This window comes from Catharus ustulatus, chromosome 12 (genome assembly GCF_009819885.2).
Source record: "Catharus ustulatus isolate bCatUst1 chromosome 12, bCatUst1.pri.v2, whole genome shotgun sequence".
NCBI classification, from domain to species: Eukaryota; Metazoa; Chordata; class Aves; order Passeriformes; family Turdidae; genus Catharus; species Catharus ustulatus.
The window spans coordinates 20,943,418-21,011,469 of NC_046232.1; the positions used below are offsets into that span (position 1 = coordinate 20,943,418).

General features: G+C 54.2%; 1 protein-coding gene across 2 annotated transcripts; it reads right to left on the reverse strand.

Annotated features, from left to right (window-relative positions):
* Positions 1-29,644: 29,644 nt before the first annotated feature.
* UACA (uveal autoantigen with coiled-coil domains and ankyrin repeats) lies at positions 29,645-59,585 on the reverse strand. Of its 2 annotated transcripts, XM_033070842.2 has the most exons (17): positions 59,489-59,585; positions 46,095-46,228; positions 45,575-45,663; positions 44,760-44,824; positions 44,099-44,156; positions 43,228-43,298; positions 43,024-43,130; positions 42,022-42,203; positions 41,349-41,386; positions 40,587-40,694; positions 38,875-38,973; positions 38,641-38,677; positions 37,472-37,524; positions 33,705-36,374; positions 33,052-33,204; positions 32,142-32,207; positions 29,645-31,373 (listed from the first exon to the last, which is right to left on the reverse strand). In XM_033070842.2, exons 1-17 carry the CDS (start codon positions 59,543-59,545, stop codon positions 31,302-31,304), a joined length of 4,059 nt encoding a protein of 1,352 aa, XP_032926733.1. In that variant the 5' UTR covers positions 59,546-59,585; the 3' UTR covers positions 29,645-31,301. The 2 variants fall into 2 exon arrangements, with proteins under 2 accessions (XP_032926733.1, XP_032926734.1); XM_033070843.2 differs by lacking the exon at positions 59,489-59,585 and having other exon boundaries at positions 42,022-42,045; positions 46,095-46,181.
* Positions 59,586-68,052: the final 8,467 nt, after the last annotated feature.

Sequence of the window (68,052 nt, forward strand, 5' to 3'; positions counted from 1 at the left end):
CTGTCCTTGTCCCCATTCCTGGGTCCTGTCCTTGTCCCCATTCCTGGATCCTGTCCTTGTCCCCATTCCCTGGGTCCTGTCCTTGTCCCCATTCCTGGATCCTGTCCTTGTCCCCATTCCCTGGATCCTGTCCTTGTCCCCGTTCCCTGTTCCTGTCCTTGTCCCCGTTCCCTGTTCCTGTCCTTGTCCCCATTCCCTGGGTCCTGTCCTTGTCCCCATTCCCTGCAGGGACCTCACCTGTGCCAGGTGCCAGCCCACGGCCCCAAACCCCCCTGGCAGGGCACAGCCTGCACCCCTGGCGTGGGGCTGGACCCCGGGGTGCCCTCAGTGTGACACTGGGGTGACACAGACACCCAACAGCCCCTGCTCGCCCACCCTGGGACCCTCAGTGACCCCACCGGTTTGGGGCACACCCATCCCTGGTACCCCCGGGCTGTGGGAAGGGCTCGGGGACCACCCAGGCACCTCCTGCCCCAGCCACCCCAGGTGCCCCCCCAGCCCTGGCACAGCTCCCCAAAAACAGCCCCGGGTCACACAGGCAGCGCCGCCCCCCCCCTGCTCTGCTCGGCAGCGCAATTAGCAGCGGGAAGGTAATTAGGGGTTGGAAAACATGAGAGAAGCGTGTTGGGGGAGATGTTATCTGAGAGCAGAGCCGGGCTCTGGGGGGGTTGGGATGGTTCAGTGGGCACCAGAGCACCCGAATAAAGCCTGGAGGGTGGGACAGAGCCACAGCCCTGATGTTACCCCTGGCAGCAGAGAGGTGTGAGCCATCCACAGCTGGACAGTCACAGCTGGACGGTCACAGCTGGACACTCACAGATGGACAGTCACAGCTGGACAGTCACAGCTGGACACTCACAAATGGACACTCACAGGTGGACACTCACAAATGGACACTCACAAATGGATACTCACAGCTGGACACTCACAGATGGACACTCACAGGTGGACAGTCACAAATGGACACTCACAGATGGACACTCATAGATGGGACACTCACAGCTAGACACTCACAGATGGACACTCACAAACGGACACTCACTGTTGGACACTCACAGCTGGACACTCACAAATGGACAGTCACAGATGGACACTCACAGCTGGACACTCACAGCTGGGACAGTCACAGATGGACACTCACAGCTGGACACTCACAGCTGGACACTCACAAATGGACACTCACAGGTGGACACTCACAAATGGACACTCACAAATGGATACTCACAGCTGGACACTCACAGATGGACACTCACAGGTGGACAGTCACAAATGGACACTCACAGATGGACACTCACAGATGGACACTCACAAATGGACACTCACAGATGGACACTCACAAATGGACACTCACAGCTGGACAGTCACAGCTGGACACTCACAGATGGACACTCACAGCTGGACACTCACAAATGGACAGTCACAAATGGACACTCACAAGTGGACACTCACAGCTGGACAGTCACAGCTGGACACTCACAGCTGGACACTCATAGCTGGACAGTCACAGCTGGACACTCACAGCTGGACACTCACAGCTGGACACTCACAAATGGACAGACACAGTTGGACACTTACAGCTGGACAGTCACAGCTGGACACTCCCAGCCTGAGTGGACACTCATAGCCAAGCTGGACACTAACACTCAGGCTGGTCATTCCCAGCTGGTCACTCACAAATGGACACTCACAGCTGGACACTAACACTGACAGATGGACACTAACACTGACAGATGGACACTAACACTCAGGCTGGACATTCCCAGCCAGGCTGGACACTCAGGCTGGACACTCCCAGCTGGTCACTCACAGCCTGACACAGCCTGACTGGACACTCAAAGCCTGAGTGGACACTCCCAGCCCAACTGGACACTAACACTCAGGCTGGACACTGACACTGACAGATGGACACTAATACTCAGGCTGGACACTCCCAGCCAGGCTGGACACTCAGGCTGGACACTCAGGCTGGTCACTCACAGCTGGACACTCAGGCTGGACACTCAGGCCGGACACTCCCAGCCCAGCTGGTCACTCCCAGCCCATCTGCTCACTCCAGCCCTTACAGACCCTCCAACTCCTCCTTTTTCCACCCCAAACCTCCCGCAGCAGCCGAGCTCCCCCTGCTCAGCCCCAAGCCCGTCCTGGGCCACCCTGGGGCAGCAGCACCGAGAGCCCAGCGGGGCTGGAGCTGCTCCCCCAGCCAGGGGCTGCTCCCCCAGCCACGGGCAGCTCCCCCAGGCACGGGCAGCTCCCCCAGGCACGGGCAGCTCCCCCAGGCACGGGCAGCTCCCCCAGCCCAGGGTTTTGCTCCTCACCCAACCTGTGCCTGGAGCTGGCTCAGCAGAGCAGCAGCACCCACTCCAAACCAGGCTGGGCTCCCTCCCTCCTGCCTTGCTCTTTCTTAACCTTTTTGGCTCCTTTATTAAAGCAACTGAACAGTTTAGATTTTTTTTTCCCTCCCTCCCCCCTCCTCCTGTGTGGCTCTGGGTGTAATCTGCCTTGAATATTTGATGTGGAATCTCTGGTGGGAGCGAGCAGGGTTTTTCTGGGCGCTGGAGGAGAGCTCTAGCAGGCAGAAGTGGTAATGAGCACCCCTGAGTACCGCAGCTCGCACAGCCCTGCCTCTGGAAAGGAGCAGGAGGATTGCAGAGGGAGCTGCCAGCCCTGCTGGGCCTCGCTCAGCCCAGCACTGCTTGTTTATTCCAATTGAAGCTGACACCAGAGCAGGCAGGGCGAGCAGACGGGCCCGTGTGTGTCCTGCTTTATTTCCAGCCCGGATTAACAGCAGCTCTTTAATTCCTAATGGCCCCTCCTGGGATTTGCGGGCGCTGCTCGAGCACCAGCCCGGGCTGTGTCACTTGTGTCCCTCCTCTCGTGTGTCCCCGCCGTGCCCAGCTCTGATTTCACACCCAGACTGAGCTCCCAGCCCAATTACTCGGGATGAACTCCTGGGAAGCTTTTTCATCACACCCACACACTTTTTATTTTTTTTTCCCCACATCCAGGTCTCTGAATTTAACACAGCAGACACGATTCCTCTGCTTTTCAAAGGCTCAATATTCCCTTTCATTTCAGCCCTCTGTACATCATAACCCTGAGCAAACTCTGCAGGAGCTGCTGCGGCTCTGGCTGGGATAAACAGCCAGGAGAGTCCTGGGGGGTCCCTGCTCATCCCCACGGGGTCTGCCCCCAAAGCACACACCTGTGGGGCACCTGGCCAGGCTGCCAGGGCTGTGCCAGGGCTGGGCTCTGACAGGGCTGGGCTGTGCCAGGGCTGGGCTGTGCCAGGGCTGCAGCAGCGGGGCTGGGCTGTGCCAGGGCTGTGCCGGGGCTGGGCTGTGCCAGGGCTGGGCTGTGCCAGGGCTCATGGGGCTCTGCCAGGGCTCATGGGCACAGCTTGGGGCCATGGTCTGTGGGTGTTGGAGCTCCCTGTGCCTGCAGCGGTGCCCTGCACCTCACAGGGTCAGAGACAGCACCACCTGCACCCCAATAGGATCACTTATATCCCAACAGGATTATCCACATCCTAATAGGATCACCTGCATCCCAATAGGATCACCTATATCCCAATAGGATCACCTATATCCCAGTAGGATCACCTATATCCCAGTAGGGTCATCTACATCCCAATAGGATTATCTACATCTCAACAGGATCACCTATATCCCAATAGGATCTCCTGGATCCCCACAGGATCATCTAAATCCCAGCAAGATCATCTACATCCCAACAGGATTACCTACATCCCAATAGGATCACCTACATCCCAGCAGGATCAGCATTATCCACACCCCAACAGGATTATCTACATCCCAATACGATCTCCTGCACCCCCACAGGATCATCTACATTCCAACAGGATCACCTACATCCCAACAGGATTATCCACACTCCAACAGGATCACCTGCATCCCAGTAGGGCCACCCACATCCCAACAGGATCATTTATACCCCTATAGGACCTCCTGAACCCCGCCAGGAGCACCCGGGCTCTGGAGCATCCAGGGGTGCCCGGGGCTGGAATTTTGGAGCAGCCAGGGATGCCCAGGACAGGGATTTTGGAGCAGCCAGGGATGCCCAGGACAGGGATTTTGGAGCAGCCAGGGATGCCCGGCTGAGCTGGACAGGAATTTTGGAGCAGCCAGGGATGCCCGGGGTTGGGCAGGAATTTTGGAGCATCCAGGGGTGCCCGGGGCTGCGCAGCCCAGCCCGGCACGGAACCCTGCACAGCTTCCCTTGGGCCAGGCAGGCCCTCATTATCCCGGGTTCATTAAGGAGTTGATTAGCGCAGCTCGGGGCTCCCATGACTGCCGGGCTTTGTGCCGGACCAGCCCCGGCCCCTCGCCCTTCCCGTGCCCCGGGCGGGATTTCCCGGCTGTTCCCAACAAAGCTCGGCCGTGCCAGGGCTGGCCCCAGGAGCTGCCGGGTCCAGCAGAGCCCGGTGTCACCTCGGTGTCACCCTCGGTGTCCCCTCAGGCCGTTCACAGCCCTGCTCCCCACGGGCTCTGCTGGATTCCCCAGGATTTCCCGGGATGTGCTCAGCATCATTTCCATCTCTCGGTGACCAGGCTGGAGCAGCCTGGGGCAGTGGAAGGTTTCCCTGCCCGGGGTTTGTCCTTTCCCCCCAAAGCACTCCAGGATTTTGTGTTTGAGCTCCAGGCTCAGCAGCAGCAGGGCTCAGCCAGCCCTCAGCTGATCCAGCTCGCTGCAGAAACGTGGGAAGGAGCTTTGGCTTCCCCTGAGCTTGCTCCAGCCCTCCCTGCTGAGCTGCAGCAGGATCAGAGAACATTATTAAAATAGTGTCATGTTACCTATCAATAATAAATGACCAGAATAAATTCACTGCTCTCTGCTTAATAACCCTGCTGGATTTCCATACAAATATCTGCTCAGAAATGGCTCCTCATTCCTTCAGAGGGACACCAGGGCCACGTCTCACACACAGCCTGCACGGGAAAATGATTTTTTCCTGCTGTGGAGGGAGGAAGGGGAATTTGGCACTGAGGAAATGGATCCAGTATCAGTGATGTGCTCATGTTTAGGGGCAGCCCAAACATCCCCAGCAGGGTTTGCAGCTGGCCAGTGCTTCCCCTGCACATCCCTGGATCCCTTGGCACCCCCAGGGATTCATTGTGAGGGATTCATTGTGAGGGATTCATCCCCAGGGATTCATTCTGAGGGATTCATCACCAGGGATTCATCCCCAGAAATTCATTCTGGGGGTTTCATCCCCAGGGATTCATTCTGAGGGGTTCATTGTGAGGGATTCATTCTGAGGGATTCATCCCCAGGGATTCATCCCCAGGGATTCATCTGCAGCCTGCAGAGCTGCCCTGAGGTTCCCCCAGCTCACAGGAGGCTGAGGCAGAGTCCCCAAGGTCCCCAGGATGGAGGGAATCCAGCAAAGCCCTTCAGGGAGAGCCTGCTCTGTGCTGCTGCTCCTCAGCCTTGCTGATCCCAAACCCTGGGATCCCAAACCCTGGGGATGCTCTGCTCAGGATCCCAAACCCTGGGGATGCTCTGCCTGGGATCCCAAACCCTGGGGATGCTCTCCCTGGGATCCCAAACCCTGGGGATGCTCTGTCTGGGATCCCAAACCCTGGGGATGCTCTGCTCGGGATCCCAAACCCCGGGGATGCTCTGCTCAGGATCCCAAACCCCGGGGATGCTCTGCCTGGGATTCCAAACCCTGGGGATGCTCTGCTCAGGATCCCAAACCCTGGGGATGCTCTCTCAGGATCCCAAACCCTGGGGATGCTCTCCCTGGGATCCCAAACCCTGGGGATGCTCTCCCTGGGATCCCAAACCCTGGGGATGCTCTGCTCAGGATCCCAAACCCTGGGGATGCTCTGCTCAGGATCCCAAACCCTGGGGATGCTCTGCTCAGGATCCCAAACCCTGAGGATGCTCTGCTCAGGATCCCAAACCCTGGGGATGCTCTGCTCGGGATCCCAAACCCTGGGGATGCTCTGCCAGGGATCCCAAACCCCGGGGATGCTCTGCTCCTCCCCAGACATGTTCCAGCCCAGCTGGCTCTTGGTGTTGTGATGCCCCAGGCCCGAGGGGGCTGCTCTGCAGCTGAAGCTCCTGGAGGAGGATACAGCCCAAGAAATCCCCTTTTCCACCAAGAAATCCCCTTTTCCACCAAGAAATCCCCTTTCCCACCTCTGCCAGGTGGGGCACAGCAAAGGGCCGGCACAAACAACCCCCTGGCAAGGCCCAGCTGCCTTCTGCTCTCCTCCTGTGGCACATCCCATCTCATTATCCCATCCCATGGATCCCATCCCATCCCATCCCATCCCATCCCATCCCATCCCATCCCATCCCATCCCATGGATCCCATCCCATCCCATCCCATTCCATCCCATTATCCCATCCCATCCCATCCCATCCCATCCCATCCCATCCCATCCCATCCCATTGATCCCATCCCATCCCATCCCATCCCATCCCACCCGCAGGGACCCCAGATCCCCCTGACAGACCCTGGCTGTCCCTCCCTGCCCAGGAGCTCCAAGGGGCGATCCCACCCCTGGCTGGGGCTGCCCAGCTCCGAATCTCCCTGTGCTGGGACACATCCAGCCCCAAGAGCAGCACACACGGGGCAAAGCAGAGCCTTGGAGTTTTGGGATCCCCCCAAGGCTCCATCCGTGCAGCCCAGCATGCCAGGGGGCTCTTGGTGCCTTTTATTTGCTTTTTTCCAGCATGTCAAAGCAGCCTGCTTCCCTCCCAGCGCCCTCAGATGTGGTCGGATTGTTTTCGCCAAAACTTCCCAAACACAAAGTTTCAACCTAAAGCAGACGCTGCCCACAGAAAGCTTTTCCCCCCCGAGCGAGCTGTGAAGTTATAAGCAAATAAAACTGGATTTAATAATGGGAAATATTCCTCATTCTTGTGCACACTCCTCTGAAGTCAAACCACCCTCGTCGAGGGCGCCCTGCTCCAGCAGAGGGGCTGTGCTGGATGCTGCTCTCTGCCCCAAAGCTCATGGAAAGCTGGGTCTGCTCCCTTCATGTGGGCACAGCTCCTGGCACGCTTTAAATCTGCTTCCCTCATCTCAGGATCAGCCAGGAGCTGCTTTGTGCAGCCTCTTCCAAGAGCTCCCAGCCTCTCCCAGGAGCTGCTTTGTGCAGCCTTTTCCAAAAGCTCCCAGGCTCTCCCAGGAACTTCCCAGCTCAGCCCAAATCCCACAGCGGGATCCTGCTCCAGGTTCAGGCAAAAACCAGCAATGGCTTTGGGGGCAGGAGGGAAATACCCAGGCAGAGAGCAGCCCTGGCACATCCCACAGTGCCACAGAGCTTGAATTCACCCTGTCCTCAGCACCCTCAAGATCTTTGTTCTTCCAATTTATCACCGAATTAAACCCGCCCCAGGCTGGGCTTCACATTCTCTGCCTTTTGGTTTGGTTTGGGTTTTGGGTTTTTTTGTTTGGTTGGTTTGGTTTTTGGTTTAGATTTTTGTTTTGTTTTGTTGTTGTTGTTTTCTGTTGGGTTTTTTGTTGTTTTGGGGGTTTTTTTGGTTTTTTTGGGGGGGGGTTTTGTTGTTGTTTTTGTTGTTTTAATGCTGCAAATCACGAGGGAAACATCCCCGAGAGCAGAAGCAGGAGGCAGAGCAGCCACACCAACATCCACGGGCAGCTTCTCACGCTCGGAGCCGTCAGTTCCCTCCTAATGAAAGGTTTGGAAGCGCCGGCACCAACAGTGCCAGGCTCCCAGCAGAGCCGGGACAGCACGGAGGAGTGCGAGGGGCAGCGATCCAGGAGGGTTTGGGAGCAGGGAGGAAGGGCAGCAGGGATCCAGGGAGGAAGAGCAGCAGAGCTCCAGGACAATTTGGGGAACAGGGAGGAAGAGCTGCAGTGCTCCAGGATGGGTTTGGAAGTGGGGAGGATGAACAGCAGAGCTCCAGGACAGTTTGGGAGCAGGGAGAATGAGAAGCAGTGCTCCAGGATGGGTTGGGAGCAGGGAGGATGAGGAGCAGGGCTCCAGGGAGGATGAACAGCAATGCTCCAGGATGGTTTTGTCTCGCAGGGATCAGGAGAGGATCGGAGCCAGCGGGAACCTCGGGAATTTGGGAGGGAGCAGCCCTTTGCCTCCATCCACAAACCCTCCGGCTGCTCCCCCCGGGCAGTGGGACAGAGCTGAGCCCAGCCCAGAGCTGAGCCCAGCCCAGAGCTGAGCCCAGCCCAGGGGGTGACGCTGGTGCAGGCGCCCCCAGACCCGGGGGACCGAGGCTCAGTGGGTTCCCACGTCCCAAACAGACCCTCAGAGACCCCCAGGTCATCCCCAGGCTCCTTCCACCCCAAAATCCCCCAGGAGGTGAGGAGGGCTCACCCGAGCCCATCTCCCATCCCATCCCGGAGCCCTGCAGGTGCAGGACACGGTCCCGGCTGTGCAGGGAGGAGGAGGAGAGGGGGTGAGGAAGGACACAGAGCACTGCCAGCTCTGCCTCTCTGCTCTCGTTCCCTCCCTGTCCCACCCAGAGCCTGCAGGAGCCTGGGGCAGGGTCGGGCCGTGACCCCACATCAAGGCACCTCCCCAGCCGGGATTTCTGATCAGCTCTGATCCCTCAAAGCCTCTTCCCTGTTCCCTTCCATCTCACTCAGCTCTTCCCCGGCAGCCCCGGAGCTCGGAGCGCTCAGCTGGAGGATCAGAGGCGCGGGGGGAGCTGGGGAGGTGACAAATCTCTGTTTCCCCCCAGGAGCATCCGCACAGCTCGAGCTCCCAGCAAAGCTGCTCTTCCCTGCAAAGGAAAAGAGCAACGCTCCAGAAATCAGAGCTTCCTTCAGAGGGCTTGAAAAGGGAAAAGATGCCGAGCAGGCCGGGAATTCCCCTCTGTGCCAGGCAGAGCTGGGGAGGGGCAGCAGCTGCAGGGTGAGGGCAGCACAGCTCGGTCCCACCCTCGGAAAATCCTGTCCTGGAGCCCGAGATCCAATCCAATCCACACTGGGGACAGCAGAGCCTCGGGAGGGACAGCAGCAGCTCCATCCCAAAATCCCGGATCCCTCTGGAGCTCAGCACGGGCTCTGCTCAGCCCTGGCACCGAGGGGATGGGGAACAACACGGGGAGAGTAGGGGCACCCCAAGGATGGGGGGGCTGATGGGACTGGGATGGACTGGAGGGACTGGTGGGACTGGGATGGGCTGCAGGGATTGGGATGGGCTGGAGGGACTGGGATGAGCTGCTGGGACTGGGATAAACTGCTGGGATTGGGATGGGCTTCAGGGATTGGGATGGACTGCAGGGACTGGAATGGACTGCAGGGACTGGGATGGGGCTGGTGGGACTGGTGGGACTGGGAGGGGCTGCTGGGAGGGACTGGAGGGACTGGGATGGGCTGGAGGGACTGGGATGAGCTGCTGGGAGGGACTGGAGGGACTGGGATGAGCTGCTGGGACTGGGATAAACTGCTGGGATTGGGATGGGCTTCAGGGATTGGGATGAGCTTCTGGGAAGGACTGGGATGGGGCTGGTGGGACTGGGATGGACTGGAGGGATTGGGATGGGCTGCAGGGACTGGGATGAGTTGATGGGATGAGCTGCAGGGATTGGGATGAGCTGCTGGGACTGGGATGAGCTGCTGGGACTGGGATGAGCTGCTGGGGGGGAATGGAGGGACTGGGATGAGCTGCTGGGACTGGGATAAACTGTTGGGATTGGGATAAATTGCTGGGATTGGGATGAGCTGCTGGGAGGGACTGGGATGAACTACAGGGACTGGGATGGGGTGCTGGGATTGGGATGAGTTGCAGGGATTGGGATAAACTGCTAGGATTGGGATGGGCTTCAGGGATTGGGATGAGCTGAAGGGACTGGGATGAGCTGCTGGAATGAGCTGCTGGGAGGGCCTGGAGGGACTGGGATGGCTGCAGGGATTGGAATGAGCTGCAGGGATTGGGATGAGCTGCTGGGAAGGACTGGAAGGACTGGGATGAGCTGCTGGGGTTGGGATGAACTGCTGGAACTGGGATGAGCTGCTGGGAGGGACTGGAGGGACTGGGATGAGCTGCAGGGACTGGGATGAGCTGCTGGGAAGGACTGGAAGGACTGGGATGAGCTGCTGGAACTGGGATGAGCTGCTGGCAGGGACTGGAGCACACCCAGCCCCAAGCTGAGCTCCTGTCACACCTGTGGTGGCACCTGGGGGGTGACACCCAGGGTGGGGGACACAGGGAAGGGGCACCTGGACACTGCACAGCCCCCCTGGTGCTGGGGGGGTGGAAGAGGGAGGAACACAATTAATATACAATTAATAAACAATTAATAAACAATTAATAAACAATTAATAAACCATTAATAAACCATTAATAAACTGGCACCACTGCAAAGCAAGGCCAAGCAGGAATGGGCTGCCCCAGACCCCAGTCCCTCCTCTGCAGGGGAGGAAAGGATTTACAGAAATCAAGAATTCCAGCCTGGGAATAATGTATCAATCAACAGCCTCTTCTTTTGGGCTCACCGAGTGCCATTCAAAGCGCTCACAAAAAAGCAGTGATTCATCTGTGCTGTTATTGTTCAAATCCACACCAAGGTGCTTTTAACAAATATCAAGTGCTCTGAGGAAGAGCATCAGGAATAAAGACCTTAGAAAAAATTAGTATTTCTTTCAAAGGAGAGCTGATTTCTTACATTTTAATCCTGACAATCCATGGTCAGAGAGTCCAGAGGAGGCCACAGGCAGGGCTGGCACAGAGCTCAGAGCCCCTGGACCCCTGGCAGTGTCCAAAGCCAAGCTGGACATCGGGGGTGGAGCAATGGGACAGTGGGAGGTGGCACTGGGGACAGTGGGAGCTGTCCCTGTCAGGCTGGGGTGGCTCTGGGGACAGTGGGAGCTGTCCCTGCCATGGCTGGAGTGGCTCTGGGGTGGCTCTGGGGACAGTGGGAGCTGTCCCTGCTATGGCTGGGGTGGCACTGGGGACAGTGAGAGGTGTCCCTACCATGGCTGGGGTGGCTCTGGGGACAGGGATAGGTGTCCCTGCCATGGCTGGGGTGGCTCTGGGGTGGCACTGGGGACAGTGGGAGCTGTCCCTGCCAGGCTGGGGTGGCTCTGGGGGGACTCTGGGGTCCCTGCCAGGCTGGGGTGGCTCTGGGGACAGTGGGAGCTGTCCCTGCCAGGCTGGGGTGGCTCTGGGGTGGCTCTGGGGTGGCTCTGGGGACAGTGGGAGGTGTCCCTGCCATGGCTGGGGTGGCTCTGGGGTGGCTCTGGGGACAGTGGGAGTGTCCCTGCCATGGCTAGGGTGGCTCTGGGGACAGTGGGAGCGTCCCTGCCATGGCTGGGGTGGCTCTGGGGTGGCTCTGGGGACAGTGGGAGGTGTCCCTGTTAGGGCAGGGGTGGCTCTGGGGACAGTGTGAGTGTCCCTGCCATGGCTGGTGTGGCTCTGGGGACAGTGGGAGTGTCCCTGCCATGGCTGAGGTGGCTCTGAGGTGGCTCTGGGGACAGTGGGAGTGTCCCTGCCATGGCGGGGGTGGCTCTGGGGTGGCTCTGGGGACAGTGGGAGCTGTCCCTGCCATGGCTAGGGTGGCTCTGAGGTGGCTCTGGGGACAGTGTGAGTGTCCCTGCCATGGCTGGGGTGGCTCTGGGTGGATTTAGGGATCCCAACCCTCCCACTGCAGGATCTGAGCAGGGCTGGCGCTCACTGGGAGCAGCTCAGGGCACAACCCAGAGGCTCCAGGGTCCCTCCCCAGCACGGGCAGCCCCAAATGTTAATGCAGATGCCAAACCCTTGTAAAACGCCTGCTGAATTCTGGGGGAATTAGGAAATTTCCATTTCAATTCAAATACAAATTAAACTCCGAGTTGTCATCAAAGAAAAGAAGAAGATGAGGATCAAAGTGATGCAACACTCTGGGAAAGGAAAAGATTAAAGAAAGTAAATTGAACAAGATTTTAAAGAGATATTAAAAGGTGTTAATGCAAGCTAATGCGGCTAATGAAGAGAAAGGGAGGCTATTCAATTAACATTTGCAGCAAGGAGAGCAGAGCTTTCTACACCTCCGCTACAACATCAAAGGCTAGATGCTACCTCTTATTAAAAGGGAACATAGAATATTTAAAAGGCAGAAGAGATTAAAATAGATTTCAGATAATTACGTCTACCTCCATAATGGCAACAGTTTATCATTATATTCCAAAAACAAATCTAATAATGTGTGCCACATACTGCGGTTAGAAACATTCTTTGAAGTGTTCCAGAAAAGCAGCAATTAGAGCCGAGCACAGACGGGTCTGTGGTTCCTCGGGGCCATGGGGAGCTGGGCACGTCCAGCTGGAGCTGGGAACGGGGCTGGGCAGGAGGCTCTGCAGGAGATGGGAGTTGGGAAAATCAGGGAATTTTTATCCCATTTTTTTTTAGTCTTGGGATGTCCAGCTGGGGGTGGGAATGGTGCTGGGCTGGGGGCACAAGCTGGAATTTGGGAAAATCAGGGAATTTTTTTATCCCAAAAGCACCACTCCCACACATCACCCTCACATCCCATGGATCCCATCCCAAGGATCCCATCCCATCCCATCCCATCCCATCCCATCCCATCCCATCCCATCCCATCCCATCCCATCCCATCCCATCCCATGGATCCCATCCCATCCCATCCCATGGATCCCATCCCATCCCATCCCATCCCATCCCATCCCATCCCATCCCCTGTGACCAGCTCAGGATCACCACAGAGCCTCATCCCACAGCAGCAGGAGCAGGTCTGGCCTCCAGCACCCCCAAAGATCCCCCCAAACCCAAACCCCAAATCCCAAACCCAAACCCCAAACCCAAACCCCAAACCCCAAACCCAAACCCCAAACCCCAAACCCCAAACCCCACCCTCACCTGCAGAGCCCATCCTGACACCCCCTGGAAACCCCCCCAGTTTTGGGAATCTTTCACAGGAAATGTCAGCTCTGCTGAAACATTTAAATTTTCCCATGGGAGACGTCTAAACAAAACATTAACATTTTGACTTAAAATGTCATTTCATTCTGGTTCTTCAATTAAAAACAAAATGACATTTCAAGTCAAAACGTTGATTCGAAACGGATTTTTCCTTGTTGTTTTAGTTCAGAAAGCAAAATTCTATTTCAAGTGAGAGAGACAAGAAAGGCTTGCTCAGAGCTGGTTCCTCCCAGGTTTGCTGAACAAACGCCCCAGGAAACCCAAATTCTGGGAACAACCTGTTTTAAAGGGGTTTTAAATTTAAAAAGGATCTGACAGGCAGATGCTGCTTCCCTCGAAGGGAAGCTCAGCGAGGGGGGCTGGGATTGTCCCCGTGTCCCCAGGGCTCTGCAGGGGACACCTGAGCTCCCTCCCTCCCCTCCTGCAGTGCCCCTGTCCCCCTCCTCACCCTGGCAGCCTTGCCTCGTGTCCTTGGCACTCAGCATCACCACAGCAGGATTTCCCCTCTGGTAAAACCTGAGTCCAGCAAAAATTCCCTGAGCAATTTACTGGAGGAATTTAACAACCTTTCCCTGCCTGTTTTCCTCTCTCTGCACACGAAATACTCTTTTCTGAGCTACAAAAATACTTTGAAACCACTTTATCCTTAAGTGCTGCGAGGCTTTTTTTAATTCCAGCTGCGCAAACATCGCGGAGAAGGTCGGGCTGTGCCTCGTGGCACATCTGGGACGCCAAGGGGAGGTTGGGACAGCACCCAGGGAGTGTCCAGAGCTGGGATTGAAACACAGCTCTGTGCTGAAAGGCTCAGAGTCAGCTCCAAACCCTCCCAAAGGCCCTGGTGGTTGTGGATCAGGGTCAGTCCCTGTGGATCAGGGTCAGTCCCTCTGGATCAGGGTCAGTCCCTCTGGATCAGGATCAGTCCCTCTGGATCAGGGTCAGTCCCTGTGGATCAGGCTCAGTCCCTGTGGATCAGGTGAGTCCCTCTGGATCAGGTGAGCCCCTCTGGATCAGGTGAGTCCCTCTGGATCAGGATGAGTCCCTGTGGATCAGGATGAGTCCCTGTGGATCAGGGTCAGTCCCTGTGGATCAGGATGAGTCCCTGTGGATCAGGGTCAGTCCCTGTGGATCAGGTGAGTCCCTGTGGATCAGGTGAGTCCCTCTGGATCAGGATGAGTCCCTGTGGATCAGGATCAGTCCCTGTGGATCAGGGTCAGTCCCTGTGGATCAGGGTCAGTCCCTGTGGATCAGGGTCAGTCCCTCTGGATCAGGGTCAGTCCCTCTGGATCAGGATGAGCCCCTCTGGATCAGGGTCAGTCCCTGTGGATCAGGGTCAGTCCCTGTGGATCAGGTGAGTCCCTGTGGATCAGGATCAGTCCCTGTGGATCAGGTGAGTCCCTCTGGATCAGGTGAGTCCCTGTAGATCAGGGTCAGTCCCTGTGGATCAGGGTCAGTCCCTGTGGATCAGGGTCAGTCCCTGTGGATCAGGGTCAGTCCCTCTGGATCAGGGTCAGTCCCTCTGGATCAGGTGAGTCCCTCTGGATCAGGGTCAGTCCCTCTGGATCAGGATCAGTCCCTCTGGATCAGGGTCAGTCCCTCTGGATCAGGGTCAGCCCCTCTGGATCAGGGTCAGTCCCTCTGGATCAGGGTCAGTCCCTGTGGATCAGGGTCAGTCCCTGTGGATCAGGGTCAGTCCCTGTGGATCAGGATGAGTCCCTGTGGATCAGGGTCAGTCCCTCTGGATCAGGGTCAGCCCCTCTGGATCAGGATCAGTCCCTGTGGATCAGGGTCAGTCCCTGTGGATCAGGGTCAGTCCCTGTGGATCAGGTGAGTCCCTCTGGATCAGGGTCAGTCCCTCTGGATCAGGTGAGTCCCTGTGGATCAGGGTCAGTCCCTCTGGATCAGGGTCAGTCCCTCTGGATCAGGGTCAGTCCCTCTGGATCAGGGTGAGCCCCTCTGGATCAGGATGAGTCCCTGTGGATCAGGATCAGTCCCTCTGGATCAGGATCAGTCCCTCTGGATCAGGATCTGTCCCTGTGGATCAGGATGAGTCCTTCCTGGATCAGGACTTGCACTTCCCTGGGTGCTCCCAGGAATAGCAGGGACACATTTGGATGCCCAAGTGGTTTTGGGCTGGAGCCTCGGTGGCTCCCCGCAGGATCCAGGCGTGTCACGGACACTCAGACGCGGTTTTGCTCCAAGGAGGTCACTTATAAGGCAAGGCTGGCAGGGAAGAGGAAAAGCAACCCAGGCTTGAGGAGAGATTTGCTGGAGGCCACCCCAGAGCAGTGCCAGAGCAGGGAGCAGCAGCCAGGGCTGAGCTCCCAGGCCAGGCTCAGCACACAAACCACATCCAAGGGATTCCCAGAGAGCAGCCAGAGCCCAGCACAGAGCGGGCAGCATCTCAGCTGCCTTTGTCTGAGGGAACAAAGAGCTGGGGAAAGTAAAACCCGGCCTTTGCCTCTGATCCTCCCCAAACCTTTCTCCCAACAAGACACTCCAGCAGAGCCAAGCCCAGAGGAAAGGGAGGATGAGGTTTTGTGGATTCACCAGCCCTGGAAGTGCCCCAGGCCAGGTTGGACGGGCTGGGAGCAGCCTGGGACAGGGGGAGGTGTCCCTGCCGTGGCAGGGGTGGCTCTGGGTGGGATTTAAGGTCCTGGAACCTGAATCATTCCATGGCTGCAGCCCCCAGCCCCGTGCTGTGCTCCAGGCTCTGTCTCCAGAAGTTTTTGGAGTTTTTGGCACTGATTTCCTTCTTCCAGCGCTGATCCCACAGCAGAGCCCCGGCCCCACACCCCCTGTGCTCTCCCTGAGCCCCCGAGAAGGACAGAGCTGGCCCTGTCACCCCCTGTCCCCTGCAGCCACACCTGCTCCTCCTCGTGCAGGGCAGAAAATGTCACCTCGCTCTAATTAGCCAGTTATGTCCCTAATTAGCTGATGTAATTACTCCGAGGAGGGGATTTCGTGTAAGAAACAACTTATTGCTGAAAGGAGAGCCAGCCCAGCTCCTCGGGAACCAACGGTGGTGGCTGTCACCAGGGAGGGGACAGGACAGGCAGGGGGACAGGGGGCGGACAGGGATGGGGACAGGATGGGCATGGGGACAGGGGGACAGGACAGGGAGGGGGACAGGGGGACAGGGATGGGGATGGGGGACAGGACAGGGATGGGGACAGGATGGGCCTGGGGACAGGGGGACAAGGGGACAGGGGACAGGACAGGGATGGGCACAGGGGGACAGGACAGGGATGGCAAGGGGATGGGGATGGGGACAGGATGGGGATGGGGACAGGACAGGATGGGGACAGGATGGGGATGGGGACAGGATGGGGATGGGGACAGGATGGGGATGGAGATGGGTACAAGGGGACAGGACAGTGTGGGGACAGGACAGCGTGGGGACAGGACAATGTGGGGACAGGACAGTGTGGGGACAGGACAATGTGGGGACAGGACAGGATGGGGACAGGACAATGTGGGGACAGGACAGCGTGAGGACAGGGCCAGGCTGCCCCAGCTGCCCACGGAAGCTCCTCAGCGTGCAGGGAACAAAGGCGGAGCCAGCACCCACAGAGCGCTCCCCACCAATTTGTTCTCGCACCGGAGATCAGATAAGCGAATCAGCGCGGCTCCATCTGCCGAGAGCATGGGGGTGGGGTGGGGGAAGTAACACTGCTTATTTACATTTTTTTCCTTTTCTTCATGTATCTTCTAGATCTAATCAGTGCCAAGCTGTGCTTTATGTGCAATTATGGCGCAGACGGGCAATTCTCTCCAGTTTGTCCCTCAGAACAAAATATCCTCAAGTCCAGCCCAGGGTGGCTCTTGGCTCTTGGCCTGGGTCAGGTTTGATGGGAGCTGAGGGCCTGCCCAGCCTGGCCCAGCCCAGCCCAGCCCAGCCCAGCCCAGCCCAGCTCCTTCCTGCGTCCTGAGGAGGGCAGGGATGGATGGATGGACAGACGGATGATGGATGGATGATGGATGGATGATGGATGGATGATGGATGGATGAATGATGGATGGATGGATGGATGGATGGATGATGGATTGATGGATGATGGATGATGGATGGATGATGGATGATGGATGATGGATGGATGGATGGATGGATGATGGATGGATGATGGATTGATGGATGATGGATGGATGGATGGATGGATGGATGATGGATGGATGATGGATGATGGATGGATGGATGGATGGATGATGGATGATGGATGGATGCATGGATGGATGGATGGATGGATGAATGATGGATGGATGGATGATGGATGGATGGATGATGGATGGATGGATGATGGATGGATGGATGGATGATGGATGGATGGATGATGGATGGATGGATGATGGATGGATGGATGGATGGATGGATGGATGGATGGATGATGGATGGATGGATGATGGATGGATGGATGATGGATGGATGGATGGATGATGGATGGATGGATGATGGATGGATGGATGATGGATGGATGATGGATGGATGGATGATGGATTGATGGATGATGGATGATGGATGATGGATGGATGATGGATGGATGGATGGATGGATGGATGGATGGATGGATGGATGATGGATGGATGATGGATGGATGATGGATGGATGATGGATGGATGGATGATGGATTGATGGATGATGGATGATGGATGATGGATGGATGGATGGATGGATGATGGATGGATGATGGATGGATGGATGGATGGATGATGGATGGATGATGGATGGATGATGGATGGATGGATGGATGGATGATGGATGGATGGATGGATAGATGGATGGATGGATGGATGATGGATGGATGATGGATGGATGATGGATGATGGATGATGGATGGATGATGGATGGATGATGGATGGATGGATGGATGGATGGATGGATGGATGGGAGCCGGGAGGGATCGCTCAGAGCCAGGAGGGATCGCTCAGGGATGGGAGGGATCACTCAGAGCAGGGAGGGATCACTCAGAGCCGGGAGGGATCACTCAGAGCAGGGAGGGATCACTCAGAGCAGGGAGGGATCACTCAGAGCCGGGAGGGATCACTCAGAGCAGGGAGGGATCGCTCAGAGCAGGGAGGGATCACTCAGAGCCGGCAGGGATCACCCTTAGCCGGGAGGGATCGCCCCCAGCTCTGCCGGCCCGGGGCCAGGCTGGGTTCAGCCGTTCCCGTGGTTTCACAGCTCCCATCCCACCTCACCACAAGGCCGAGAGGAAATTGCAATTATTTGCTGATGGTTTTTCAGAGCTCCCCCGGAGCCAGCGCTTCCCAGACGCTGCCACAGGAGCTCCTTGTTTGTGCTGCACCACCAACCTGCTTCTCCTCTGCCAAAACTATTCCCTGGGCAGCTGTGGGAAGCCTTGGCTTGGAAAAAAAGTAATATTTCACAATCTAAAAGGGAGAGAGGCAGAAAACTTCTCCCTGAGCTCCCCCCTGCCCATTCCAGAGGTGCTGTGCCCATGAGGAGACCCCAGGAAGTTTTTCCTGCAGGGATGAACATTTCTGTGCCCATGAGGAGACCCCAGGAAATTTTTCCTGCAGGGATGAACATTTCTGTGCCCAGAATCAGTCCTGTGGAAGTCAGAGGAATTTCCAGCAGCTTTTCCCTGCTGAGTGCCCAGAGCCCTGGGAGCTGCCCCAGGAGCTGCCCCAGGAGCAGGACATGGGTGGAACACCTGGATCACTGGTAGGATCTTGGATCCAGTCTGTTCTCCCATGTCCCTGAGGGGACTTTCCTCAGGGAACTGCAGCGTTTGCTGCTGGACTGTCCCTGCCAGGGCAGGAAATGGAGTCACACGGTGGTTAGGCTGGGAAAACACCTCTCAGATCATCCAGCCCAGCCAGAAACGCGTTCCCAGCCCAGGCAGGGCTGTCTTTGGCCCCAGGGTTTCCCCACAAAGGGTTCCTTCCTTCTGCTGCATGAGGAACACAGAGAGATGCAGACCCAGAACAGATTTGACCTCGGCAGCACCAAGATCCAGATCAAATAAAGGTTTGGAGGGGCTGGTGCTCAGCTCCACCGGGCCCCTGGAAGCACCTGCAGGTTGTCCCCAGCCAGGCCTGGAGGTGACACCAACAGGAGATGGAAAAAGCTCCAAAACAAAGCCAGAGCAGGAGCTTGGGCTGGAGCTGCAGGCCCTGAGCCCATCGTGTGCTGCTCACACAGAGCCAGCACCCAGCACAGGAAACTGCAGTGGGGCAGCAGAGCTCCCACCCTGCAGATCTGAGCCAGCCCCAGCCCCAAACCCAGCTCAAAACTCAGAGCCCAGAGCTGCTCAGCAGGGTCAGAGCCCTCAGCACCTTCACCCCACGGATCCTCTCCCTCCAGGCTGGGCACCAGCAGGAATTTCCCCATGGAAAGGGTGCTCAGGGCTGCCCAAGGGTCTGCAGGGAGTCCAAGGAATCCCTGGAGGTGGCCAAGGGGTTCCTGGAGGTGGCCAAGGAATCCCTGGAGGTGGCCAAGGAATCCCTGGAGGTGGCCAAGGAGGACCAGAAGGGGATTTGCAGAATCAGAAGGGATTTTCAGAACCAGGGGGCATTTGCAGCAGAACCTGGAGGGATTTTCAGAACCAGGAGGGACTGGCAGAACCAGAAGGGATTTGCAACAGAACCAGAAGGGATTTGCAGAACCAGGAAGGATTTACAAGAGAACCAGAAGGGGATTTGCAGAATCAGAAGGGATTTTCAGACCCAGGGGGAATTGGCAGAACCAGAAGGGATTGGCAGAACCGGGAGGGATTTGCAGCAGAACCAGGAGGATTTGCAGGAGAACCAGAAGGGATCTGCAGAACCAGGAGGGATTTGCAGGACCAGGAGGTGTTTTTTTTTGTTTTTTTGGTTTTTTTTGTGGGGTTTTTTTGGGTTGGTTTTTTTTTTTTTTTTCCATGTGCTGCAGAGAGCGGTGGGAGCAGGCTGGAATCTGCGGGAGGCGATGATGAGCTGAGCGGGGCCGTCCCAGCGAGACAGGCTCGCTGCAATTAGGAGCCAATTTGGGTCATGTTTGGATTGGGAGGGGTTTACATGCCGGTGGTCTCCGGAGGCTGAGCTCCTGCCTGGGAGGGTTTTCCTGCCAGCCCATCCCTTTGTGCGATGCTCAGCCCGAGCTGCCTCTCAAAGAGCCAGCCCCGCTCATTATCAAAGCCACAAACCATCTGGTTCCACTTTGCTGGGGAAAGGCAGCGAGTGCAAATCTGGTTTCACTTGGGTTTTCCTTGCCTGGGTTATGGTTTGCTCCGTGTTTCATGTTGTTACTGCAATTCGATAGTTGGGCAGTGGGTGGCCCGGTTCCCATTTGAAACTAATTTACAGCTTTGTCTGGCAAAATTGTTGCTTCCAATCAATTAGCGCTGACACCGAAATTAAACCATGCTGGGGTCCCGACGCACGAGGAAGCAGGTCCTCGTTTTTTGGAAGGAATTCTGCTCTTCAGAGGGGAATCTGGTGGCTCACCCTTCCCCCGTGCCAGGCTGGATTTTTATTTTGCAAGATCCAGCCTGTGTTTCTTTCCAGCAGGTTTAATAGGCGAGGCTGAGATCCCTGGTGGATGCTATTTTGGTTTTACAGCCGTGACCTTGTTAAGGAGATGGACAAACAAGGCAGAAATGGAACATTAATAAATAAAGGCTGAATCCATCAAAGTGCCTGCAGCAGCCCTGCAGGAGCACTGGGAGCAAACCATAATTCCAGTTCCAGTTCCCAGCCCCTTCCCTGCCAGGCTGGAGCAGCTCCTGCCCCTCTGACCCCCCCAGGCCAGAATCCCTCACCTGAGCTGGCCCTGGCACCCTGAGCCTGGCTTTATAGTCCTGTCCTTGTTGTGAGAGCCAAAGCCTGGCCTAAGCCCACCCAGGCAAGCTCAGCTCAGCGCAGCAGTGCCAGCTCGGGGAGGTTTGGCTGGGCTCTGCAAACATCGGGATTTCAGTCCCTGGAGGATGAACAATGCCCCGAGCCGGGGGCCAGGCTCCACAGGGATCTGGGCTGGGAGTGAGAGGGGACAGGACTCACCCAGGGTGGGGATGCCACCCTCAGCCTGGCCCTTCCTGCAGCCACAAACCCCAAATTCCCCTGGGATGGGGCCCAACGGGATCCAGCTCGGGCTGGGACCCAGGGCAGGGCTCCAAACCCCACACAGGGCTGGGGGCGGGGGCTGAACTGGAGTGGGGACCCCTGGAACGTGGAACCCTCCTGGAACCTCCCTGGGACCCGCCTGGAACTCACCTGGAACCCACCTGGAACGTGGAACCCTCCTGGAACCCACCTAGAACTCACCTGGAACCCACCTGGAACATGGAACACCCCTGGAACCCACCTGGAACCCACCTGGAACCCACCTGGGACCTGGAACCCACCTGAGACCCCCCTGGAACACCCCTGGAACCTGGAACCTGCCTGGAACCTGCCTGGAACCCGCCTGGAACCCACCTAAGACCCACCTGGAACATGGAACACTCCTGGAACCTCCCTGGAACCTGGAAACCCACCTGGAACCCACCTGGAACCTGGAACACCCCTGGAACCTGCCTAGAACCTCCCTGGAACCCCCCTGGAACACCCTTGGAACCTGGAACTCACCTGGAACCTGCCTGGAACCCCCCTGGAACCTCCCTGGAACCCACCTGGAACTCACCTGGGACCTGGAACCCACCTGAGACCCACCTGGAACCCACCTGGAACCTGCCTGGAACCTGGAACACCCCTGGAACCTGCCTGGAACCTCCCTGGAACCTGGAACTCACCTGGAACCCACCTGGAACCCACCTGGAACATGGAACACTCCTGGAACCTGCCTGGGACCTGGAACACTCCTGGAACCCCCCTGGAACCCACCTGGAACCTGGAACACCCCTGGAACCTGCCTGGGACCTGGAACACTCCTGGAACCCCCCTGGAACCCACCTGGAACCCACCTGGGACCTGGAACCCACCTGGAACCTCCCTGGAACCTGGAACACTCCTGGAACCTGCCTGGGACCTGGAAACCCACCTGGAACCTCCCTGGAACCTACCTGGAACCTGGAACACTCCTGGAACCCCCCTGGAACCCACCTGGAGTTCACCTGGAACCTGGAACCCACCTGGGACCTCCCTGGAACCTCCCTGGACTCCCCCTGGACCCTCGCCCTGAACCCAGGCACTCCTGGCCCTGCCCAGGTCCCACGTGTGGCAGGACAGGAGCCCCTGGGCAGATCCCCCCCCTGCTCACTCCTGCAGGGCTCTGAGCTCCCAGCTCTGCCTCCCCTCCCTCCTGGGGGCTCCCAGCACAGCTCAGCCCGGGGACAAGCCCAGCAGCTGGTTCCAGAGGTTCCAGAGGTGCCAGCCCCGTTTGCTGCAGCCCTGGCAGGGCAGAGCCTGGCCCAGGTGCTTTGCTGAGCCCCAGCCTTGCCCTGAGCCCTTTGCTCCCCACCCCTGACCCTTCCCCAGGGCTGCTCTGAATGGCACAGACACCTCCTGGGCTCACACACCTCCAGGGCTCAGCCAAAACCTCCCCAAACCTCCCCCAGCACCTGGACCCTCAGCAGAGCTGGGGCTGCTTAGAACCAGCAAACACGACAAAAAAAAATTAAAAAAAAAATAAAATAAAAATGGAACCTCTCTCCCAACAGGAAGAAAAATATTTTTTAAAGCCTTGAAGTTTTTACAGCTGGTGAGAGGCAGCACCAGGAAGGCTGGAGGGCAGCCCTGGCCAGCAAATTCCAGCCAAAGTAGGAGCATGGGAGAATTCCAGAGCAGACAGGAAAAAGAGATGAAGAAGAAGAAGAAAGGAGATGAAGCAGCTGAGATAAAAACGAGATCGCTGACAGGCTGCTGCCCACGGAGCAGGGCACCACAGCCTCGTGTCTGAAGATGCAGCAGCCAGAGCTGGGAAAATTCCCTGGCTTTGAAGCCCAGGTCTTCCTGGAGACAAACAGCTCTAATCCACACTCCTGAGTAATTCTCTCTTTGGCAGCACATCATACCAGCATCGATTTAAACCTCGGGGCAGCTGCACTGGCTTTAATCTGGGTTTTATTTTTGTAAACTCCAGTTTCAAGGAGCTGCTCACGGAGCAGAGCGGGGCTGGGTGGCAGGAGCAGAGCCAGAATCACTCAGGGCTGCACTGGAAACACTTGAGCTTCTTCAACAACAGCCACCAAATGTGAAAAGCTTTGATCCTAAAAAGGTAACAGCCCTGCCGGGGAGGAAAAGGGGTCAAGCTGCTGTGCTGGGCTGGGGCAGCTCCCTCTGCTGCCTCTGCTGCCCCTGCTCTGAGCACAGCTCAGCTCACACACAGCTCCCAGCACAGCCCAGGGATCGCTGCCCTGCTCTGAGCACAGCACAGCTCCCAGCACAGCCCAGGGATTGCTCTGCCAAGGTCTCCAGGAACAGAACCCGGGCCTGGAAAGGGAAATGCCAGCCCCGAGGGACCCAGCTGGGAGAGCAGGGGGAGCAAACCCGTGCACTGGTCACAAACCCATGACATTAATAAATCCCATGTACTGGTCATTAATAAATCCCATACACTGGGCACAAATCCATGCATTGGTCATTAAAAAATCCCATACACTGGTCACAAACCCATGGACTGGTTATAAACCCATAGACTGGTCATTAATAAACCCCATGCACTGATTATAAACCCATGCACTGGTCATTAATAAATCACATACACTGATAACAAACCCATGCACTGGTCATTAATAAATCACATACACTGATAACAAACCCATGCACTGGTAACAAACCCCTTGCACTGATTATAAACCCCATGCACTGGTCACAAACCCATGCACTGGTCATTAATAAACCCCATACACTGGTAACAAACCCAGGTAGTGGTCATTAATAAACCCCATGCACTGGTCACAAACGCATGCACTGGTCATTCAGCCCACTGGGTTTCAGCCCCCAGACTGGGAGATCGATGGAATTGTGTCCCAGGACATTCCCAGCCAGGGGAGATGCTCAGACACAGAATTACCCCGGGGCTCAGGTTGGACCCTGAGGGAGAAGGGCTCTGGGGACAGCCTCGCTCCCGTCTGGCTCATTTTCCTGAATTTTCCCGATTTTCCCGAATTTTCCCAGATTTTCCCGGTTTCCCCGGATTTCCCAATTTTCCCCGATTTTCCCGCATTTTCCCGATTCCCCGGATTTTCCCAATTTTCCCCGGATTTTCCCGATTTTCCCGATTTCCCGGATTTTCCCGATTTTCCCGGATTTTCCCGATTTTCCCGCATTTTCCCGTATTTTCTCAATTTTCCCGGATTTTCCCCAATTTTCCCGATTTCCCCCATTCCCGGCTGTCCCCAGCTCGCAGAGCTTTGTCCCGTCTCTGGCACCCTCTGCAGGTGCACCAGCTCGCTCCGAGGATGGAGTGCGGGAGGATTTGCTGAGCCCAGCCCAGACCCTGCAGGGACAAACGAGGCCGAACATCCCCGGGTGTCAGCACAGCCCCGTCCCCATCCCAGCCCGAGCTCCAGGGCAGAACAGCGAATTATACACATTATTGTGTGTAATCAGGGCACGACACCCTGAAGTGTCAGCGGCAAAAAGCCCCACTTTAATGTTATAGTTTATTTTTAAATAGTTCTTAAAAATACCGTGTTTAACTTTAATTGCTTGGTAACTTTTTTGTCAATAAATTCATTAGTGAGAAGGTGTTTGTGTGTGGATGATCAATGCCCTCTCTCTGTACAGGTGTTCACATTTTTCCTCTGTGGATTCTCACGGGTCACACTTCTATTTTTCACAAACTGCCTCCTTGCAAGAGCAGATTGTTGTGCAAACTGATTCTCAGGATTCTTTTTCATGGGAACCTAACTTGGGACAGCGAGGTTTGAACTATGATGTACAATGATTTTTCTTTCATAAGGTTTTACCTGCATGCAGCAACTCCCCCTCTGCACTCCAGCAGAGCTCAGGGAGTTCATTCCTCACTCTGGAGCAGGAAAGGGCTGGGAGAGCTCGGGGGGAGGAACTGGAGTGGGAAAGAGCTGCTGGAACAGGGTGGGAGTGGGTTTGGGGTGAGCAGGGCACAGGGCAGTGCTGCAGTTGGATTTGGGGTGAGCAGGGCACAGGGCTCACCCTGCAGTTGGGTTTGGGGTGAGCAGGGCACAGGGCTCACCCTGCAGTTGGTTTTTGGGGTGAGCAGGGCACAGGGCTCACCCTGCAGTTGGTTTTTGGGGTGAGCAGGGCACAGGGCTCACCCTGCAGTTGGGTTTGGGGTGAGCAGGGCACAGGGCTCACCCTGCAGTTGGTTTTTGGGGTGAGCAGGGCACAGGGCTCACCCTGCAGTTGGTTTTTGGGGTGAGCAGGGCACAGGGCTCACCCTGCAGTTGGGTTTGGGGTGAGCAGGGCACAGGGCTCACCCTGCAGTTGGTTTTTGGGGTGAGCAGGGCACAGGGCTCACCCTGCAGTTGGTTTTTGGGGTGAGCAGGGCACAGGGCTCACCCTGCAGTTGGGTTTGGGGTGAGCAGGGCACAGGGCTCACCCTGCAGTTGTTTTTTTGGGTGAGCAGGGCACAGGGCTCACCCTGCAGTTGGGTTTGGGGTGAGCAGGGCACAGGGCTCACCCTGCAGTTGTTTTTTGGGGTGAGCAGGGCACAGGGCTCACCCTGCAGTTGTTTTTTGGGTGAGCAGGGCACAGGGCTCACCCTGCAGTTGTTTTTTTGGGATGAGCAGGGCACAGGGCTCACCCTGCAGTTGTTTTTTGGGGTGAGCAGGGCACAGGGCTCACCCTGCAGTTGTTTTTTGGGGTGAGCAGGGCACAGGGCTCACCCTGCAGTTGTTTTTTGGGGTGAGCAGGGCACAGTGCTCAGTTGTTTTTTGGGGTGAGCAGGGCACAGGGCTCACCCTGCAGTTGTTTTTTGGGGTGAGCAGGGCACAGTGCTCAGTTGTTTTTTGGGTGAGCAGGGCACAGGGCAGTGCTGCAGTTGGGTTTGGGGTGAGCAGGGCACAGGGCTCACCCTGCAGTTGGTTTTTTTGGGTGAGCAGGGCACAGGGCTCACCCTGCAGTTGGGTTTGGGGTGAGCAGGGCACAGGGCTCACCCTGCAGTTGTTTTTTGGGGGTGAGCAGGGCACAGGGCTCACCCTGCAGGTGCTGCTCCCAGCCCTCTGTGCAAGGCAGGTCCTGCCCAGCTCCATCCCCGCTCTGGGAGGGATGTGGGGAATTCTTGCCCTGGCTCCTGGCTGCTGGCCCAGCCCCGTGTGAGCAGCCAGCACCTCCCATCGGGACAGCAAACACGGGAGGCACAGCAGCCTCTGGCTCTGATTTATCCAGGAATGCTCTGGGGATTGGAGCCTCCTCGTTCTGCTGCTCTGAACACCTGCAGGAATCCACGGAGCTCTGAGGAAATTCCCCATCCAGAGTCTCCACCACACATCCATGAGTGCAGAATTTATCTTCAGCTGCTCTGACCCTGGGCAGCTCAGACAGAAGCCAAGGAAATGGAAAAAGCCGTGACTGCACAGCCTTTATCAGCGAGCAGATTCCAAGCACAGCATTCCCTGCACATGAGAGATGCCGCAGGATTGGCATGTTTCCTTCCTGAAGAATTTGCAAAATATCCTCTTTTATTTTTTTCTTTTTTTGTTTTTTTTTTTTTTTTTCCTGCAGCAAAATCAAAGCCAGACTCAGCCTCAAATGATTAAAGGTTAACTAAGACTTCAAACAATCTCACGCGATGGCTCGTTCTCCAGGAACGATGGGACACAAACTGGGCCTGGCTTTGAGGTCTGCCTTTAATTAGGGCCGTGTCAGAGGGCCCTGAGCAGGAAAAGAGGCTCTGGCACAGATGGGAGATGTGCTCTGGAAATTCCTCACAAAGAAGAATATTGCTGCACCTGCTCTGGGCCGAACGCTGCCCCGAGCTTGGGCTCAGGTGGGGTTGGGATGTTTAAAAGGAGATTGCACTGCAGCAGTGGGGTTTGTTCTCTGCAGAACAAGGTGAGCTGGATGGGGATGGGGGACAAGCACAGCCTGGGCTGGAGACAGATGGGAATTGTCACAAGGGCTGCAGAGAGATGGGACAGCAAGGAACAGCCCCGAGGCACAGCCTGGACACAGTCTGGGACACAGTCTGGGACACAGCCTGGGACACAGAGACACAGCCTGGGACACAGCCTGGGCTCTGGGGTGTCTGTGCACCCAGGGCTGCACCCCTGATCCCTGATCCCTGCCAGCTCAGAGCTGCACCCCTGATCCCCAATTTCTGATCCCTGCCAGCTTAGAGCTCCATCCCTGATCCCTGATCCCTGCCAGCCAGAGCTCCATCCCTGATCTCTGATTCCTGCCAGCTCACAGGGTTCCATCCCTCATCTCTGCCAGCTCAAGGCTCCATCCCTGATCCCTGATCCCTGCCAGCTCACAGAGCTCCATTCCTAATCTCTGCCAGCTCAGGGCTCCATCCCTGATCCCTGATCCCTGCCAGCTCACAGAGCTCCATCCCAGATCCCTAATCTCTGCTCCCTGCCAGCTCAGGGCTCCATCCCTGATCTCTGATCCCTGCCAGCTCAGGGCTCCATCCCTGATCTCTGATCCCTGCCAGCTCACAGATCTCCATCCCTGATCCCTGCCAGCTCACAGAGCTCCATCTCAGATCCCTAATCTCTGATCCCTGCCAGCTCAGGGGTCCCCTGGCTGTCCCAGCTCAGGGACTGGAACCTGGAGCAGAGGATCCCACAACTCCCCACACTGGGAAGCAGCAGCTGCTCCAGCACCTCCTCCTCTCGCTCCTCCCCAGCCCAGCCCCAGCAGCGTGTTAATTAAAAGAGGTGGCTCCGTGCACCTTTTTCCCATTGATCTGCACTCAACAAGAGCCCATAAAGCAAGGAATTAAAGCCATAATTTACAGCCCTTGGCCGGGCTGCCTGCGAGCTCTGGCTGCCACATTGTACACGATGCTTTCCTGCTTCTGCCAGGACATAAACTCCACACAACAGCTCCAAAAAGAGAAAAAAAAACCCCAAAAAGCCCTAACCCCCCCCAGCCTTCCTGCAGGAGGCAGCAGGAGGATGGCTTTGAGCTCGCAGTGTCTGATGTGGGGCCAAGGCGTGGTTCCAATCAGAGCAGATGAAAGGTTCTGCTCCTGCCAGGTGTGCCCTGGCACCGCAGCCTCCAGCACAGACATGTCACAGCAATAAAAGCAAAATGAGCACCATGTGCCTAGAAACAGCCTCTCATTTCACTGGTTTCTAGAAATGAGCTTTCCCAGGGCGAGGTCCGGGGTTTTCTCTGACACGAGGGATTCCAGCACTGGCTCTGGGAGAGGCTGGGAACAGCAGCAGCTCTCTGCTCCTGTTTACAGAGGAGGCTCCAGGAGCTGAGTGGAACCTTCAAAGTGACAACAATTCCTGGGGGGCGAGGGGCCAGAGCTGAGCAAACCAAATGTCGGGAATGTGAAGGGCAGGGGAAGCCACGGAGCTGTGATGGAGCCGTGGTGGGGCTGGGGAAGGATCCACAAACAAAAACAGGGCTGGGGAAGGATCCACAAACAAAAACAGGGCTGGGAAAGGATCCACAAACAAAAACAGGGCTGGGAAGGATCCACAAACAGGAACAGGGATGGGAGAAAAGATCCACAAACAAAAACAGGGCTAGGGAAGGATCCACAAACAAAAAGAGGGCTGGGGATGGATCCACAAACAAAAACAGGGCTGGGGAAGGATCCACAAACAAAAACAGGGCTGGGGAAGGATCCACAAACAAAAACAGGGCTGGGGGAGGATCCACAAACAAAAACAGGGCTGGGGAAGGATCCACAAACAGGAGCAGGGCTGGGGAAGGATCCACAAACAGGAGCAGGGCTGGGGGAAAGGATCCACAAACAGGAGCAGGGCTGGGGAAGGATCCACAAACAAACAAAAACAGGGCTGGGGAAGGATCCACAAACAAACAAAAACAGGGCTGGGGAAGGATCCACAAACAAAAACAGGGCTGGGGATGGATCCACAAACAGGAGCAGGGCTGGGGAAGGATCCACAAACAAACAGGAGCAGGGCTGGGGAGGGATCCACAAACAAAAACAGGGCTGGGGAAGGATCCACAAACAAAAACAGGGCTGGGGATGGATCCACAAACAGGAGCAGGGCTGGGGGAGGATCCACAAACAAAAACAGGGCTGGGGAAGGATCCACAAACAAACAGGAGCAGGGCTCCTCACTTAATGAAGTGTAAAACTAATTATTATGAAATAAAACTAGCTGTTCACCAAGTGGAAAACCAGCCCTATTTTCCCTCTGCAGTGTGTTCCCCCCCTGCTCTGCAAATGTAAAAATAAATATCCCTCCCAGCAGCGAGCTGCAGCCCACCAATGAAAACCTGCACAATTTAATGGCCCTTAAATGCTCAACATCTTTTTCCCTTCCTGTAAAATCCATCTGACCTAATGGCTGTGACAATTACATGTATGGCCTTCCTATTAAAAGGCAATTTTCTGAGTTGGCAGAGCTGACAGAAGCAGTGAACTCCAGCTCCATTTCCTCAAGACAAAAGGGAAAATTCCCTTTCCAGAGAGCAGCCAGGCAGCAGAGCTGGTGCCAGGACCAGCTCCAGGCTCCATCAGCTCGGTGATGTCCCACTTTTGGGCCACTCCCTGGTGGCACCTGGCACTCTGGTGAGCTCCCAGTAGGGCTCTGGGGCTGTCCCCAGGGAGGGGACAGTGCCAGGGTTTTATTTCTCCCTTCCCTGGGCCTGGAGTCACCCCCAAGCCCCAGGATTTCCACAACCCACACCTATTAAAGCTCAAAACTCTGATATGTCTTCACCTTGAAAAGGAAAAATAAAAATAATAATAAGAAGAAGAAGAAGAAACCATTTTATTGATGTAATAGGGGAGAGATTTAGTAAAACATAGCTAGAACTCTGTATCAAAATAGGCCAGTTAGTACAACAAAACAAATCCTCCCCCATGAGTTTCAAGTAATGCAATCATAAAAGATATTTGGCTAAAAAGTAACCCTTGACTCTGAGATGTTTTCTGCAATAATCCTCTAAGAAACTCAAGGAAAGCAGCAGCAGATCTGTTTTACTACAGACACTATTTAGTAAATATATTAAAGGTATTTCTATATAAAAACTGCCCTGCACATCCATCACTGCCTGGAGCCTCCACGTGGCCTCTCCAGCCCTACAAGACTCTGCCCAAAAAGGGAGAAAAAAGGAGATAAACACAATTCTGCTTTAAAAAAAAAGAGCCCAAGGCCTGGAGGGGCAGCTGGGGGAGCCCAGGCAGCACAAAGCAGGGAACTCTGACTTCAGCCCTCATTTTTCAGGAGAATGGAGAGGAAGTTTGGCTTTTGTGCATCAGGATGCCACGTCCCCCTGGGTGGGTATCAGCAAAAGCTTTTAGAAAGCTGAGGTCAGCACTCACTGGGGCTCAGGCTGAGCTGCCCCATTTGTTAACAGGCTCATTTTTCAAACACTTCCCTTTGTAACAAATTTCATGCTTTGGTTTTTACATGGAACTTCCTTATGGAAACCATCCTGCAGTTCAAAATGAAGCCTTGTTTCGTGGGGAGACCCCAGCAATTAAAAACTCTCCTTCCATTAATCCTCCCCACTGCCATCTTCCCCCATAAACAAGATTGGAGCACATCATGAGCAGCTCAGACTTCCATCAGCTGCTGCTTGAAAGTCCAGTGCCTGGATTTTTTTGTTGGAAATTGTAGTGCCTGGATTTTTTTGCTGGAAATTGAAGTGCCTGGATTTTTTGTTGGAAATTGCAGTGCCTGGATTTTTTTGTTGGAAATTGCAGTGCCTGGATTTTTTGTTGGAAATTGCAGTGCCTGGATTTTTTTGTTGGAAATTGCAGTGCCTGGATTTTTTTGTTGGAAATTGCTGCTCTCACACCAGTCAGGACTGAAGCATCCAGAAACAATTTGGGGGGAGGGAGGGGAGGACTGTAGTGTTTGGATGGAAAACCTGATATTTTTTTTTTGAAGTCTTGTAGAAGCAAAGGCACTAAATCTTAAGCTTATATATTAAATAAAGGCTGTAACCTGGCCAGCCAAGTTACAAGAGCCACCAAAACACCTCCCTGTGTGTGTCACAGCACACCCTGCTCAGCCAGTGTGACAAATGAGCCACTTTCTCTTAATCATTAAGGGACAGCCACAGCTACAGCTCTCAGCCACACTCCTCTGCAGTTTATTTTCAACCATCCCACGAGAGTTCAAGTTCAAGGATCAACTGGAGCTCCTGGGTGTAGGTCCTGCTTTACTAAGTGGTCAATCAGACAATAAAATAATTTAACCCCTATGTCATCATTTTGACAGTTTGGAAAGATGTTCTTTTCTCCATCCCAGGAAAAAAAGTGTCAGCCTGGTTTAGTGTTTGATGAGAAGGAAAAGCTCCAGCTCTGAGGGCTGTGGGTGTGGGGGGCTGTGAGTGCAGCTTTAGCAGCACCTCTGATGTAGCAGCAGCACAATCCCTGCAGGGTGCCAGTCCCAGCAGCAGCTCAGCACACCAGGCCCTGCCTCATCCTGATGATCTGCAGCAGGGCAGCCTGCACGTCCTCGTCCATGTGGCCCTGAGGGACAAGCACTGGGCATAAACACTGGGCATAAACACTGGTCACTCACACAGTGGGCACACACACACACACACTGGGCATAAACACTGGGCATAAACACTGGGCACAGACAGACACAGTGGTCACTCACACACACAGACACTGGGCACAGGCACTGGGCACTCACACTGGACATCAACACTGGTCACAGGCACTGGACATAAACACTGGGCACAGACAGACACAGTGGTCACTCACACACACACACTGGTCACAGGCACTGGGCATAAACACTGGGCACTCACACTGGTCACTCACACACACACAGTGGTCACACACACACACAGTGGTCACTCACACACACACTGGTCACTCACACACACACACACACACAGTGGTCACTCACACACACAGTGGTCACTCACTCACACACACACACACACACAGTGGTCACACACACACACAGTGGTCACACACACACACACACACACACAGTGGTCACTCACACACACACACACACACACACACAGTGGTCACTCACACACACACACACACACACACAGTGGTCACTCACACACACAGTGGTCACTCACACACACACACACACACATACAGTGGTCACTCACACACACAGTGGTCACTCACACACACACAGAGGTCACTCAGTGGTCACTCACACACACACACACAGGTCACACACTCAGTGGTCACTCACACACACACACAGAGGTCACTCAGTGGTCACTCCCACTGGACACCCCCATCCCCTGAGCCCCCCCAGCTCACCTGGACAGCGCTGAGCAGGTGGGTCCTGTACACTGCAATCACCTCCTGGTGCTGCTGCTTGGCATCCTGGGGAGAAGCAGGGACAGAGCTGAGCTCCTCACATCTGCAATAACATCTGGAACAGCTGCCCCTTCCAGCACTGCCACACCAAGCAAAGCTGAGTTTCCAGGCTGGAGTTTTACCCCCTCCACTAAAGGCACTGCTGTTTTGCTGGAAAGCTGAGCTCAGAGAATCACAGAATATCTGAGGTGGGAAGGGGCAGAGCCCAGCTCCTGGCCCTGCACACACTTTTTGGGTTAAAACCACCCATTTCAGAACACTTTACCTTACAAGAATGAACCCTGCAAACCCTGATGGATGTGTTTGTGGATCTGAGCAGGAGCAGAACTCACTTGGCTCACACACAGCTTTAACAAGGAGCTTTCCTGGAGCCACAGAGGTGTGCACAAAATCCCAGCACTCAGGTGTGTCCCCTGCTCTGTCAGTGCTTCATGACAAACCACTCAGGGCTTGCAGGCACAGGAACCCAAAGCCATAAAGAAATTACCACCTCACCCTCCCAAGGTGACAAAAACTCCACGGCTGGGTTTCTGTGAGGAATGACTAAAGCTGAGCCTGCCCTCACAAATGGTCTTGGCAGCATTACAGCAGAATATCCCATAAGCACAAATCCTGCTGCTTTGCTCATATCCTCTTTATCTGGAAAAGCTGCCAAGTGCTGCAACTCAAACTGAAGAGGAAAGCAGAACGATTTACAGAGAAGCAAGAACTCAGGGGAAAAAAAAAGCCCAACAAGTGCACTTGTGAGGGGTGAGGCTGCAGCCCCAGCAGCACAGGCACATTTCCCTGTTTTCACAAGGAATTAAGCAGTGCTACTGCACGTCAGACAGCACCTTGTGGGAGCACTTACAGCCAGCTGCTGCTGGAGTGTTCTCACTTGGCTCTGGAGCAGTTCCACCTGCTGGCTGTGCCTCTTGGAGGGGATCCCGGTGCTGTAGGTCAGCTGGGACAGCCCGTTCAGAGCCTGCTTCAGCCGCTCCACGTCCTTCAGCAGCTCTGTGATCTGCATGAGAAACCCACAGAGAGCTCCACTCAGGGATGGCTCACTGCAAACCTTCTGGAACGTTCTCTGCAGCCTGATGGAGCCCAGCAGGGTCTACTGCTAAGGGAGGGTTTGGCTTTCCTGGCTCCCATTGTGCTCCCTGGCACCGACCCTGCAGGGCAGCAGTGACACAAGGGACTGCAAAAAGGGGGGATCCCAGGATATTCCAGGTCTAACTTCTAGGAAGAACAATGAATTTTTGAAAGGCAAGTCAGAGATGCCCAACAAGCACAGGGGTTGGTACTCCCAGAAGTCTGAAGATTTAACAGGATTTAAATACTACACCGTGTCCAGAACATATAAAGGACTGGAAAAACTTTGCATAATGCAAAATGAGGACTTGAGCTGCTTTGGGCCAGCCCTGGGCACCCAGAGCTCAGCACAAAGTGGTGCTGGAACAGCTCAGGAGCTGCAGCCCAGCCCCTGAACACCGAGCCAGGAGCACAAACCCCAGAGCTCACCTTGTTGTCCTTGGCTTCCACCTGCTTTGCAGACTCCTGGATCCTCTTCTGCAGGTCAGTGATGGTTGTTAGAGACTTGTCACACCTTTCCTTCTGGTCCTTGATCTCCTGCTCGATGCCGCAGCTCCTGAGCTGGAGCAGCTCCTTCTCATCCTTGAGGTTCAGCTCGCTCCTCCTGGCCTGCAGAGCCTCCTCGCACGCCTGCTCGTACTTGTGGCTCATGCTGGCCAGGTGGTCAGCCATGCTGCTCACCTGGGCCTCCAGGGCACTCTTCACAGAGCTGAACTCTGCCCTGGCCACCAGCTCCTGGCTCTGCAGCTCTGCCAAAGCCTGCTGGCTCAGCCGCAGCTCCTCCTGCAGCCTCAGCACCTCCTGGCTCTGCGCTCGCCTTTCCGCCTCCTTCTCCTCCAGGCTGGCTCTGGCAGCCCTGATTTCTCCTTCCAGCCCTTCCTTCAGCTGGGTGTACTCCCCCAGAGGCACTGAGGATTCCTTGAGCCCGGCCAGCTCCTGCTGCAGCTCCCTGACCTGGAGCATGTCCTGCCCATGGCGCTGCTCCTTCCTGCTCAGGGCTTCCTGCAGCTCCTGCACCGTGCGCCCCAGAGCCTCCCCCAGCGCCTCCACGTGCCCTGCCAGGACCTGCTGAGCCAGGGCCCCGTCCTGCAGCTCCTCCTGCCCCTCCTGGCCCGTGTGTTTCCTCAGCAGAGCCCTGAGCTGCTGGTTGAGCTGCTCCATGGTGCTGGCACACAGCCGCTCCAGCTGGTGGGATTTCTCTGCCAGGACCTGGTTCTGCTGCAGGTCCTGCTGGATGGACACAACCCCAAGCCTCAGCTTCTCGTTCTCCTCCCTGCACCTCTGAGCTTCCTCCTGGCTGTCCCTGCAGCTCTGCTGCTGCTCCTGCAGCTGAGCCCTCAGCTCCCTCACTGTGGCCTCCAAGCTCTGCTCCCTGTCCTGCAGGGAGGCCACCGGCGCGTATTTGGACCTGATGCACTCCTGGATCGTGTCCAGCTCCTTCTTCTGGGCTTCAATCTCTGTGTGCAGCTGGGAGATCTCCTCCTGCCCCCTCTGGTGCTCAGCCCTGAGGGCAGCATTGCTCTCCTGCAGCTCCTGCACGCTTTTATTCAAAGCGTTCACCGTGCTTTCGTGATCTTTCAAACTTATATACTCCGTCTTTAATTGGGTCTGTAAGACTTTCACCTTGTTTTTCAAAGCTCCATTCTCTTCAGTTACCTTCAGGAACTCTTGCTTTATCTCTCCAATCTTGCCCTTCAGCTCTGAGAGCTCCCCGTTGGTTTTTTCCAGGGTGCTGTTCAGGACAGTTTTCACCTCCTCGTGGGTGCTGGCCAGCACGTACTGATCCCTCAGGCTCTCCCTCAGCCCCGTGTTCTCAGCCTCCAGCTTGCCCACTTTCTCCTGCTCCTCATCACATTTCTTCTGAAGCTCAGCAAGCTGCTTTTCAAGCTCAACCCCATTCGATTTTAAAGCTTCCACCTCCTTCTTGTGCTGCTCTGGAGACAGGTACACGGCTTGGAAGTGGCTGATATTCTCATTTAAGCTGTTCTTCTCTGCCAGCAACTTCTCAGCCTCTGCTTTGCTTTCATTGTACTTCTTTGTTATTTCAAAAAGCTTTTTTGTCAGGTCACCCACAGCCTGATCGTTTGTTTTCTTCAACTCCTCATGAATTTTTAAAGGCACATTCTGGCTTTTAATTTCAGTTTTTAGCATTTGGACTTGCTGCTTCAGCACCTTGTTATCAGCCTGCAATCTTTCAAGCTCCTTCTGCAGAGCCTCATTCTTCTGTGAGAGCTCAGAAATTGCCTTCCCCAGCTCCTCCTTCCTCTGCTCAAACCCCCTCCTCATCTGCTCGTGCTCCTCTGGCTTCACACGCTGTGCCAGCTGAGCTCTGTGGCTCTCACACTCCCTCTGTAACAGCACCAGCTCTGCCTGCAGCTTCTCCCTGTCCCCCTGCACCTCTGCCAACCTCCTTGCCTTCTCACTCACCTCGTTTGACAGCAAACTCTTCATGCTCTCAAAGCTCTCTGTGCTCACAGACTGGGCCAGTTTGGCTGCAGTCTCCCTGAGCTGCCCTTCCAACTCTGTGACATCCCTGCCCCTCTTCTCTCTCTCCTTCTCCAACTTCACCAGCTCCTTCTGCAACCTCTTGTTCTCCTCCAGCAGCCTGCCCTCGTCCCTCTGGAACTCTGCCACCAGCAATTCGTTCTGCTTGATCTGGTTCCTGAGCTTGCCCACCTCTGCAGAGGCTCCCTCGTACTTGGCTTTCATCTCCTGGAGCTGCTCCTTGAGCTCCTCCATCCCCCTGCTGCTCCCTGAGGCCACCTCGTTGGCCAGGTGGTCCTTCAGGGCCAGGAAGTGGCTCTGCATCTGCTTCACCTTGCCCTCAGACTCGAACATTCTCTTCTGCACATCCTTCAGAGCATCCTCCAGCTGCCTGACCTGCCCGTCCGCCTCTGCCTTGCTCCTCTGGCACTCGGAGGCCAGGGCTCTGCACTCGGAGCCCTTCAGGGACAGCTCCCTCTGCAGCCTGCTGATCTCCTCCTGGGCTGCCCCAAAGCAGCTCCTCAGGCTCTCCAGCTCCTTCTTCAAAGCCTCCTTCTCTGAGCTGGGGCACTGGGCAGGCAGGGAGAGCTCCAGGGGTCTCAGCATGGACCTGGACTGGAGAGAAATTGGCACAAAAAAAGAAAAGGTCACAGCTCTGGCAGGTCACATACATCTGTTTATTATTTACTATTCAATGTGGGGACTGCCTAAAATCCAGCTGATCTGAGTGTAACATACCTAAGAGATTTCTTTCCTTTTCTTAAAAATCACACTAGGTTATTCTTGCCCCTGTTAAAGAACAGGTGTTTCAGTTTTTAGCAGCAAAAATCTCAAATAGAGCTGCACATCACTGCTTCCCACTCATGGAATGGTTTGGGATGGGAGGGATCTTAAATCCCCTCCAGTGCCACCCCCACCTCCCACTGCCCCAGGCTGCTCCAGCCTGGCCTGGGACATTTCCAGGGATCCAGGGGCAGCCATAGCTGCTCTGGGAATTCCATCCCAGCCCCTCCCCACCTCCCAGGGAACAATTCCTGCCCAATATCCCATCAAAACCCAGGGGGGAGCTATAATGCATTAATTCCACTTCCTTTGTTCTGCATTCATATTTAATCACTCATCTGCTAGAACAAATTTAATTTATGGAGATATTGCTCCCATCCCTCAAGTGTGTGAAAATAATTTTGTAAGGAATCAGAGCAGAGAATGTCATGGCTAACAGACCCCTCTTGCAGGGAAGAGTGAGGAATGCAGCAATTTGGGATTCTAGAAGGGTTTGGAAGGGACCTCAAAGCCCATCTCACTCCACCCCCCAGGCTCTGCTGGGCCTTGCTTACACACAAATTGTTGCTTCAAAAGCTTGATAGCTATCAAACAGAATTGTCAGGGAATTATCATACAGCAGGCAGGAAAATTACATCTTCAAATATTAGCTGAATTTAAATTAGACAAATGTTATGGAGATGGATCCCAGCCTGCAGAGTGACTGGGTAAAACACGTTTAGCAGAGCTGCTGACAGAGCCAGCACTTCCAGCCCTGCACAGCCAGGACTCTAGAGGGCACCCACAGTTAAAAATAAACAGGGAAAACCAAGAACTGCTCAGCACTCCGTGCTCAGAAGCACTGCTCAATAAACACACATTTACAAGCACATTCAGCTTTCCCAGCACCACCAGCTCAGAGTTCCTTCCAGTGCTGAAATATTTATTACCTGGGATTCCCCTGCGAAGGCCTGGCCTTGTTTAAGCAATAAATCTTCTTTCCCTGGATTTTCAAAGCAAACAGTGTTTAGGTTAAAAACAGAAACACAATCACAAGAACTGACTGTCCTGCCGGCTTTATTCTGCTCACACCAGGCTGAAGGGTGATGTTTAAGCACTGCTGTTAAAACAGCTCCTGTTTAATGACTGCCTGCAGGAAGCCTGGCCCAAATCCTGCTGAGGAGCAGAGGAGAGGTTTGCCAGGCTGGGATCTGCTCCTGCAGAAGGGTCAGGGCTGGCAGAGTGCCCACAGCAGGGACAGCATCCCCTGCAAACATCATTTCATCTCTACAACATCATTTCATGTGTCAAGAGCCCTGTGTGACACCAGTGCAGGCCCAGGCACCCCAAACATCATTTATTTAATCTCTAGAGCCCTGTGTGACACCAGTGCAGCCCAGGCACTGCAAACATCATTTATTTAATCCCTAAAGAGCCCTGTGTGACACCAGTGCAGCCCAGGCACCCCAAACATCATTTATTTAATCCCTACAGAGCCCCGTGTGACACCAGTGCAGGCAGCTCTGCAGCTGGGCTGGCTGCAGGAGACCCCAGCTCCTGGAAATGGCTTCACTCTCATGCCTTGGCTTTCAGCTTTTCTGTTTTTCAGAACCTCTGCTGCTTGGTGTGTAACTCAAGCTTTGTGTTAGGTGTCAGTGAGTTCTCCTCACAGGGGACTGGACAAAACAATTCCATCCCAGTCAGAGAACCCAGAAGTGATTGTCACCCACATGGGAGCTCAGCAAAACAATTCTATCCCAGTCAGAGAACCCAGAAGTGATTGTCACCCACATGGGAGCTCAGCAAAACAATTCCATCCCAGCCAGAGAACCCAGAAGTGATTGTCACCCACGTGGGAGCTCAGCTGGGTGCTGGGGTCACAGCTCTGCCCCTTCCACAGCTCAGCTTGGAGGGATGGGAAGGGATGGGAGCCTGGACCCTGCTCAGCTCATGCTGGCACACCCATCAGTGGTGCCCTGGCAGCTCCTACAGACCCAGCTCTGCTCACAGGGCTCAGACCTGGCTCATCTCACACCTGCACCAGGAGGAGATGCCCCCAAACCCCCAGCCCTGTGCTCCACACTCCCCAAGCACTGCAGGAACAATTATCTGTACTCACTGCTTCCAAAGGCACCTCCAGAGCCCGCAGAGTCACCCTAAAACCAAACAGCAAGAAACAAAAGCAAAGCTGAAAATCCATCTCAGATTTCTGCTCTGTTAACCCAGGGGTGAAGGGGCAGGGAAAGCTTTTGCAGTGAGATAACCATTCAAGAGTTTCAGCAATTTAAAATGCTCAAGGATTTCCTACTGTAAATATCAATTGCTATATCCCATTTCGAATCACTCAACATACTTCATAATACTTGAGTTTAGCTTTGAGAGCTTCAATAGTCCTTAAACTTTCCTCCTGCTGCTTCTCCTTGGTAGTCAGCATTTTCTTCAGCTCATCTTTCTGCAAGAGAAGGAGTGCCACATAGCCAGAGCCACAAGAATGGAAGGAAAGGTTTGTAAGATCCCAAGTAACTTTTAAAAGAGTTTAGAGAGAGCTTCAACCAAGATAGCACCGAAAAAATCCCCAGTTTTTGGTTTCTGGAGTTCTTCTTCAAGACTGCTCCTCTACAGGAGGAGTTTTGAAGAATGAGTCAAGAATATGCACCAAGATAACTGCTCCTGTTTAATTAATTCACATTTGTTAGTCACTGAAAGTCACCACAGGTGTTGAATATTCTCAGTGTGCTTCAATGGCAATGGGAATTATCTGTGGTAACAGAAACGTGGAGCTGACCCAGAGCAGTAAGATTTCATTTTTAGGGAGCTTTTAAGCCATGTGTTTAAAACTGCAGAGGAAATAAAAGAAGAGTTGCTTCCCCTACTCCCCAGGGAACAGCTGCAGGTCACACATCCTACCTCATCCTCAAGATCAGCTGCAAACATTTGCTCCTGCAAGAATAACAACAAAAAAAAATCCCCCCCAAATCATTTCCTCAATGATGTTTAAGGGGCTCACACAATCCATCAGTGACAAATCCATCCCAGTTTTAATGCTCCCCTTCCAATTTCCATCCATTTGTGGCTCTGTTTTCCATTTCTCCTGCCAGAGCAGTGTCTCTGGAAATTGGAATTTCTCCTCTTTTCTGGCTCAGACACTGAGGCAGCAGAGCACAGCCTTTCAGAAGTTTGCTGAATTTGGGAAGTGATTATTAAGAAGTTTGTTTTTATAAAGGCAATGCTCAAAGCAGGAGTTCAGACAAGCCAGTGACTGCAATAAGAAATATTCTTTCTATCCATGGGCTGCATTTGGGAGAAACTGCATAAATGCACCTCTAGAAATACAGCAAAGAAACAGCCTCCACTGAGCAAAAAAACAACAAAAAATCCTCTTTACATTTTCTTTTTACTGGTGACACTTAGACTTCCAAAAAGAGGAAAACTTTTAAAAAATGAACATTTCAAATTTGAGAAACTTCTGTGGAAAACCTTTGTCTTTTGATAAAAAATTGAAGATTTTTTTTTCTTTGTGTTTCCACTTCCAGTGACAGCTGGAAAATGAGGTGATGACAAAGCCCTGGCACACAGCACCTGCATTTACTGGGGTTCAGCCTCCAAACTGCAGCACAGCAGAGCCACAAATGGCACTGCCCAAATTTTGGGTGCAGCACACCTGGAGTGTGACTGCAAGACTCTGGTGGGTTTGGAAAGGTTTTTAAAATTTTTATTTGCTGAGACTTGGGCAGTTTTTCTTGTACTGAGTTGTTTTTCTGTACATTTTCAGTATTAAAAAATAGAAAGTGTTAAAAAATAGTCTAAAGTTTTATTGTAATTTTTTTCTTATAGTTTCTAGTAATAAAGTTTCTTTTTATACCATTTAAAATTAAGCTTTTTTTACCTTCCTCCTAATCCTATCTCACAACAAAAAAAAAATCCAAATTATCAACCAAAACCACTCCAAAGCCCAAAGGCTTTTCCAGCAGGAAATGTGTGGCACAGGTGGCAGGATTGCCAGGAGAACATCCTGATCCCAGGGGTTTTTCCAGGGGTTTTTCTCACATTTCCAGGCTGCTTTACCTCACTCAGCTGCAGCTGCAAACCACTGATCCTGTCCAGCAGCATCCTCTGCTCCTCCTGCACCTCCCTCATCCGACCTTTCAAATCTTGGTTTTCCAGCTCCAAGTCCTTACAAGTAAAATATGAAATTAAAAAAGACATAAAGACACTGAACCAACAGATTTAGCAGCTGCTGAGGACTCCAAGCCCTGCCTGGCATTTTAAAGGCTGCAGTGACATGGCAATGAGATGGGAAAATTAATGCAGCTTAGCAGAACAATTATGACAGATTATTTTTAGTGTGACACAAACCTCTCTGGAGAATGTTAAAAAAATAAATCTTCCTCATTTGCAACTGATTTTACTGCAGAGGCAGAAGGTTAAGAGGTAGGAAAAGTTAAGAGAGGAACACTTCCAACTATTTATTACCCAAAATGTGCAGTTGTTCCTGAGAAAGTTTATGGCAATTATGCAGATGAGCTGTAATGCAATTAGATTTGAAACAACCAGCAATAGATGTCACTGATGGGATCAGCAGTGCTCAGTTTGTCCTGATTTATCCCAGTGGGATGCCCAGGCTGCTCCCACCCACCTGAGAGCTGGGCTCCTGCTGGAGCTGCCTGGGCTCCTTCTGGAGCTGCACAGCCCTGCCCCAGCTTGGGGACACACTGTGACCTGGCAGTACAAACACTCCTTTACACCCCCCAGCCCTCCCCAATCCCCCTGGGCCAGGGCTCCCCCTGTGCCCAGCCCACCCAGGGATCCCCTCCCCACCCCAGGTACCTTTTGCTCAGCCTGCCCTCTCTTCACGCTGTCCCTTCCTAAAACAGCAGCACAGGAACAGAAGTTACAGAAGGCATTTCATTCAGATTCCTCAACAATGCCACACTCAGCTAATTCCACCCTTCTCACCAGAAAACAGCTCACCACACCCCAATCAGCCAAACATGGAAACCCCCACGAGGTTTTCTATAAAATAAAGGCTGTTAATTTCTATAAAATAAAGGCAATTTCTATAAGATAAAGGCCATTTATTTCTATAAAATAAAGGCAATTTCTATAAGATAAAGGCCATTTATTTCTATAAGAGAAAGGGTATTTATTTCCATAAAATAAAGGCTATAAGATAAAGGCTATTTATTTCTATAAAATAAAGGGTATTTCTATAAGATAAAGGCCATTTATTTCTATAAAATAAAGGCTATTTATTTCTATAAAATAAAGGGTGTTTATATAAATAAAGGTAAATAACTCCCATGATTAATACTCGAGGCACCTGAGCCTGCAACCCCCTCAAAAGCTTTCCCAAACCACCCAAGCCCAGAAGCTGCCTTTCCCCTCCCAAGCAGGATTTTATGAGCTCTGTGGTCAAAGGAGCACAGCTGCCCTCCAGAACAGCTCCTGCACACACAGGGACACAATCCCACCCAAAGGGAGGGGTGTAGGTTCCTCCTACCTCTGCTGGAGTCCTCAAGGGCAGCTTTGATTAAAGCCAAAATGTCAATATTGTCCCCAATCCTGGCATAGTAAGCACAGTCATGCCCAAGGCCATCGGTCAAGGCAGCATCAGCACCATTCCTGAGCAGCACCTCCACGGCATCCTTGCAGCCATATTCACAGCCCAGCATCAGGGCAGTCCTGGCACGGGCAGAGAGAGGGGGCTGAGACCCAGGGACCCACAGAGAGCACTCAGAGCTGGCCCTGGAACAGCCCTGAGCACAGAAACCCTCCCTCTGCCCACACAGGAAACACTCTCCAAACTCACCCAGGCAATGTTTGAATATTTGTGGAACAGCAAACAGAGCCACCACAAGAACAGCATTTCCAGCAGGCCAGCACAGAGTGCTGCCCTTAGAGCCACACAGTGCCTGGAGAACTCCCAGCACTGTGCTTTCCTCCACAAACACAAATCTCAGCAGACACAGCACACACCAGGCAAGCAGCTCAGGCCAGGTTTGGGCAGGGAGCCCTGGCAGTGCTCCCCAAACTCCTCCCAGCTGCAGGACATGCAGTGAGCAGCCAGGCTCGTGGCATGGAGCAATTCTCCAAGCAATAACTGGCAGCAATAAAAGCAGCAGCTACAACAGAGCCCCCTCCCTGCCCCCAGGAACAAACAGCTCCAGGTCCCTCGGGGGCTCAATGGACTCAGCACCTCCTGCCAGAGCAGCAGCACTGTGCACATTGATCCCAAAGCTGCTTTGGACAGAAAAACCCTCCCAACAACCCCGTGCAGGTTCCCTGCTGGCAGGAGCAGGCCTGGGAATATTTTGAATGTGAGCAGGGAACAAGGCCAGGCTCACCTTTGTGCTGACCTGGCAGATCCACTGCTGAGCTAAAGCCAGGCTCTGCTGCCCCAGACTGAGCACTCTGAGCAGCTCTCCCTGCAACTGCAGCAGGATCTGCAGCAGGATCTGCAGCAGGAATTGCAGCCATTCCCTGCAGTCCCTGCAGCCCTTACCTGCTCTGCTTGTCCCTGGCATTGACATCAGCCCCCCTGTCGATGAGCAGCTGGCAGAGCGCGGGCCGACACATCTGGGTGGCCAGCACCAGCGGTGTCCTCCCGTCCTGGGGACAAAGGGACAGCTGAGGGCAGGGGCAGGGGGCAGAGGAGCCCAGCAGGGCCAGCAGGGGCCGGGCAGGACAGGGGAGGACAGCTCCTTACCCCATCCTTGGAGTTGACAACGGCGCCGTGGTCACAGAGCAGCTGGATGCTGGCAGAGCAGTCAGACATGGCTGGGGAGAGACAGGGACAGGTGACACAGGGCAGGGACAGGGGGACACAGGGCAGGGACAGGGGGACACTGAGAGCGGGGACAGGGGGGACTGACACTGAGCAGGAGGGGAGCTGACGCTGTGACAGCAGGGACACAGGTGACACTGAGTAGGGACACACAGGTAACCCTGGGCAGGGACACAGGGGTGACACTGTGACACTGAGCAGGGACACAGGTGACACTGAGCAGGGACACAGGTGACACTGAGCAGGGAAAGGAGCTGTGGGCTCAGCTCTCACACCCCCAAAGGAAGCACACACTCCTGTGCCACACTCTGCACATCAGGAGGGGGCAGGACACCCAAGGAAAGGCTTTACTCTAAACCCACTCTTAAAGATCGGCTTAAGGACTAAACCCACTCTAAACCCACTCCTAAAGAACAGCTTTAGGACTAAACCCACCCAAACCCACTCCTAAAGATCAGCTTTAGGACTAAACCCACTCCTAAAGATTGGCTTTAGGACTAAACCCACTCTAAACCCACTCCTAAAGAACAGCTTTAGGACTAAACCCACCCAAACCCACTCTCAGCACTGTCCTGAAATCCCACTCCCAGCACTTGAAGATTTTATTCCATTTCACCTCAGACCTCCAAGCTCCACAAGACTCTCTAAGTTCATTATTGAGGACAAGTGTCACACCAATATAAAACCCTCTCCTATGACAGCCACCAAAATAAAGAGTTCAGCCCATCTGGAAGGAAATTCATCAATTAAATCTTCATTCCCACACAGTCAGCAGCAAAGCCAAGCCCTTCACCTGCATCATGAAGGGCAGTTCTCCCCTGGAGATCCACGTTCTCTGTTGGACAATTGTACTGTGAAAATAAATAATCCCAGTTAGCAATCAGAATCCACACTGCAGTTACAGCATCAGCTGGTTGAGGTTCAAATTAAAGCAATAAAATGTGATTTAAGTCAAAAATATGCACAACTCATTAGCCTTCTCACAGATAATGAGCCTTTATAACTTGATGCATGGAGACATGCATCAAATAAGTTTAAAATAACCATTAAAAATGACAAAAAAACCCAACTTACAGCAACCTAAGAGAACCCTCCAACACTGTTTCATTAGTTTGTGGCTGGAAATGCCCAGCTTTTGAAGCAAACACTGCTGGGGAGCAGCCAGGGCAGTTTCTAAACTGCATTCAGACAGGGACAGCAGTCTTTAAAATACACTCAGCCCCATTTTCAAGAATCACAAATTACAATGTGATTTGATAGTCTACGAAAAGATTTTTTTAAAAGTTTATTTTCTTTATTTTAGCCCTCTTTCAGCCCCAACCAGGTAATTAACATGGAAAGGCCTTTTTCCCCATGACTCTTATTTTTAATAAAGCAATAATCCCAGACCCCAGTTTGGAGTCAGAGTGTTTGAGGGCACTTTCCCCTCAGCACAAGAGTTTTATTTTCAGTACCTGCAAGAGCTTCTGCAAGCACAAAGCATGGCCATACTTGGCAGCCAAATGCAGGGCGTTTCTGCCTGGAAAAGAGAACAGCAGCTCAGGTTTGGGCTGAGAGAATTTCTGTGAATATTCCCAGAATTTGAGGTTCCTGTGAGCCAGTCCCCCAGGCCTGTGCTGGGACATCTCCTCTGCACCTCACTTTGTTCCAGCCTTTTCCAATTCCAGTGAATCTTCAATCAAGCATGAGAAATTAATGTGAAATTAATCTCAGAATACTGCACCTGACTCCACACAAACATTTAATGAACTCTCCCACAAGAGGAGGAGGCCAAGTTATCTCTGTAAATTTTCTTGTTTTCAGTTTCATATTAAACATGTAAAATTGTGAGGTAACAAGCTGAGAACCAGCACCTCTTCCAAAAGACCTTCCACAACCTCTGCAAGGAAATGTGGAAGGCCAGAGGAGCTCTGAGTGCCTGAGGCTCAGCTGGGCACACAAACACCTCCCACAACATTCCTCTGCAATCCTGACCTCCAGCTCCTTTAGAACTGCTCTTATCCTGCTGTTCTCACCCAGAAATGCAAACCTCCCCAGCAGCCTGGAGCACATTACAAACACAACCCCAGCAGCACAAACCCACATTCCTGAACTTCTGCTGCACTGTGAATTCCACCACAGGCCAGTTTCCTCAGGACCAGCAACAAGTCACACAAATAATTTGGTTTTTGCCAGCTACAGAAAGAAGGGAGGGCTATCCCATGGCTCAGCTTCACTTTATTCCAGAATAAAACCCAGCTGAGAGCATTTCCAGGCTGTGAGGACCCACCTGCAGCATCAGTGGCTGTGATATCAACTCCATGCACCAGGATGGTGTTCAGGCAGTCCAGGTTCCCCTTGGAGGCCACAACATGGAACCTGAACACAGAGAGGAGAGCTTTTGTACACAGAAATGGCAATGCTGGCCAGGAAAGCAGGGCAGCAGCTGGGAAAGGGAAGTGCTCCAGGGGCCAGCTCTGGACAGCACCCAGAGTGAAGGTTCTGCAAACATCACTCCAAGGAGCAAGGCAGCTGTCCTGAGAAACCATCACCATGTGCCTGGATCAGTGAACCAGCTGAAACACCAGCGTGGTTCCAACTTTTCTTTAATATTCAAACCTGAGAGCAAGGCTTTGAACACTGATCTTCATGGAAGTGAAGAGTGAGACACTCCCACTCCAGCAGCTGGATTCCAGCTCAGTGAAGCTCCATTTGGATGAGGTACCACACTGATTTTCTGCTTCTGGAGCAGCAGGAATCTGATTTTTAGCATTTTCCCACTCCCTCTCCCCAGCTCTGCAGTCACTCACGCAGATCTCCCTTCCACATCCAGCTTTGTGGGGCTGACCCCTTTCCTGGCCAGGATGGATGAAACCTTCTCCACATCTCCCCTCTCCGCTGCCTTCATCAGCCTCTCATCGTACTTGTTCCAGTCTGGGTTCAGCTGTGGGACACAAGCAGAGCAGTGAGCTGGAGCTGAGCCACAAATGGGACAAAAAATGGGACACAACAAACCCCCCCTGCTCTACAGCCCACCAGCATGCTGCAGTCACTGTGCACCATCCCTGTCACAGCTGGGACAGCCACCTCGGGGCTAAAGGAGACATTCAGGATCAGATTTCTTTGTTTTCCTCATTCTGGTTCGGTTTACATACTCCCACAACAAACAGAGGCACTAAAAATACAGGCCAGGCTTTTCCTGGCTGTGCCAGACTGTTCAGGGGGTCACGGATGAGCTAAGTGGGATATTCCAGGGAAGAACATCCTCTGAGCTGCACAGGAAAGAGATGCCCAAAGCTGATAGTTTGGAAGTGGCTGCAGAAAAGCCCAAGGCAGTTATAAATAACCCAGCACCCTCCAGCCCAGACAGTCTCACCCCCACTCCTCTCCTGTTTACTTCAAACTCGGAATTTCAGCCTCCCAGGCCGAAATGCAGAGCTTGTTCTGCTCCCTGCCAGAGCATCCCTGGGAATGGCTCAGGGCTTCTCAGGAAACTGCTCTGGGACACAGACCCCACATCCAAGCTGGACACTGGTGCCTTGACATTCAAGGAGCTGCTAACACAAGAGCAAGGCTTCCAAAGGAGTGTGGCATCAAAATAATTCTGAGTATTATAACTCAAAGTGTTATACTCCAAATAGGAGGGTAAGATTCAAATTAACTCTGCACAAGCAGCCCAAGGGTGCTTGGAGTTACTTTTTGGAGTTACTTTTACTCTTCTTTTTTTGGAGTTGCTTTCTTTACTTTTTGGAGTTACTTTCTTTACTTTACTTTTTGGAGTTACTTTCTTTACTTTTTTTGGAGTTTCTTTACTCTTTGGAGTTACTTTTCTTTACTTTCTTTTTGGAGTTACTTTTCTTTACTTTCTTTTTGGAGTTACTTTTCTTTACTTTCTTTTTGGAGTTACTTTTCTTTACTTTCTTTTTGGAGTTACTTTTCTTTACTTTCTTTTTGGAGTTACTTTTCTTTACTTTCTTTTCGGAGTTACTTTTCTTTACTTTCTTTTCGGAGTTACTTTTCTTTACTTTCTTTTCGGAGTTACTTTTCTTTACTTTCTTTTCGGAGTTACTTTTCTTTACTTTCTTTTCGGAGTTACTTTTCTTTACTTTCTTTTCGGAGTTACTTTTCTTTACTTTCTTTTCGGAGTTACTTTTCTTTACTTTCTTTTCGGAGTTACTTTTCTTTACTTTCTTTTCGGAGTTACTTTTCTTTACTTTCTTTTCGGAGTTACTTTTCTTTACTTTCTTTTCGGAGTTACTTTTCTTTACTTTCTTTTCGGAGTTACTTTTCTTTACTTTCTTTTCGGAGTTACTTTTCTTTACTTTCTTTTCGGAGTTACTTTTCTTTACTTTCTTTTCGGAGTTACTTTTCTTTACTTTCTTTTCGGAGTTACTTTTCTTTACTTTCTTTTCGGAGTTACTTTTCTTTACTTTCTTTTCGGAGTTACTTTTCTTTACTTTCTTTTCGGAGTTACTTTTCTTTACTTTCTTTTCGGAGTTACTTTTCTTTACTTTCTTTTCGGAGTTACTTTTCTTTACTTTCTTTTTGGAGTTACTTTCTTTACTTTCTTTTTGGAGTTACTTTCTTTACTTTACTTTTTGGAGTTACTTTCTTTACTTACTTTTTGGAGTTACTTTCTTTACTTACTTTTTGGAGTTACTTTCTTTACTTACTTTTTGGAGTTACTTTCTTTACTTTTTGGAGTTACTTTCTTTACTTTTTGGAATTATTTGGCTCAGAAATTCCTCACAGCACAAAGAACATGAAACCAGGTAACCCCAGCCCAGGGTTTGTTTAAGTAAAAGAGGGTACACAAAAAAGAGCAACCCCAAAAATCCACTGCCACCACCTGCATCCCAGTGATTTGCAAAGGGCGTGGTCAGACAGAGGGGATGCCATCAATCCACACCAACATCCCCAGGGGTGGCAGGGCATGACCCCACACTGCTCAGTGGCACCCAGGACAAGAAGCAAAGGCCAGGAACTAAAACACAACAATTTCCACCTCACCAGGAGAAGAACTCCTTTCCTCAGCTGCCCAGGGAGGGCTGGGGTCCCCTCTCTGTGTCACCTGCTCCAGGTGACCCTGCTGGGCAGGGCTGGCCTGGAGCATCTCCAGAGAGCCCTTCCAGCCCTAAGGAACTCCGGGTGATTATCTTCACTCTGCTCTCCCACAATAAACAAGATTACAGTAATCACAGGGGCTCAGCAGCAGCTAACCCTGCTGGAAGTGACAGGAGTAATAAAAATAGAGCACTAATGAAATTAGCAGGGTGCTGCTGAGGTGCAGCACTGACTCATCAATCAATTAACACTCCCATTAAAGCCAAGGCAGCCTGGCTTGGGAAGTCACAGCACTGGTGACAGCAGCAGTGCCATCCCCTGCCCAGCTGGGACAAAGCCACCTCCTGTGCCAGGCTCAGCTTGTCACCTCCAACACCTCAGAGGCTGTGCACTCCCAGCATCGAGCTGTGTGCTCCCCAATCCTCCTGGTGCTCCCCAAAATCCTCCTGGTGCTCCCCAAACCCTCCTGGTGCCCCCCAAACCCTCCTGGTGCTCCCCAAACCCTCCTGGTGCCCCCCAAATCCTGCTGGTGCTCCCCAAACCCTCCTGGTGCCCCCCAAACCCTCCTGGTGCCCCCCATCCCTGCAGGACAGGGATCTCACCTGGGGATTGTTGGGCTGATACCTGCCAGCACAACTCAAACGTGCAGAACGTACAAACGTACCCAAATACACAGAAAATCCTCCCAAACCCTCCCCAGCCAGTCCTCACTCCCATTCCATAAAAGTTCTCATTAACAGAAGCATTACTTAAATAAAATAATCAAGCAAACCCAAACAAATCCGTCACCTTCATGTTTTTCACTTCAGTGACCTGCATGCACAACCTGTGGTGGGCTGAGGTTAAAGGGGATGGAGGGGCAGCACACAGGGAATGCTCCAGTGCCACAGGGGAGGCTGGGTGGGATTTTGGGCAGCAATTCCTGGCTGGCACAGGTGCCCAGAGCAGCCCCTGGATCCAGTGTCCAAGGCCAGGCTGGACACCTGGGACAGTGGGAGATGTCCCTGCCATGGTAGGGATGGATAGGATGGGATTTAAGGATCCCTTCCAGCCCAACCCATCCCACGATTAAATAATTCCATATTTAACAAGCACATCTCACATTCAGGGCAAATTCCTGGCAGGAGGAGCCGCTGAGGAGACACAGCACACGTGAATTCAACACAAGCACCACAGCACACCCACACAAGCCAAGCCCTGCACATCTGCCCAGCTGTGAATCCCAGCAGGACACAAAGCAGGGCTGGGATACCCACGGAGTGCTGGGCTGCACAGCAGAGCCCACAGATCATGCTGGGCTGGGCTGGCACCGGGGCTTCACTCAGCTGGGCTCTGCCAGGCTGCTCTGCCCGGCTGCGGCACCGCCGGCATCGCTCATAGCTCGGGGGGGACGGGGATGGACACGGGGATGGGGATGGACACGGGGATGGGGATGGACACACGGACAGGGATGGACACACGGACACACAGACAGAGCTGGACACACGGACACACAGAGCTGGACACGGGGATGGGGACGGACACACGGACGGGGATGGGGACGGGGCTGGACACGGGGATGGGGCTGGACACGGGGACGGGGACGGACACGGGGATACACAGACTGAGCCGGACACAGGGACAGGGCTGGACACACAGACTGAGCCGGACACACGGACGGGGTCGGGACACACGGACAGAGCCGGACACACGGACGGGGCCGGGACACACGGACAGAGCCGGACACACGGACGGGGCTCCCAGGGAAGTGCTGGACACACAGACTGAGTTGGACACACAGACAGATCTCCCAGAAAAGTGCTGGACACACGGACAGAGCTGGACACACGGACAGAGCTCCCAGAAAAGTGCTGGACACACAGACTGAGCCGGACACACAGACTGAGCCGGACACACAGACTGAGCTCCAAGGGAAGTGCTGGACACACGGACAGAGCTGGACACACGGACAGAGCTCCCAGGGAGTGCTGGACACACAGACTGAGCCGGACACACAGACTGAGCCGGACACACACGGACACACGGACTGAGCTGGACACACAGACTCACGGACTGAGCCGGACACACACGGACACACGGACCGAGCCGGACACGCACGGACCGAGCCGGACACACACGGACACACGGACTGAGCCGGACACACACGGACCGAGCCGGACACACACACACGGACCGAGCCGGACACACACACACGGACCGAGCCGGACACACACACACGGACCGAGCCGGACACACACGGACACACGGACCGAGCCGGACACACGCGGACACACAGACTGAGCCGGACACACAGCCAGTCCCCCCAGTAAACGCTGCCCGGAGCAGGGGGATGTGCTGAACAATCCGGGCAGGCTCATCAGCCCGATCTATTTTCTGATAAGGCAGGGGCTGATAGAAAGCCATCCCCATTAATACATTCCTGGCGTGCCCACGCCCTGAGTCAGGGCCTGAGTGAACTCAGGGGACAGGCACGTCCCCTGCAGACAGGCAAACTCTCTTTTTTAAATAAACACGCTCCTCTGTTCACCGTGCAGCCACACGAGGGAGGAGGTCACACTCAGCACCACTAATAAGCCCCAGCACTGAAATACTCCCTGCAGTAATTTTTTCCCCCCGTAACCAGACTCAGGCTCAGACTTCAGACTGAGCAGATGGAATGCGTGATCCTATTTTGACAGAAATGTAACCCATTTTAAATTAGAAAACACACATGCCTCTGCTGTAAAAAAATTCTCCTTTTACAGCACTGAAACCCTTCCTGAATAAAAGCTGGTTTCAGCTTACTGCTGCTGCCAGCCTGTCTCCCAACATGTGAAACGAGAGCAGCCACAGAGGCTGTGAAAACATTAAATAGACAGCACAATGATTAACAGGAGGGAGATGGAGAATCCCCTTTCACGAGTTTAAATTTAAATGGAGATCTCCCAAGTGCCAGATTTAGAGGAGTAGGTCAACAAGACAAGCAATGTTTTGTCTGCAGGAGAGAAACCTGGTGCTGGGCCAGGAAAACCACTTACACACCCTGGAGGACACAGCAGAGGCTGCAAATAACCTCATAAATGGATCTCAGCAGAGATTTTTAAAATCACTCCCTCAGCTCTGGGCAAAATCTCTCATTCCCAGTAAGTTCTGAACTATCCCCCCCATCCCCTGTGAGCACAGCCTTTGTCCCACAGCACCAACATTCCCCAAGGAACCTTCCAGGACCTCTCTGCAATTAGCATCCATGTGACAAACCACTCCAAAAAAGTGCAGTGACAGTGCTGTCTTCTGACCACAACCAGGTCTGTCTCCTCAAGCTAAAAATGGCCATTTTTGGGGGGAATAAATACACCTCCCAGTGGTAGCCACAGAAATGCCTCACTTCACAAATTCAGCTTGGTGAGAAATGTGGGTGAGACTGTGGCTTCCAGGTGTAGTGTCCTCTCCAAAATACTCATCCCAAAGGTTTTCCTTGTCTCACCTGCCTGCAGCCATCCCTCCTGCCACAGCCCTGCTTTACCCACCAGGTTTAGGATTGCTCAGCCACATTGCCCAGCCCTGCCCAGCCCCAGCAGGCTCAGAGCAGCTTCAGGAGACACAGCCCAGCCACAAATCCCCTGGACTAAACCTTCTCCAAGGCAGCTGAACCCAGAGAGCTCAGACTCAAACCAAAGTGCACAGCCTAACTCTCACTTTTTCTCCAAAATTAGGACCAGAGCATCATGCAGTGCAGACTCTGGAGGTGCTGTCACCCTCCACACACAGCTCCTGGCCAAGGCTGGTACTGCCCCACCTGGAACCTGCTTTCCCAAGCTCAGGAATCCTTCCCAGCTCCACAGACAAGGAGCAGCCCTCCTCCCCTTGGGGCCAGGATCAGCACAGCCTGGTTGCCAGCAGCCTGTGTGTGTGTGTGTGTGTGTGTGCTGTCAGGGTGAGGCTGGGGTGTGCATCCACCCAGAACTCATTCCCCAGTTACTCCTCAAGCTCTGAGCATCCTCAACACCTGCTGAGAAATTGTACAAGTTCAGAGCATGGAGTGACAGGAAAGGGGCAGTGAAAGAGAGGAGCTTTAGGTTGGTTTGGAGGAAATCCTTCCCTGGCAGGGTGGGCACTGTGGCTGTGGCTGCCCCTGGACCCCTGGCAGTGCCCCAGGCCAGGCTGGACACTGGGGACAGTGGGAGGTGTCCCTGCCATGGCAGGCTGGCTCTGGATGAGCTCTAAGGTCACCTAACCCAGCTCAGCAATACCAGCTGTAGATCAAAGCAGCTCCTAAGCCCCTGGGAGGGATAAAGCTGTGAAAGCGAGCCCAGCTCCTGTGCTGCAGGGCCAGGCTGATCCAGCCCCTGTAATGCCATTAGCAGGTGACATAAGCACACAGGAGAGCAGAGAGCTCTGGTGACACTGCCAGCAGCTCAGCTCACACCCAGTGTCCTTCCACAGAGCCCCAGGAGAGGCTGCAAAGATTTAAATCCCATCCACCCCACCCCTGCCATGGCCATCCCACCGCCCCAGGCTGCTCCAGCCCTGCCTGGGACATTCCAGGGCTCACCCCTCACCAGGAGGAATTTCCCCCCAAAATTCAATCCACACCAGCCCTTTCAGAGCCAGGCTCACACAGCCAGCAGGTCCCACACTTTGAGCCCCTGCTCTTTCTCCAGAGGGCAGAGTACATTTGCCATCAAAAGCAAGCGTGGACAGACACACCCTGCCCTTTCAGGGGCACAAATGACAAATGCTGCTCCAGTACTTTGATTTACTTTACACTGCACCGACAGAAGGGAAGGTAAGTTAGAAAACTGGTTTTTAAAAATGTTCCCCAGGTGCAGCTTCCCCTGCAGTGCAGGGCACTTCACTGAACCCATCTCTCCTGAAGAATTTGGCTGGAAAATACTGCTCATACTGGGTTAAACCCCATTGGGGTGAGCAGAAATGGCATTTTGTGTTTTAAAGCAGATCTTCCTCCCCAGGACACGTCTGTCTCCACGTGGAAACGCTTTGGAGTATCAGACTGCAGGGGTGGGATGTGGGTTTAGTCTGTGCAAGGGAAACCCAGACACAGCAGAACACAGGGCTCTTGTTTCCCACAGCAGCACTTTGTGTTACACCTCATTCACCAAAACCCTGCAGAATAAAAAAGCCATTGAGTGCCACAGAGTGGGCAAGGCTGAGCCCACACTGGGACCCAAACCAGCTCCTCAGGCTGCTCAGGTTTGGTGTGGTGCTGGAAACACTCCTGCCCAAGCCCCACCTGAACAGCAGTGCTGAGCCTGAAATGGGTGTTTAAATGGAACTTAAATATAACAGCCTGAAATGTGTGTTTAAATGGAACTTAAATATAACTGCACCTGGCTTTAATGCAGGCAACACTGTCCTAAGGAACAGCCTGAAGCAAGCAGCTAAATCTTATAAACATTCCTGATTTCACCCTGTTCTGAAGGCATTTTCCTCCCAAATCAGCACACCCATTAAGATAAATTTATTAAGAATCAAGAAACAATTCAGATTGACTTCTAGCTTTGTTACATGCCAAAAAATCCCCTCAAAAATCAACATTTCCCTCTGTAAAGAACAAGGGGTCCCTCAGAGCAGTGCCAGTTTCTCTCTTCCAGGCAAAAATCCCCCAGCAGCAGCCACAGGAGCTCAGAGGCTGCACTGCAAGCGTCAAAGGATTCTGCCCACAGCCCCTGCAGGAGGCAAAGCTGCTCAAAGGACTCAAAACAGCCCCAGTTTTGTTCTGAAACAACTTTCCCATGTCTCAGGGCCAACACACAAACTCCAGAGAACTTTCCTGATAAAACAGCCTCAGACTGCCAGCCCTGAACACCAATAAAAGTGATCAGAGCTGCTGGGGCACTCAGGGCTCAAAGAATTGGCATTTCCAAACTCTGCCATGAACATTTCAGGGTACCTGGGGCACTTAGGGCACAAAGAACTGGCGTTTCCAAACCCTGCTGAGGACTTTTCGGGTACCTGAAGCACTCAGGACACACAGCAGTGACATTTCCAAACCCTGCTATGAACATTTCAGGTACCTGTGGCACTCAGGACACAAAGAACTGGCATTTCCAAACTCTGCTATGAACATTTGGGGTACCTGGGCCATTCAGGACACACAGCAGTGACATTTCCAAACTCTGCTGAGGACATTTGGGGTACCTGGGGCACTCAGGGCCCACTGCAATGACATTTGCAAACTCTGCTGAGGATATTTCAGGTACCTGGGGCACTCAGGACACAAAGAATTGGCATTTCCAAACCCTGCTGAGGACATTTGGGGTACCTGGGGCACTCAGGAGTGACATTTCCAAACCCTGCTGAGAACATTTGGGGTACCTGGGGCACTCAGGACACAAATAATTGGCATTTCCAAACCCTGCTGAGGACTTTTCGGGTACCTGAAGCACTCAGAGCACAGAGCAGTGACATTTCCAAACCCTGCTGAGGACATTTCAGGTACCTGGGACACTCAGCAGTGACATTTTCAAACTCTGCTATGAACATTTCAGGTACCTGTGGCACTCAGGACACAAAGAACTGGCATTTCCAAACCCTACTGAGGACATTTTGGGTACCTGGGACACTCAGCAGTGACATTTCCAAACCCTGCTATGAACATTTGGGGTACCTGGGACACTCAGGACATACAGCAGTGACATTTCCAAACCCTGCTGAGGACATTTGGTGCACCTGGAGCCAGACTCACACACCCTCACACCACACCCTCCCTGCAGCAGCACCACAGCTCCCACCTCCCAACCAGCAATCCCAGCTCCTGCTGCAGCCTGGTTCACCCACAGGTGCCAGGGGAAATATTTCCCTTTCAACAGGAGAAACAGAGCAGGGTCAGAGTCCAGCTGCTGTGCTGCCAGGGGAGCAGCTCCTGCCTTCCCAGGACTCCAGGCACAGCACTAGCTGGAATTTCTGAGCTCTCAGGCAAGGCCCCATTGATCTGTGCACTCCCATTTATTAAAAGCATCAGGAAATATCAGGGGTGATGAAACCTGCTGCATCCAGCTCACAGGGAAGGGAAAATAAATCCCAGCAGTGGTCAGTCACTGATGGCAACAGGATCAGCCTCAGATGTTCAGGCATGTGCTTGCTAATATTGATATTTAAATACTGACAAAGTTCTGCATAAGTTGCTCCTACAGAAAAGGTCACATGGACTCCACACAGATATGCAAAGAGCTTATCTGTGTAATTACGTCTGCAAATCAACTCAGAATATTGAACTCCCAGGCCTGCACTGAACCTCCACTCTTTTAAATATTTTTAATTGCTACATTCCACAGTGATAAAGCATTAATGCTCCTTTCTATGGAGCCTGCAAATTACACTGCACCTGTAAACAGGCTGCACCACAAAGCTCCTGCTGCACCACAAATTGTGTTCCCCCAGCTTCACCCCAAACATCACACAAACAATGATTCCAGTTAACTAGATGCAAATGAATCACAAAGAGATTTTCCCCAAGAACAAACACATTAGCACGAGCCTGAATAAAGCTTCCTGGAACCAAACATGCTCCAAGGAACAGCCCCAGCCAGGAATGCCATTGGAATATTACAGTGGGAGCTTGGCTGGGGATGCCACAGCAAAGTCACCTCAGGGGAGGGGACAGGACTGCTCCAGCCAGCAGCAGCAACGCTGGAAAAATTCTGCTGATGGGTCAGGGCCCTGGGATCAGCCTGGCTGCCAAACTGCTCTGTGTCCTTGCACAGGACACCATCCACCAAGGTCCTGCTGGTGTACAAACCCTGCTGTGCCCCCAGCAGCTCCTTCTGTAAAGGATCCAGACTCCTTCAAGGGTTCAAACTGGGTTATCAACACCTCTTTTTCACTGCACCCCTTCAGTTATTGATGTGCTTTTGATCACAAATCACTGCCAGCATTTCTGTTGCTGGTGAATGAGCAGATTGGAGCAGCACCCTTCACTCTCTCAACACAAGGGGTGAGCCAGAGGGGTACCTGCTCTCTGTGCTGTGACAGGGACAAGCAGATGTTTCACGGTGTCCTGGTCACCCCACAGAGCTCCACTCCCTCCCCAGAGCAAAACTCAGCTCTCAACAGAGCTGGGCAGCACCCACAGGCAAAGCACAACCCTGAACAAGCTCACTGACTGCAGAGCTTGCTCAGATACTCATCATTAATAATCACAGCTCATCACACAGGGCAAGGGCTCAGGTGTCCCTTTGTTCCCTGCACAATGGGTTCCGCTAATTACACGGCAGCTTTGGTTTCTCTTCATTAAACAAAACCCAGCACCACTTTTCCCAGAGGAGAAAGGGCTGGCAGGAGTTTCCCCATGGTTTTGGGTCTGCCCATTCCCAGCAGAGCAGGTGATTCCACCTGAACCGTGGGGATGCCACACTTTGGGATGCAGCTCCAGCAGAGAATCCTGGATTTCCCTGCAGGTGCCCTTCCCCAATTCCAGGGACACCAAGGTTAGGAGAGAACACACCTGGATGAGCAGAGCCCCTCCCCAGCTGTTCCCAGAGCTGCAGGCGCCTTTTCCCTGCAGACACAGAGCTCACCACTGAAAATCTGCACAGGTCTGAGCAGGGACAGCTCTGCCCAACACCAAACCAACCCTCCCCAGGCACTGCCCAGCAGAACCCCACTGGTACAGACACAACACATTTCCTGACCACAGCCCAGGTCCCAAACACACATCTGGGGTGTCAGGATGGTTCTGGAACCTCAGGAGCACTGCAGTCCCAGGGGGATTGAGCACATTAATTCAGATTTTTTCCTGTAAACGCTGGGGGATGGGGCACCTCCTCCCACATCCAACTTTCCAGCCTGCCCTCCTGCTAACGACAGGCATTTGTCTCACTATGCAGGGCACTGAGCAGGCTGCTCAGATGATTTTCCAAGCACCACCAGCCAGCTGGAGTTGGCAAAACCAGGTAATCCCACTTTCAGGCACTGGATAATCGTGGAATTGGCAATAAGTGATGTGGTTTTTACTTTCTGCTGCTCTTGGTGGCTTCCCTCCATCACCCCTCAGTAACAGAGCCATTCCAACACAGAACTACCACCTTCACCTGGAGGGAGCCTGCCAAAATCAGGCTGGATGAGGTTCCCTCCACCCCAGGAAACAGCCCAGGGTGGGCAGAGGAGAGAGGGATGGAGTTTCTCTCACAGGCAGCTCCTGTGCCCTCCTTCCAGGCAGGATGTGTGGAGCTGGCAGGGCTCCCACCCACTTCCCCTCCTTCCAGAACAGACTCAGCTTCATCCCCATCCAACCCTGGGGATGGATCTGTGTGTGCCCCCACAGAGAGGATTAAAACCTGATATTTGATGAGATGATGGAGTGATCACACAGCCAAACTAAGGAATAAATAAGTTTACTATGGACAAAAATCCCTGTTTTCACAGGATCTTGCTGAAAGCAATTTACCATTCTGTATTTCAGAGTAACCTCAGCTCTCCAAGGTATTAAGACTGCTCAAACCTCCTCTGAAGAGGTTTATTGGATATGAAAAAAACCTCCATGCCTATTCAAAACCAAACACAGGTGCTGTCACTCTTTGTTCACATTTAATTACCGGGCTAATTTGAGAATAACAAACAGCTCTAAAGTACAGGACAGCTAATGAACACAGAGCAGTGCCAGCCCACACATGACAAAGGCTCATAGCAGCGCCGTGAATCACGGCAGGGCTCCGTGCATGGGATGGGATGGGATGGAGCTGTCATCTGCCAGGACTCCTGTCAGCACTTTGAGCAGCCCCAGCTCCTCCCCACGAGCTGCTATTGCCGGGCAGCAGCCTCAGAAGCGATGTGCAGGAGGGTTTTGGACACAGCCAGTACCTCACAGGACAGCTGATAAAGGCAGAGTGCTGTACTCACATCCCTGTCCCGCTATTCCAGCGGGGAGCGCAGGGATTTACTGAACAGGCACAATTAAAGATGATTTAACACGAGAAGCGATTCCCAAACGCGGCTTTCTCCAGGCACAAACACCTCCTCCCTGCATAAACCCCATCCGCAGGGATGAACGAAGTAAAAACCAAGACCAAGACCGCCAGCTAAAGCCAGCCTAAGTGTTGGAAGGCACAGACAGCTACACTATCACAACGGCACTATCGTAAAGGTGTGAGCCCGGCTCAGAGCGGCGAGCCCGGCTTAGAGCGGCCACCAGAGCACGGCTTAAAGCGGTGAGCCCGGCTCAGTAGCCAGCCCGGCTTAGAGCGGCCACCAGAGCCCAGCTTAAAGCGGCGAGCCCGGCTCAGTAGCCAACCCGGCTCCAGGAGCTCCTGCCCCTTCCCCACCGAATCCTCCTTAGGATCCTCCTGTGCTTTGCCACGTTAATTCCAAGCCCGCAGCCCGCTCCTGCCCTGCCCCGCACACGGCTCCCGAGCCTCTCGGGGGGGAAAAAAGCGTTAATTAGTGCGTTAATTAGCGCAGGAGCCAGCGAGCGGCAGACGGGCACAGCCAGCCTGCTGGGCAGCCGGAGCGGGGCCAGCCCAGCCCAGCCCAGCCCACCGATCCCCGGCTCTGCTCGCCCGCCTGAGCCTCGCTAAGCTTAGCCTAGCCCCGTTCTTCGGAGAGCCGGGACCGCCGAGCTCTGCCCCGCCGGGAGCCGGGACCGGGAGCCGGGAGCCGGGACCGGGAGCCGGGACCGGGAGCCGGGACCGGGAGCCGGGACCGGGAGCCGGGACCGGGAGCCGGGACCGGGAGCCGGGACCGGGAGCCGGGACCGGGAGCCGGGACCCCCGAGCTCTGCCCCGCCGGGAGCCGGGACCGGGAGCCGGGACCGGGATCCCCTTTCTTCACCCTTCCAGGAGCCGGGATCCCCGAGCTCTGCGGGACCGGGAGCCGGGACCGGGAGCCGGGACCGGGATCCCCGAGCTCTGCGGGACCGGGAGCCGGGAGCCGGGACCCCCGAGCTCTGCGGGACCGGGAGCCGGGATCCCCCTTCTTCACCCTTCCAGGAGCCGGGATCCCCGAGCTCTGCCCCTCCTGAAACCGGGACCCCCGTTCTCCGCCCCTCCAGCAGCCGGGATCCCGGAGCTCTGCGGCCCCAACACCCGGGACCCCCGTTCTCCGCCCCTCCAAACACCGGCATCCCCGTTCTCCCCCGCTCCAGGAGCCGGGACCCCCGCGCTCCGCCCCAGCCCAGCAACCCGCGGGGGTCCTGCCCGGCACCCACCGCGCTGCCCCCGATGACCGCTTCGTGTTTCTTCAGGCGGGACTTGAGGCTCTTCATGGCGCGGCCGCGGGCGGGGGGCGCGCACCGGCCCCGTCGCGCTCCCGCCGCCGCCGCCACGGCCGGGACGCGCCGGTGCTGCCCCGCCCACCCGCCCCGCAGCCAATCACCGCCCGCCCTCGCGGGAGCTGCGGCCAATCAGCGCGCGGGGCGGAGGGGCGGGACTTCCTCGCGCTGGAGGGGCGCGGATCCGCCCGGCCGGCAGGGGGCGCACTGCGCGCGGGGCGGCCCCTCAGGGCACCACAGAGAGGGCGGGGCTGCGGCTCCTGAGGGACCGGGGTGAGACCGGGATAAGGACCGGGAAATGCGCCGGGAAAAGCACCGGGACAGGTGTGCCTGGTGCCGGGGGAGCTCCGCCTCCGTCCCTCCAGGTACAGAGCTCCCGGTGGCTGAGGAGAAAGCGTGTTTGCAGCGGCGATACGAACCAGTGGCCGCCGTACTAAACACATCTGTGCACAAAGCGATGAAGAGGTCACAGCTGAGGCCCGAGCTGGGCATAGGCAGCGTTTTAAACGACACCATTAACTCCAGCCTCAGCACGAGCATGGCCGAGTTTGAGTTCAGTTCATCCCAACTCATATTTACTTCTCACCCCATTTTCCTCACTGCACTGATGATAGGTTCTAAAACTTACTTGAGATGTTTTTAATAGCAGCCCATGGGTTGGGTTTAAGACCTTGTTTATTAGAGCTGGAGCGGGGCTGTTTGATCAATGGATCTCTAACATACAGAGCTGGAGGTAAATGTCACCGCCTTTTAATCAATGTGGCCAAACCCTGCTCAAACAATTGGGTTACTCTATAGGTGGCTTGTTTAGAAAGAAAGGAAATGGTGCTGTTAAATATGAACTCATTCGAAATGGAAACTGGGGGAGCCTGGGCACTGCCCCCTCACCCAGCCCAGATTTGGGCTCTGGGACACTGCTCACGCCCCAAAGGCCATTTGAAGTTTTTGTGGTGTTTTTTTCTCTGAAGAGCCATGTTTCAAGCAGCATCTCTCCTTTCATTCCCCCATGGAAGTCTCCACGCTTCCAGAGCACCAGCACGTCCTGGAGCAGAGCAGCTCCAGACACCTCTCAGCAAAAGTTAACCAAAAGTTTCAGCTTTACAAAAATATTGTCACATTCTCAGCACCAAGCTAACACCAGTAGCTTTTCCCCTTTTTCCCACCAAATCTGTGCTGTTTAAAGGAAGCTCCTTCTGACTCATTCCAGCACGAGGGAAAGCAGAATCTTAAAAATAACCCCTGGCTGTGGAGCGAGTGCCGAGAACCGCGCGGAGCGTTCCGAGGGCTCGGCCGATCCCAGCGCCGTTCTCTGCCCCAATGCCCACAGAGATCACACACTGCCCGGCCAGCAGAGCTGCTGAGGCTCAGGGTGCTGTGCTGGGGATGGCACAGCCTTGGGATCAGCTCCATCCTGCTGGAAGCGTGGCCAGGCACAGCACGGCTTCAGCCAGAGCAGCTGGAGCAGAGCCTTCCCGTTTTTCCCGTGCTGTCAAAGCAGGAAGTTCCCTATCTGAACAGCATCTCCCAGCCCGTGTGTCAGCAGCAGAACAAGATGTTTCACGTTGCATTGCTGGAGCCTGACTTGCCGGTGTGAGTGAAGCCCAGCTAGCCAAGCTCACCTGACAGGGCCCAGCCAAGATTCCACAGCTGGCCCTTCCCTGACCACGCTGCCAGCACTATTCCCTCATTCTGGACGCTTCTACAGGCTTTTTCTCCACTTTGCTCTTCAAATTAATTCAGGCTGCTGCTGGTTAAGATTCTTGGCGTGTAGATCCCACTACATCACCCCTCTGCACATCCCATCCCCTCCAGATGATTGGCTAGATGATCTATCGTGGAACCATAAAATTCTGGAGTGCTTTGGGTTGGAAGGGACCTTAAAGGCCATCCAGTTCCAGCCCAGCTTCCACAGACCAGGTTGCTCCAAGCCTCTTTTTTGCTCCATGTCCCTGGTTTTGTTCCGCTCTCGCCACCGCTCCATTGCTGGTTCCTGGCTCCTGTCCCTCATTGTCTGGCCAGACATTCTCCCAGCTCTCTTGGAAGTGAGACGAGCCAGGACAAGCTGTGGTTTGTGCTCCCAGTGCGTGGGCACCAAGAGCAGAGCACAACCTGAGGCTGCTGAGATAAGGTCACTCCATGCCTTCCAAATAGAAATCCTGCTGGAGATTCACTCCCTGCTCTCCCAGCTCTGGGATTTCTCTGGCTGGGATTTTACCCTTCGAAGCACAGGTTTCCTGGAGCAGTGGCTGACACTGCATGTCCCTGAGCCCTGACTCAGGGCCTGGTGGGTGCTGTGCCTCAGCAGGTCTGTGTGTGCAGGGAGCATGGCTGCCTGCCCTGGCACAGTCACCCCTGACAGGGCTGGCACAGGGTTAGTGCCATCCCCCTGATGGGGCTGTCACACAAAACTCAGTGCCATCCCCTGCAATGTCACACACTCAGTGCCATCCCCCTGATGGGGCTGTCACACTCAGTGCCACCCCCTGACCTGCCCTGTCACACACTCAGTGCCACCCCCTGACCTGCCCTGTCACACTCAGTGCCATCCCCTGACCTGCCCTGTCACACACTCAGTGCCACCCCCTGCCCTGTCACACACTCAGTGCCATCCCCTGCCCTGTCACACACTCAGTGCCACCCCCTGACCTGTCCTGTCACACACTCAGTGCCATCCCCTGCACTGTCACACACTCAGTGCCATCCCCCTGACCTGCACTGTCACACACTCAGTGCCATCCCCAGACCTGCCCTGTCACACACTCAGTGCCATCCCCCTGACCTGCCCTGTCACACACTCAGTGCCACCCCCTGCCATGTCACACACTCAGTGCCATCCCCTGCCCTGTCACACACTCAGTGCCACCCCCAGAGCAGGGCTGTCACACACTCAGTGCCATCCCCTGCACTGTCCCACACTCAGTGCCATCCCCTGCCCTGTCACACACTCAGTGCCATCCCCTGACCTGCACTGTCACACACTCAGTGCCATCCCCTGCCCCGTCACACACTCAGTGCCACCCCCTGCCCTGTCACACACTCAGTGCCATCCCCTGACAGGGCTGTCACACACTCAGTGACCTGCAATGTCACACACTCAGTGCCACCCCCAGACCAGGGCTGTCACACACTCAGTGCCATCCCCTGACCTGCCCTGTCACACACTCAGTGCCATCCCCTGCACTGTCACACACTCAGTGCCATCCCCAGACCAGGGCTGTCACACACTCAGTGCCATCCCCTGCACTGTCACACACTCAGTGCCATCCCCAGACCAGGGCTGTCACACACTCAGTGCCATCCCCTGACCTGCCCTGTCACACACTCAGTGCCATCCCCAGACCTGCCCTGTCACACTCAGTGCCACCCCCTGACCTGCCCTGTCACACAGTGCCACCCCCAGAGCAGGGCTGGCTCTGAGCTCACGCAGTCCCACACATCACCCCGTGTCTGCTCTAACTGCTCCTTTCTGTGACAACCTTCGCTTCCAGCAGCACAACAAAGGGGAGATTTATCCCGACAATGTTTGCCTGATAAGTGCCGAGTTAATGGCACACGAAATGTGCTGGCTGGTGCTCTGCAGCCTGGGATCTAATTAATCTCTGGCAAGTCTCTCTGAAATAGAAGCAGCGTTGGCCTGCACATGGAGCAGTCGAGACCAGCTAATTGGAGCCAAAGCGTCGAGCGAGGCAGGAGGAAGGAACTGCTGCAGCACGCTGGGATTTCCAGAGCTGCAGTGCCAGAGCCCGTGTTTCTGCTCCATTGGAAGAGCATTTGTGCCATTCTCTTACCCCAGCCAGAGCTCAGAGAGCTTTTGAATCAGCCACAAAAGCACAGAGCTCGGTGTCACGCACTGCACAAAATGAGGTGGCACTGTCTGAGTGGGTGAGGCTGATACCCGCAGGGATGTGACTGCAGGGCCTCCTCCTGCTCAGGGACACCTTCCTGCAGCCACACAGGAGCTGGCAGCCCCAACATCTGTCCCCAAAATGAGCCTCAGCAAGCTCTGGTTCTCAGCACTTCCATACTGCAGAGCAGCAGATCGGTGTGAATATATTCCAGTTCTCCAGGGGGTTCATTTATCAATCCATTTGTAACAGGACATAAAAATCAAACCCCAGCGTGACTGAAAGGGAAACACGCTCTTGGCTTTCCATTTCCACCTGGGTCATTAAATTACCCAGCCAGCTCCTGCATCACTTGCTGCCTTAATCATCCAGATAAATGAATCCCCACACCAGGCACACACAGAGGATAATATAATTTTATCTCCCTTTGCTCTGAGCCCAGGAAGAATCCCAGTCTCCCCTGTGCACAAACCTGCACGGCTGCATGGGGAGGGGGCACAGCCCTCGGGATGTACAGACAAGCAGTGGGAAGGTTTAATACAGCTAAACCAAACCAGTGGCCAGGCTCTAGAGAATCATGGAATTGTACAATTGGTAGGGCTGGGAAAGACCTCTAAGTTCATCAAGTCCAGCTGTCCATGCTCAGCACTAAACCTCGTCCTTGAATGTCACATCCACGTGGTTTTCTGAACATTTCCAGGGATGATGATTCACCACTTCCCTGGGCAGCCTCTTCCAAAGCTTGATAACCCTTTCAGTGAAGAAACTTTTCCTAATACCCAACCTAAACCTCTGCTGGCACAACCCGAGGCCGTGTGCTGTTCCCTGGGAGAAGAGCCGACACCACATCACTGGCACCTCCTTTCACCCCATCCTGCCCTGATTTCCCAGAAAGGGAGGAGGAAGGGAACACGTTTGGACAGCAACCTGCGCTCAGCAGTGTTTGCACACAGCTCTGAGCCCGCCTGGCCCCGGGCCGAGCTCGGGAAAAACAAACGGTGTGCCAAGCTCTCGGGAGCTGAGCGCCCAGTGCCAACTTGGCTGCTGTCCTCACTGCTCCCAGCTACTGCAGGGCAGTGCCCGACGGGCACGGGGAACGGTGCCCTGCTCACAGAGCCGTGCCCTGAGCCAGCCCAGCCCTGCTCACAGAGCTGTGCCCTGAGCCAGCCCAGCTCTGCTCACAGAACCGTGCCCTGAGCCAGCCCAGCCCTGCTCACAGAGCTGTGCCCTGAGCCAGCCCAGCCCTGCTCACAGAGCCGTGCCCTGAGCCAGCCCAGCCCTGCTGCCAGCGCTCCTACAGAACCACGGGCACTGGGAATGCTGCCCTGCTCACAGAGCTGTGCCCTGAGCCAGCCCAGCCCTGCTCACAGAGCTGTGCCCTGAGCCAGCCCAGCCCTGCTGCCAGCGCTCCTGCAGAACCACGGGCACGGGGAACGGTGCCCTGCTCAGGGAGCCGTGCCCTGAGCCAGCCCAGCCCTGCTCACGGAGCTGTGCCCTGAGCCAGCCCAGCTCTGCTCACAGAACCGTGTCCTGAGCCAGCCCAGCCCTGCTGCCAGCGCTCCTGCAGAACCACGGGCACTGGGAATGCTGCCCTGCTCACAGAGCTGTGCCCTGAGCCAGCCCAGCGCTCCTGCAGAACCACGGGCACTGGGAATGCTGCCCTGCTCACAGAGCTGTGCCCTGAGCCAGCCCAGCGCTCCTGCAGAACCACGGGCACTGGGAATGCTGCCCTGCTCACAGAACCATGCCCTGAGCCAGCCCAGCGCTGCTGCCAGCACTCCTGCAGAACCACGGGCACTGAGAACAGCTGGGAAACACCTTCCCAAAGCTGTACATCAGGTCACAAGTGGGTGTAGAAAGCAGGGCTGCTGCCTGCTGCCACAGAGCCAACAGAACACGCTGTGCTGTGCATTCAGCACGGGCTAAAACACACCCCAAAAGCAGAAAACGCCCCAGAGGAAGGGAATCTGTTTTGGCAGCAAAAGAGGGTAAAGGTCAGGTTGTGGATGGAGACTGAAAACAGCTCCTTGGTTTTTCCTCACTCACACACACATGCTTCCAGGGGAGTGGTGAATTTAATTTTCTTGGCTGCAGTAAATTCTTGTTCCAGATGCCAGGAGAAAGTTTTGGAAGGTGTACAGTGAAGGCATCTTTTCTTGGGGCTCCAAGCACCTCAGAAAGCTAATTCACCATCAGAGAAGTGGAACTGTGCTGAGGCACAGCCAGCCAGCAGAGCCGTGCTCACTGTGTCACGGTGTCTGTGTGATAAATGGTGTTAATTAAGCAGCACATTCCAGCAAGTGTCGCGGAGCTGAGTTCCCAAGTGAAGCCCAGGCAGCGTGTCCCGCAGCCTGAACTGTGCCACACGTGCAATCACAAACAGAAGTGAGAGCAAGGGACACGCCAAAAACTGCTCCCGTTCCCATCAGGACATCGCTGCCAAGAGGTTCTGGCTCTCCTCACCTCAAACTGAAGTGGGGATTGCTGCTGCCTGGTTTATCACACGAGCAGGCAGCCTTTCAATGGGATTATGTAACTCCTGGAACACGGGAGCAGAGGGAAAAGGGACCTCGGAGCAGGGCTGCACCAGGGCACAGAGCAGTGGCAGGAGAAACCCTGATCTCCCCTGGGCTGGTTTGATCCTGGGCAGAAACCTTCCCATGGACTATGGTAAATGGGAGGACAGACAAACAGCAGGGATAAGAAGTGATAAGGAGCCAAAGGAATGTAAAGATCAGAAGGAATTTAAGCAGAGCTGAGCGCCCTCCTGCACAGAGCAGCCTGGCCAGGGAGTGACCACGCTGCATTGAACTGTTTCATTTGCAGCAAAAGGGAGAAAAACGGGACTCTGGCATCAGAGCGTGCAGATCCATCAGAGCCCTGGCAGAGCTGCAGACAGGTCCTCAGGGAGACAATGCTCTATCCACGGGGAGCCAGCCCAGCTCAGGGAAAACATCTGAAATAGCTGCTGTCCTCAGCACATCTCCTCTGGAAACCAGAGCTCCCAGGCAGCCACAGCGCCCTTCCCAAACCCTCAGAGCCAGCAAAGGCAAACTCGTCCTAAGCTTCTTGTCCTTGTGTGTGTGATGTCTGGGCTTGGACCATGGGAGCCTGGTTAAAGCTCCAGTGGATCAACAGTGAAACTGGAGCCTGGTGACCTTCAGCAGCTCCCTCACCCTCTGTCTGTTCTTGGGAGCTCCTGTCAGCACCGGAGAGATCCTGGATTCATTTTTAGGCTGACGAGGAGCAAAGCGAGCAGGGCCCCAGGTTAGCAGCCATGCAGGATTTGCAGGGTAATAATAGCAGTGTCTCCTGCAGTAATCCCAACCAGCAGGGCTCCTGCAGCCACAGAAACCTCACACAGCTCCTTTATCTTGTGCCTTCCCTGCCCTCCATCTGCTCTGAGCAGTGGGAAAGCAGCAGGGTTTGAACTCCTGCCTGCTCACAGGGAGCAGCTGAACCTGCAGCAGCCAAAGCAGCCTGGGCTCAGAGCAGAGAGAGGCTGGGGTGTGAGCAACGCCTGGGGTGGCACAGGAGGGCAGGGGGACCTGAGGCTGGCACAAAACTGCCACTCACAGCAGGTACTGCACCCCCAGCCCATGGTGCTCCTGTGAAACAGCTCCTGGGGCTGCTGGGACTGCTCTCTCTTGGATGCTGGGGCTGCTGGGACTGCTCTCTCTTGGATGCTGGCCGATGGCAAACGGGGCCGAATTTCCTGTGAATGGGATTCGTTCTGGAAAGGAGCTCGGGCTCCTGCTGGGCAGCAATCTGTGCACAAAGCCGGGAGCTGATCTGGCTGGGGAGCAGAGGCCTCAGCCCTGGAGCAGTCCTGGGAGAGGGGGCAGGCACTCTGTGTCCTAATTCCAGCGGCACAAAGCCCAGGCTGCCCGAAATACCTGCTGGGTGGCTTGGGCAGCTGGGAAACCTGAGCTGGCTCCCTGCAGAGCTCTGCTGCCCCAGCTATTCAAGGATGGCTTTTCTCAAAGTCTTGTCATTTCAAGAGAAGGGAAAAAATACCCAAAGAGCCTGAGGACCTGTCTGGGAGTGCTGTGCCCTTTTGGGGTGTAGACAGCAGGCACTGTCCCCACATCAGCCCCTCCAGCACACCAGGATGACACCTGCCACAGGGCATCCCACCTGGGAATGCTGCCCTGAACTGGGCAACTCCTGCTCTGAGAGCTCAGGGCTCCTTTGGCTGCTGAGACTCAGCCCTGCTCAACAGCAGCAGTGCCCCTGGCTCCTTCTGGCTGCTGAGACTCAGCCCTGCTCAGCAGCAGCAGTGCCCCTGACTCCTTCTGGCTGCTGAGACTCAGCCCTGCTCAACAGCAGCAGTGTCCCTGGCTCCTTTGGCTGCTGAGACTCAGCCCTGCTCAACAGCAGCAGCAGTGCCCCTGGCTCCTTCTGGCTGCTGAGATTCAGCCCTGCTGAACAGCAGCAGTGTCCCTGGCTCCTTTGGCTGCTGAGACTCAGCCCTGCTGAACAGCAGCAGTGCCCATGGTTCCTCTGGCTGCTGAGACTCAGCCCTGCTCAGCAGCAGCAGTGCCCCTGGCTCCTGGATTCTCTTGTTTGCACACACTTGGCTGCTCAGTCTCTGCAGTGCAGTGAGCAATCTCCAAACTCCATGGAGAAAAGAACCTCTGTCCTGCCACAGGGCAG

Excerpts from the sequence above, each read along its gene's own strand:
- UACA (XM_033070842.2), bottom strand. The coding sequence starts at position 59,545 with ATGAAGAGCCTCAAGTCCCGCCTGAAGAAACACGAAGCGGTCATCGGG. Across the intron at positions 46,229-59,488 it reads CGGTCATCGGGGGCAGCGCG|CTGAACCCAGACTGGAACAA; the intron begins GTGGGTGCCGGG and ends TGTGTCCCACAG. Across the intron at positions 38,678-38,874 it reads CTAAACTCAAGTATTATGAA|GGTGACTCTGCGGGCTCTGG; the intron begins GTATGTTGAGTG and ends GTTTGGTTTTAG.